The following is a 72089-nucleotide window of genomic DNA, read 5'->3' as shown; positions in this document are numbered from 1 at the left end:
TGGTACACGTCTGTAAACTACAATAGGCGAGCGGCGAATCCACAAAAAGGGCCTTATTTTAGGAGTTTAATGTACCCACCTTACATACGGCCACATCATACGTCATTTGAAAGCTTATTATCTCCACTTTAAGAATATTGACGATGTGGAGCTGACAATTAGGGCCATAGCCCCCTAATTTGCATAATTCACACGGGTATCCAATTTGCATAAGTGCGATATAAAATTAGGAAATTCATTATCAACTACTCTAAACATACTTATAAACTATCGAGTGATATATCAAATGAAAGGTATTTGCATGTAGAATACAACTTTGATATCCAAAGACGCATTTAAATTGATGTACTGAAATATTTTCATATTTATATTGAAAATAATATTTTCCTCTCTTGAATAACAATATTTTAAAAACTTTAACAAATGCAGCTACAACATACAGCTACATCTTACATAATTTGAAAGCTTATTATCTCTACTACAAGAAACTTGACATTGTTGAACTGTCAAATAGGGCCATAGTCCCTAATTTGCATATTTACAAGGGTACCCAATTTGCATAAATTCAATATAAAATTACAAATTCATTGTTCACTACTCTAAACATACTCTTAAACTATCGAGTGATATATTAAATGAAAGGTATTTGCATGTGGAATACGAAATGGATATTAAAAGAGATATTTCAATTGGTTTCCCTGAAATATTTTCATATTTATATTGAAAAATTATTTCCCCTTTTGAATAACAATATTATAAATATTTCATCACATACAGCCACATCACACAGCCACATCATACGTCATTTTAAAGCTTATTATCTTTACTTCAAGAAAATTGATGATGTTGAACTATCAAGTAAGGCCGTATTCCTTAATTTGCATAATTCACATAGGTAAGCAATTTGCATAAATGCGATATAAAATTAGAAAATTCATTAACTATTTTAAACATACTTCTAAACTATCAAGTCATTTATCAAATGAAAAGTATTTGCATGTAAAAAACAAAATTGACATCCAATGAGATATAGAAAGTGGCTTTGCTGAAATATTTTCATATTTGTAGTGAAAAAAGTTAATTTCCCCTTTTGAATAACGGTATTTTAAGTTTTAACAGCAGTATCAATGCAACCACATGCATTATGATGTGCAAAAAGTGCATAGAACACGGAGAACAAACAGCTGAAATGAGGTCTGGAAATTAATATTTTGTTTGTTTAATGTATGTTTCAAAACATATGAATAGCTCTTCTTGTCTGCATTATTATCCGATACCGATGTCTAGTTTTTATAGGTCAGAGAGTGTTTCTCCAAACATGCCCTTTGTATGGAGTATAATATACCCATTCACAGCATATGAAAACCTTTTAATGTTACTCAAGTATACCAACATTTTCTTGTAATGTTGTAACCAAGGCAACAGCACTAATATATATATATATATATATATATATATATATATATATATATATATATATATATATATATATATATATATATTGATTTTTAACATATATGGTTAATGATTTGAACGCCGATATTTTTTCGTAAAGATGTGTTGGGAAAATATCACCTGTTACTATTAAGTCCAAACATAAAGAAAGAACCCATGAACGACACTATTGTAGTTGTTGAAAAGTAACTATGTAGCCGAAACAATGTGTGAGAGTAAGCTGTAATCAAAGTTTTGGCATGATTCATGATCCAAGTCATTCATGGCGATACAGTGTCATGCATTTCCTGTACATCTAGTAATTCTACAAATTCATCATCCTCTTCTTAAACAGTTTTGTCATGAGTAAAAGGGTTGCCACAGTTATAGCTCCCTTGTGCATGGAAGATAATTTGACAGCAGACACAACTGGTGACATGAAGAGAGAAAGCAAACTCCACACATCGTTCATATCTCATAGCTGTTTGAATTTTGTGTATGTTATGTTTGGCTGTTTTGTGTAAACTGTTGATTTGCCATGGCGAGACGTACCCACAATCTACGTATCATGCCCTGAACTCACACTGGAGTGGAAAGACTACTGTGATACTGCGATCCTTTGATGCTACCTTTCGAGAATAGAGTTGTCTTCATCAGTCGCTTAAAATTCATTTTCGGTTGGTGAAACGTGTGCACTACTTGACCACGTTGTTTCACTGAAGTTAAGTTTGTTCAAGTAAGGAAATTTGAATGTCTACCGTTTCGGTCTGGTTGTGTTTGTGGATGCTCATGTGAATTGGAGATCGAGCTGTTGTAGGTTTTGTTTTGCATAGGTGTAACGTTCATATTTCTGTTTCATATGTATGTGATTAGGCTACGTTAACAAATAATGATGGTGAGGGGTGGATGAATTCAGGGTGGAATCGAAATTTTGAGGAATAGTAGAGGAGCACTTGAAAGTTTTGATCTGCCTATAGGGGACCTGAAAATGTTTTGGTTCCATTTTACTTTTTGCGATTCCAAGTTTTCGAAGGCAATTCAATGAAAATCGAATAACAATTAAATGTCATCCGATTGTTCTAAAGTTAGAATAATCAAACAAGATCTAGAATTACTTTTACTTTTTATTTTTACTCCATTACTTTTATCTCGAAAAAATCTTGTGTTTTGTATCGTATTGTTGTTCTAATTTATCGTAATGTTTCGCATTTAACAAATCATTGAATGTTGCCGTTTGATTGCATGAATTGCAATCTGTTATCTGTTGGTTTTTTGTGTGTGTTCTTAAGTCGAGAATGTTAATTTGTTGCATCGATGACCTTCACAGATAATGAGGTCTAAAGATGTGATTTTTTGAGAAGAGCTTTCGAAAATTCAAGAGTAGGATGTATTTTTTATGTTTGATATGAATTTATTAAGCTCGTGTTGGGCTCCGATGAAAATCATACATTGTCTCTGAATCTCAGTTCGAGCGATATTTGTTCTGTGTGTTGCTGAATTATTCTTATTTTGTATATATTTTATTCTTATTTTGCATAATGTGGGCATTATCCGTATTTACTGCACAATTTTATGAATATTAAAAATAAGTCAAGATATTCGCGATTTAAATAAAAATATTCAATAAGAATATTTTAGATACGTGTTTGGAATTCATAGTTCTATTCTACATGCCAATACCTTTGATTTGATATATCACTCGATAGTTTAAAAGCAAGTAAAGAGTACATAACAATGGATTTTTATAATTTTATATCAGACTCATGCAAATTAGGTACCCGTGTGCATTATGCAAATTAAAGAATTACGGCTCTATGTGGCAGCTGCATATCGTCAATTTTCGTGAAGCAGAGGTAATAGGCTTTCAAGTGACGTATGATATATGACGTATGATTTAGTTGTATGTGTTAAAATTATTAAAATATCGTTATTCAAAAGGGGAAAATCCATTTTTCTTTATAATTGTGAAAAAAATTCAATAAAATCATTTCAGTATCTCTTTTGGTATCTATTTTGTATTCTACATGCACATACCTTTCATTTGATATATCACTCGATAGTTTAAAGTATGCTTAGAGTAGTTAATAAATTCCTAATTTTATTTCACATTTCTGTAATTTGCTTACCCAAGTGAATTATGCAAATTAGGAGCCATGGCCGTACTTGACAGCTCAAAATTGTCAATTTTCTTGAAGTAGAGATAATAAGCTTTCAAATTACGTATGTTGTGGCTGTATGATGTGGCTGTATTTATTAAAATTTTTAAAATATTGTTACTCAAAAGAGGAAAATATTTTTTCAATATAAATATGAAAACATTTCAGTGAAATCAATTTAAATATCTCTTTGGATATCAAAGTTGTATTCAACATGCAAATACCTTTCGCTTGATATATCACTCGATAGTTTAAAAGTATGTTTAGAGTAGTTAACAGTAAATTTCTGATTTTACATCACATTTATGCAAATTGGGTACCCGTGTAAATTATGCAAATTAGGGGCTATGGCTCTACTTGACAGCTCAATATTGTCCATTTTCATGAAGTAGAGATAATAAGCTTTAAATGACGTATGATGTGGCTGTATGATGTGGCTGCATGTGTTAAAATTTTTAAAATACTGTTATTCAAAAGAGGAAAATAATGTTTTGTTAATAAATATGGAAATATTTCAGTGATATCAATTTAGATGTCTCTTTGGATATTCATATTGTATTTCCATGCAAATACCTTTCATTTGATATATCACTCGATAGTTTAAAAGTATGTTTAGAGTAGTTAACAATGAAATTTCTAATTTTGTATCGCATTTAAGTAAATTGGATACCCGTATAAATTATGCAAATTAGGGGGCTATGGCCCTACTTGGCAGCTCCACATCGTCAATTTTCTTGAAGTATAGATAATAAGCTTTCAAATGACGTAGGATGTGGCCGTATGTAAGATGGGTACATTAAGTGTGAAAAATAGGTGAGTCTGCCGCTCGCCTACAATATATATCCGTCCGTGTGATCAAAATTTGAGAGTATTGTCGCATACTGTGATATCCAAAACACTGATATAAAAACACTCCACAATTAAAATAATGCTACTACAACTGATGATAATGATTAAATAATAAAAGGGTTCACGATGATTAGCGTCAAGTCTGTTTAATTATGAAAACTTACTCTAGCCATGTCTTTAGCCCCGGTCTTACATGTACGGTTATCGAGGTTCATGTCATTCATTTCGTGTTCACTCATTACATGGCCGTGCAATATATGGCCAGCATAATTGTTCAGAGTTCAGAATCCGCGACGGTCCTGTTGCTATCGTTGCAAATTCCAGGGGTAATGGTAACTTAGCTGCAGTCTGTCATCTGTGGGCCGTGCCCCAGCTTTTTCTACCGTGTTCGCTGTGTAGCGCCGGGCGGTGGTTGTGTAGCGCTGTACGGGTCGGCGCTGCGCTACACAGCCAACAAGGCAGAAAAAAGCTGGCGCACAGCCTGTCGGCTACAACTATTGCAGCTTCATGTAACTTTAACCGATCCGACCGTGAAAATCAAACCCACAACTTCATCAGACAGTCCTCCCTTGGGATTGCGCCGGGCTTCCGGCTTCTCAGAGGACGCTTTCTTAGACCCTGTCGCGGTCTTACCGTAAAAAGTGTATTACGCCAACGATGCTATATTTCGAGCAGTTATAATTTCAGTTATTTAAACGTACCAGGTGGTGATATACCTAATTCTTAGTTATATGAAATTGTATCATATGCCAAGCTACCTATTAGAATTCGAGTTTCATTATTCTAAACGTTTCTTGAATACACAAATATTTATTTGCATCTGAAAAATAGGCGTTGTATGGTCCTCATCACATAATGAAAAGTCCACAGCACAACATGATGAATCCACATCACAATATAAAGAATGCCCATCACCATATAAAGAATGCTCATCATAATATAACGAAGGCGCATCACAATATAAAGAATGCGCGTCACAATATAAGGAATGGCCATCACAATATGAGGAATACACAGCACAATATGAGGAATACACATTACAATATAACAAATGCCGGTCGCAAAATAAAAAATGCCCATTATAATTTTAAAAATGCCCATCACAACATAACAAATGCTCATTATAATATTACAAGTACCCATCACTATATCACAAATGTGCATCATCATACAACAAATGTGCATTACTTTGTAATAAACCCGCATCACCGCAAAAAAATGTTCATCACCATATAACAAGTACCCATCACAATATAACAAATGCACAATACTATATAACAAGAGCACATAACAACATAACAAATGCTCATCACCACATAACGAATGTGCATCACCATATAAAAAATGTGCAGCACCATATAACAAATGTGCATCACTATATAACAAATGGGCATCACCATATAAAAAATTTGCATCACTATATAACAAATGTGCATCACTATTTAACAAATGAGCATCACTATATAACGAATGTGCATCACCATATAACAAATGGGCATCACCATATAAAAAATTTGCATCACTATATAACAAATGTGCATCACTATTTAACAAATGAGCATCACTATATAATGAATGTGCATCACCATATAACAAATGGGCATCACCATATAAAAAATGCGCAGCACCATATAACAAATGTGCATCACTATCTAACAAATGCACATTAAATAACCATTTTACTTCACTTAAGACAGCTACGGCTTTCCATAGTTAGGTGTTAATGTCTTTAATTTGGAAATCCACAAGGATTCAAGCTTTTTCGAAGCGGGTCGTCTATTTTATTGATTTTTACAATGCCAACTATTGATACGTCTTGGATTGTGTGTTGATCTGAATTGAAATGGAGCGCTACTGGCATGTTTGAGTTACGACGGATGGTGGACAGATGGTTATTGAATCTCAATCGAAACTCTGTTTTGGTCTCTCCTACGTACTGTTTTTTGCATTTATTACAGGTTACAAGATATATATTATGTTTTTAGACTTGCATGTGATGTTTTGTGTAATAGTGTGAACTGTATTATTTGAGTGGCTATGGAAACTGGTGGCATTTGTCGAATGTTTACAGATGTTGCAGCCCCTGGTTGAGCCACATTTGTAGAACCCTACTGGTAAATCGGACTGTTGTAGTTCACAGTGAACTAATAGATCTCGCAGGTTTCTACTACGGCAGTGTGCTATGATGGGAGTTTCAGCGATCGCACTTTTACAACGGGGTGATTTTTGTAATATATTGAAGTGAGTGTGAACGATGTGTTTGATGTTTAGGTGCCATGGGTTTGACCTAAATGGAACTACAAAAGGAATACGTATTTGGTGTGGTTTTATTTTGTATTGTAGGAGGGTGTTTCTTGGAATTGATAAAATAGGCCCAATTTATTTGGTCTATAACCAGGCTTTCTGGGTATCCCCGCTTGATTAATGATGTTGTCAATTCCTTTAAGTGGGTGTCCCTCCAGTCATGCCTGGAGCATATTCTACATATGCGGATGGCTAATCCATAAGGTATGCCTAGTTTTGTGTGCCTAGGGTGTGATGACGTGAATGCCAAATGTTAATTAGTTGATATATATATATATATATATATATATATATATATAAACCGACTATTAAACAATACAGTCTGTTGCTTGTGTCTTATCAGCATTCCATGCCATTTGTACTGCGTAAGACGTGAGACAAACGCTGCACAAATGACACTCATGTTGGTACGACATTGGAATGGACGATATTTGGCAATAACCTCTAAATACATAAGAAATGATTTGATACTATTTGTAATTGTGTTATATGATGCACTGTTATATTATCATATCATAACTAAGCATACAACCTCGCATCCAAAAAGTTTAACTTGGCGTTAAGACCCTAGATACCTGATTTTATTTTCAATACATAGTGTTCAACAATGTTTAACTTGATTCTGCTGGAAAAAAAATACATGTCAAAATACAGTGGATGATATTGTCAAGAAAACTCTGATGTATGTCCTCAAAAAAGGGTTTATGAAACATTTGGCAAGGAATTATTGTCAGATACTGTCTTAAAATACAGCAAGATATTTAAAAGACAATGATTCCTAATACAAATTTGTTTCCGGGAAGGTCTGATTTTGAATATATGTGTTATTATAGCAACAAGATCGGTATCAACCACAAAGATGAAAAAACTGTACTCTTCTCAAGTGAGGAGCCATGCAACCACTGTGCTTTTAATATCTTTGAGAGTGGGGTGAAAATGGTTGTTTACGGCAAAAGAAGGAAGAACGAAGATGGCAAAAAAACATCGTCCAAAATCAGCAGTGGTACAATTTCATATGAAAAACTTACAGAGTACGCCGAACGGAACGGGGTCAGTCTGTTTATAATTGAGGTAAGCAATGATAGAAACACGTGTGAAGTTTTGGATTAACATGAAACATATCACATACTGGGTGTGCAATGCAATGTGCAGTGATCATCAATTATTTACGCAATAATGTAACACCCCCCCCCCCCCCAAACCATAATGGACGAAAAACACTTTTCGCAGCATCACGTACGAGGCCAAACCAAGCACATTATCGTATCCAAAGTTTGCTCAAGTCCACTATGGACAGCAAGGCTTACAACATTACTATTATAATTGTTTTATGCCGTGGTATTAGTAGATGTAGAAAACAGCTGGGCCACAGTACTGATTAATCAGCTACATTATCAGTTATTAATGTAATAATATGGGGGATGACGTCACAAAATTCACTGGTATTTATAATGCTGTAACATAGTATGGATCACATTGTATCCCATTGTCCTCTTTGTAAAATAGCTATTGCTGAAAAAAACTAACCATTTTACGTTTCATCTTTAGATGATCTAAAATTAGACTGAATTGAAATATCTTCGTTAAATATGTTAGCTGCATACCTAATGCATGTACGAGATTGGCGTGATACTAGATAATCTATTCGCCAAAAACCAGCAATTTCATTTATCATTCCGCTTGTGTAATGGATGTTTCAGTTTGCTGCTATAGCAAAGTATACCCTTTTGTAATAACGTTTCTTTAAGAATGTCTTTTGTTACCTTTTTGATTTTTTAATCAGACACAAGAAGACGGTGAACCTCTTGAAAGAAACGACGTACTAGAATGACCAAAAAGCAGACAAGCATGGAACGCCATGAGTTGTATTGACAACATATGATGTCCACAGTTATTTTGATTCATCTTGATGACAACACAGTTTATGTTTCATGAAAAGCAGAAAATACTCCATAATTTGTCCCCTTAGATTGTGCTTGCATATGTCAAGTTGAAAAACCCAACCCTGAAACATTTTTGAATTATTTGTCATTTCTTACGAAAATGAGGAGTGTATACAGAATGCGAGTTCAAGTTTGTTCAAGTGCGTGAGATTCATTTGTATGTATATTATATCATTACATAGATCCACTGACCTTACAGATAACGATAATGAGGAAATGTAAACTTAAAAAACAATTTTGAATATGCTGATAAATCACGAGGCATTTATATAATATTGTTATTTATGACATTACAGGTATAAAATAGAAAATTTATGCATGCATGATAGCATAGCAATCCGTTGAACTACAATTCATATGCGTAAGTGTTTTTAATATAACATGTTTCTAAGGGTTACTTATTGTAAAAGTTATATTGGTTTTGATGTTTGCGTAACAGCTCTCTAAGAGTATTTTTTCCCAAATCTCACGTTAGGGATGCAACAGCACAAGTAATCAATGCTTTACACTTTCAGACATGAAACTAGTGTAACATAAAGAGTTTATTGAAATGCAGATTGGCCATACTTTTACTTTGCAGCACTGTAGCATGCTTTACTGGACAAAACTTTGTGTCAATTTGTAAATTTAATTTGTCTACCATTATTGAAAGCTAGCATATGTGATGACTTAAATATACAGATTTGACTTTTATTCAGGCTATGGGCCCTCCATTATGAAAATTCAAACATGACATGCACAAACCGATGATGGATAAGTTCACATATTTAAACACTGTGGCTGTGATATAACTGGATTTATTTGTGCAACTCTTCAAACCTTTTCAAACGACAGGGAGGTAGCATTTCAACGTAGATTATCTGGAATAAGGATGACAACATACCATGCACTAACATCGATTGTGTATTGTACGACAAAAATAAATCAACCTGCTGGTTAAAGAACCTTTCCTCTTTTGCAATTGAAGGGGTTGCACTTACCGTTTCATTACTTTACAGTGACTATACATATTATACAGTTGTCTCGATATGTCATCATACATACCTATGTAGATAGTATATTGTAAGGTTATCAAAGTAACATTTTTCGTCAGTTAGTTAAGATTTAGATTATGTGTCAATCAAAGTGTAGTTTTTTTTCTTGTGTAACCTCTCGTAACAATACGAAGTAATTTATTTTCCTCTTCAATATATAGCATGCTTCATTCGCAAAATGAAGTACACACAATCGACAAGTTAAGGAGACGTAAATTATTCTTTTAGATGTTATGGCATTAAATGTCTTTGTGGTGACTCAGTAATTTACTTGTGTGTTGAATATGCAGAACATGTAAGGATAATCTTGGTGAATACATGACAATAACATTGTGACAATAAAATTGTTTCAATAAAATGCTATTCTCCCATGGTACATGCAACATTGTGAGAATTTTCAGGGTTGTACAACAAAATCCCAATGTGATTTCGGACATCCCGAATTGACGACGTTATCATAACATGTACGGCACGGAGCGATGTGCAAGCAGTACTCGAATCCTGATCGTCTAAAAGAGAAGACCTCTCGTTTGATATTTCATCACCGCTGGCTCTTCGATAGAGGAGAGGTGATATGGTGTGTACTCATAAAAGTGTTTTCCTTAGGTGTTTCAAAATGGTTCTTCCGCAACCAGGCAATTTCTTGCTGATTATGGCACTGGAGTCTCTGTGGAGAATAAACTTTTTTTGCACAGTTGTCAAATTTGCAGCGGGAGGGCATTATTTTTGTGGGCGAATTTAGAAACCTCGTCAGCATGAAGTTGAGCGAGGCTTTGATGCCTCGGAATACAACTATGCACACACCATTTATCACACATTGAGATAAAGTCATATAGAATGTGCAACAATAGCACATCTTTTGTACTCTGGGGTCAAAGTTAGCAGCATAATATTCTGGATTTCTTTGTTATGTCACCTGAGTTTTATTCCCAGGTCTGTAAATCAGTCTCAGCTGCTTCTCATTCACATCACACAAAAAAATCTGTTAAAGGAAACAAGTTTGATAGTCTACGGTTAAGCCTTGACAACAATGCATACGTTTCGACCACACATAGGTCTTACTTGGAGTCTAAAATAAATCATGATCAGATAGCCATATATGAACTGAACTGAATATGCGCATGTGTATGGTAGTGAGTCTGGGTTGTCACTTAGTTCAACTAGTCTTTATCATGGAGTGGTATGTGACATAAGCATAAGTAGCAAGTTTCATTAACTTTTGTGATTCATTACAGGATATTGTAATTAGTGGCTGATGAGTTTCATTCTTAAATGTCATCACATGGTGCATAAAGATGTCTGTAAAATTAACATGCTAATATGTTTTTAGAATAAAAATAGTCTGATCTGAAAAACATCATTGATGATAAAAGTTGATTACAGAATGTTTCAAGAAATTGCTCCTTTGGTTTGATACAGTGTAGATGCTATTAGGTTTGGGAGTGTTGCCTTACTATTCATTATATCAATTTTCCTTGTTTTTGTAGAAGAGGGGTACATTACCGATTTGTTTGTGAAAGAGCGATACCTAAAAGTGGTAGTGTGCCCTCATGTGTGCAGTTGCAGAAGTTATGGTCAGTTTCTCTCAATCTTTGGCTGAATCTGATATGCATTGATTGTAACTTTTATCCTAATAAAAACCAGTTTCGTCTATTCCAGATAGTGGAATATACTACTTCTGAGATTGAATCATCAATGTCTGCTCCAGTTATTGCCATTTTTTCAAGTCAGTGTCTTAAAGGTATACTGTCACCTGTTCCAATTTTGCCACAGTTACCATGGAAAGAGAAAATCTAACAGATTTTAGAGGCACTCCCATTTGGTAACACTTTTAAAACACATTTTTTTAATGCCAACGGTCGATATAACGTGGCGACTGCGCACGCTCGCGAGATATCGAAAAAAACATGTCATTTCCTGAGCGTATTTTTCACATCCCGAAATTTTACGATCGTTTCTGATTATGGCGCGAAATTCCCCAAAGGTTTCTTGTTGTGCTGATTGATGATATTCTAGGGAGTCCATAAGTTCGAACGACGCAATTTTACCTCCCACTACGAAGGCTTTATATACAGCATTATGCCTTAACCACAGGTCAGTTTTTGAAAACTTCTTCTTAGCTTTTGTCGTTTTCATTATTCTAAATCAGTTGTATTTTTAATCAATACCACATAAACATCAGTTTTTATGTGTTAAATATTAGCTGCCTCCGATGACTACATTTTGTCATCTGCCACACAGTACGTGTAGTTCGCCCCGCGTGTAGTATGCGTCTATGCATACCACACAGTGGCCGCTATGTATCCACCGCACGTAATTGTGCTAGTCACCTATACGAATTCTGGTGGAATCAGCATAAATTGTTTTTCGTTTTTACGCCAAGTCAGTAAGACTCATCTTTCTCCCACGGGGCATGACTGATCACCGACGCCAGTAGTACTGTGGCGTAGAGCAGCGTAAGCATAGACTCGTACTCCATAGCTTAGTTGACAATGGCCCAAGTGCCGAACGTTCAATGTTCGGAAGCTGAATTTAGGTGGGCCACCTGAATTCAAACTTTTACTTTTTTGAAGACATGTTTTTATCAATATCTCGCGCTCCGCGCCCAGTCACCACGTCAAATATCGACCGTTGGCATTAAAAAAATGTGTTTTAAAAATGTTACCAAATGGGAGTGCCTCTTTAAGCGGGTGGCTGCGTTTTAAAAACAGCGCCCTCAGATGGGCATTTTGAATACCAAGGAACGCCCCTTTGACCATATATGGGCATATTTAGATTACAGGTGACTCTATACCTTTTAATGTAGTCCATGCTCTTTTGTTAAGAACAATTTGCATTTGTCCCATATTTCGTTTGCATATCTGCAATAAAAAATTGCATGTTCAATGGTCTCTTTGTCCCCACAGATGTGGCATTTCGCATCACTCACTTTGAAAATTTTTGCCAAGCTCTGTGACTAAATGTCTATGATACATCTTGCAGTTTAGGTCATTTACCACATTGCTGACAATTTTGTCCGAATTTAAAAGCTGAACAAAGTCTTTTTATCGTTGTCCTGCTTAAAGCCCCAGTGCTGCGAACTTTTGATGGTTTTTTCATTATTTTTATTTTATAAATCAATTGCAACTTCTTATTCTACTCCCCAAAGAATGTTGAAACACCCACTATTTAGCTTGTCAACTTGGCGTCTATATGTGTAAAATGCATGAATATTGTTTACATTTGAATTCTGGTCCGGACCAGAAGTCAGTTTACAACAATAACAATGCACTTTATAACCATAGAGGCTGAGTTGACAAGCTGGATATTGTGTATATCAACATTCTTTGGGGAGAAGAACAAGGAATTATGATTCACATTCAATATAAAAATGGTGAAATTATCATCAAAAGTTAGCAGCACTGGGGCTTTAATATACAAAGTCTCTATCCAGTCACACTCCAAACATATACATGGTACTTACAGCACCCTCAAACAGCGGATATGATCAACAATCGTTTTACTAACATATTCACACTCCACACAGCGGTGGCGCTATCACTAGCCTCTTTCAGAGGTGACAAAGGCATAAAATCCAGTATTCATTACTCAGCAGTCCTTTCCTTCAATCGTTCAGATTATACCATCAACACTGCAGCGAGCTGTTAATTAACATGGCTCTGCTAAATGTCTCACAGCACTGTAAAATGTCTATCACTTCAATATCTACATGTTAAATCAAAATTGATGAACCATTTTCAGAATGGCATTGCCAATTACAATATTTAAATGAGCATTTAATTGGCATGATGCTCCAAATATTATTATTTCTTGCAAGTTACAATTTACATGGCAAGTTACATCATATTTAGTGCAGAAAATCTTGGCATGTAACCGGCCATCATGCGTCCCATAGACAACCATGTAACAGAAAAATTAAAACTTTGATAACTTCATTAATATGCATACCATGCCAACCAAAATCTACCCAAATTTTGAAATTTGATATCTGAAGCTATGTACAAAATTTTGGTTAAAATCTGTCAGCAGTTCTTGAGATATTGTGTATACAGACAGACATCACTAAACCATAAGCCCATGTGTGTGACACATGTGAGCTAAAAAGGATTCAGATTTACAAACAATAATTATGATACACAAGAATGAATTGAAAGGAACTGTAATGGGATAAAAGGAATAAAATAGAAGCTGAACACCACCAAGCTCTTCTGCAGAAATATTAATCATAGAGCGATTAAGTAGATTTCCCAATATTTTACTATCCGTGCACCTATTTTATTTCTTATTGCCTTCATTTTTAGTTACAAATTTGAAATCAGTTTAGGATTTACCGATATTTCATACATTTTTTACTGTTTTAACATTTCTGTTTACTTGTTAACCCTTTTATCCCATTATGATTCTTTTGCCTTGTTGAGGAGCTCCATGTCAAAAGCTTCAACATGGTTTATTCTCTTTGTAGTTGGCAATTCTGTTAAATCTGCCCCATGACTCTGGCTGATATCAAGGTACTGAATGTCAAATGGTTAATTGCTTTAAAGAACAGAATGCCATTGAAGTATGTTGTTGCTATGTTGGCATATTTGTATGATTTGTATCTTTCAGATTTCCGTATTTTAGTATCTTAAAAAATGTTTTTGCCAGAAGATATCATTTTCGAAAATTTTCAGAGAGACAAATTTTAAGCCATCTGCATGGAATGTTATGCCTTGAAACAACTAATATGGTTGAGTTTGTTGAGTAGGTACTATTTGTAGGGAGGCCAGCAGGTCGCCCAGGACGTGCTGAATTGACACTCAATCACCAGTGACTTAGTCATGTTCAAAATTGAAAAACATCGATAACGGGAAAGAAAATTGTGGAAAAAAATACATGAGGCTAAAAATTAAAAATGCAGCTATTCTCTCATATGTTTTTTATTTCTTTATATGAACTACTTACTTTTTGAATAAACTGCAAAATTGAGCTAGAAACGGTACTGGGAACGGCGATCTGAAACATGGCAGCACCTAATATTTACATCGCTAATTTTGAAACGCATTTTTGAAGGTGAGCCAATCAAAACATCCCTTACATCGAATACTCATTTGAAAGCCCAGATCTCGCTCTTTCTCGCGATATAAGGTTCTTCACCAACATAGGGCAGTGTATATGACCAAATCCGAGACAAAAAATTGAGAGCGATTTTTCTGAGACCTAACCCGACCAACTCTCAGTGAAACGTCCTCTAGTACGCAGTTTATCATTATTTCTTTTGAATTTTTGCTAGAAAAATGAGAAATTTTGAACAGCTCACGTATTTATTGACGGAGATATTGACCACGCTTCACAGTAAGTGAGGCTACCCACAATTCTCCATGATCCGTACACACGGAGATCACTCATTGAACTGGAGCAAATTTCTTCTGTACACAGAACAGCTCGGTCCATATATCAAAATTCTGGGACCATAGTTTTGATAATCATAATTCTCTAATTTCTCACGGTGAATAATGAGAAGATCATCCCTTTTGCGCAGAGGAGATAGCAATTTTGTGATTTTGTCGACATAGATTTTTGACAGCCATCCACAATATTTTCAAGGAAACTAAGGGAATAAGTTGCATCTGTGTTGGCAAAAGAAAGGGTATTGATTTTTTTAAATGTTTGTAACAAAGGAAATTTGCATGTCTGACAGGTGGTATGATGAGACCATCTTAGTTGCTGATAACTTTACCATGACAAGTATGCAATTTTTAGCACCTCCAAACATCGACTTCTCATTCAATTTACTCCTGAATTTTAAAGATGATCAATAATTTTGGACATAGTTTTAACCAATAATCCTTAAATTAAATTCTTACTTTCAAATTGTTCAGAAACTGATAAATTGAAGAAGCCTTTACCAAATAATGTCAAAACTCCACATGGCCCCAGTGGTGATGTTTTGAAAACCATTATTTGGATAAAATACTTTTTGTAGGTAGTTTTAATGCAGTAGAGCTATTCAAAGTGTCATCAGCTCAAAAAGACCTTCAATTTGATATATCACTTATGCCATTTGAGCTTAATATTTTCATTTTGTCATTTCTCGTTAAGTGTCGTTCATCTGTTGCCATGGATAAATCCAATATGGCCACCATCGTAATCGCGTAATTTTAGGATACATTTGTGTGTGCCATTGAAATCTATCTCCATGCCAAATTTGGTACAAAAAGATGTTTTATTAACAAAGTTACAGCAAATTTACTGTAAATTTCAGCTAAAACTCCTTCATTTTTGTCCCATTGTTCCCATTGTTATTATATGTATTGTCTTTCTACAGAAAGAGTAAAAGTGAATGTTTTAAAAAGCTATAAAATTGTAACCGTTCATCCAATTTCGAAAATTAAAAAAATGTTTAGCTTCTCTCATTGAAATCTAAAAAACTACATTAATTAAAATGCAGATTGAACATTTCAAAATTTCAGTTGGCCTCCCTACTATTTGTCTTTTTTGGAAGGAAGCAAATTAACATTATCACTGATTTTTTGAGTAGGAAGGACAATTCTTGAACAACAGAAATGGCAGGAACATTTCTTTCTCTTGAACTACAGGCCCTGAAACAAGCAGCAGCTATATTTGGACCTCTTTTGATGGTATTTTGAAAACATGCAATCTTTTAGACATGAATGTAATCATACTAAATCTAAAGCACATCGACAATAGAGGACAAGAACACCTCTAAATTGAAAAATTTCTTCTTAAACAGTGTTCAGCACTATAACTAACAGCAAAGTCAACGAACATGACTGCATAAATTTAAATTAAATCAGCGCAATGGAAATATTGCTGAACAGGATCTGCTAAAGCCTCCGGGACAATTTAATCCACTAGAAGATATTATCCACCAAGGGTAGAAAATCTGGAAATATTTTACCAGAATATTTATGTTACAAAGATGTGTGCTACATAGACTGACATAATTAACATTTGATAACAAATTAACTTTTAATGAACATGAATGAAATATGTCAACAGTTTAGAAATCAATAATCAACACAATCAATAAAGTCTATCATCTACAATAAACATATTTAGGAATGATCTATAACCTTTAACAAGTAACAACTTACTTGATTGCAGAAATCAAAGTTCAGCGCCTGCACGATGGCCTTTTTATAAGATATCTTATGATCTGTGTTACTGTCTCTAAATAAACATCTGATTAGAATTTGCATAACGATGAGCTCTTATATTATCATATAGTGTTGTTACTCCTGTTATCATGATTGTATGTTAAAAAGCAGGGAGCTTATTTGCATTTCAGTATGATATGTTGTCATGAAAATCCTATTACAGTTCAAGTAGTGTAAATGTTCACATGCATGATGACCTGTAATACATCTTGAAGAGCCCAATGTCATAACACATCTTGACATTTTACTGCATAATGAAGGCCAAATTCCTTTGGGTCGGCATATTTCAACATTATATTTACGTGAAATAACAGCAGATAACTAATTAGATGTGTTAAAAACAAGAACAGAAAAACAATAAATTCAATGTAACATTTCAGTTACCTTCAACACACAACTAAACTGTCAATCATGGTGGCAAATCAGGTCATTCTTTATATTTTACAAAGCAGAACAGAATTAACAGCAGATCATTATAAGTCCACTTTACAAACAAGTGTCACACAAATGGTTACATACCTCTGTGCCACAATGGTAGATGTAAGTACTTAATAACTTTAAAGATGCCCATCTTTCTTTGTTTTCTGCCATATAATTTTGGGAGTTGTAGTAATGCTATAAATTTCTAGTTTTTGAAGCTACAGCTAGATGACTAAAAAATACTTTATTAGCATCTAAATTTCTCTTCTTGCGCCCACTGTTCTCGCACAGGGTCTGGTATCTATAATTCAAAGTCTGTGGCAGTTTCACAAATCGACTGACTTATTAATGTTGCCTTACATTTTGCATCAGATGTGGCTGCAATTTTTTCCCTCTCAAGACAGAATACCTAATCCCCGACTCTCTGGATTGTGACTTTTTGGGTAGGTCTGAGGATACAAAACTGTAGTTTTTGGAATTTTGTAGTAGTTATCATACACATCCCTCCACCATTGGAGACTGAATTGCTTTTAATCAAAAACTCTGTATAAATACTCATCAGTAATCTGCATATGCAAATCTGTACGGTATGGCTTCACTCAATGTTTTCATTATGGTGACCAAATTTTCAAATTAAACCTTTTCTCCCCACAGCAAGACCTCTATCTGTTCCTCCACACAACATCAGAAGAGCTCTTTCACATGAAAGGGACTCTTTCTCTCACATGTCACTATGTTTTCCTGTATCGTCTGTACATTTTCTTGATCGGTACAGCTTTACACCTTCTGATATTGACACTACAACTTTAGTGTCTGGTTGAGACATTTCAGTTGCATGTTGAGTAGATGCACTTTGTACTTGGACCTCTACAATCTGAGTGTCTAGCGGAGTCATCAGAGTTTTGGGTTGTGTATTTGCACTGTCCACAAAAACTTCTGTTGTTGTGTTCAGCATGTCAGTTTCGTTCACTGAAACTTCCATCTTTGTGGCACATCCCCTTGCAGTACCAGGCACAAAACTATCATCAGATGGGACTGCAACACTTTCAGGACTTTTTTCATCGTAAGCTTTTGCTGATGAAGTCTCTGATTTTGATGTGATGACCTTTACAGATGAAGAATGGTCACACTGACGACTATTTCTGGTAGATTTGTTAGCAAAAGTCACTGTAGGATTAGATGTTTGACCAAAAAACCCAATTTTACTGAGGGGGCTTCCAATAAGCCTTTGTGATCTTCTTTTCCTGTTGGCAACATGTCCCAACTCTGTCACCGGATTAGTTGGGTTTTCTTCTTTCTTCACTTTTAAACCTCCATTGAGTGATTTTCCACCAGCATGTTGGCATTTTCTCTGTTCTGGACTTTCTATTGGCAATGCTGCACCATCAATACATTTCCCTTTTTCTTTACCTATTATGAGTAATTTTGGATGTTGATTTCCATTTCCATCTTGGCTCTCTTCTTCAAAGTTTTCACTATGTCCTCTTGGAAGCTCACCAGAACTTTTTTCTTCTTTTTGACCTTCCAAGAGCAAATCTGCATCTCTGTCACAGGAAGTACTTTTCTTTGGGTTAGGTACATGGCCTTCAAGCTTGATCCTTCTCTGAAGCTTCCTCTTATTCAATTTACACTTAGAGAAGTATCTTCTCTGTGTTCTTCTCTTGGTTTTGGGTATGTCAGAATTACCATACTGGCTTTCCATGACTTTAATGTCATTATTAACCTTCACATTTTGGGGGACTGGCAGTTCACCACATGGCTTTTCTAGGTTCATATTATCATCCACACTGCAGTAACCTTTTTTGCCCCAACCACCTCAGAAACAGAAGCACTTTCAGGAATAACCTCTTTTCCTGTATATTCTATTGATCCTGGTGAACGTTTTTTTACAGCTTTTGAACATGCTGGGGAATCATTTTCAATGACGCTGTTCATGCCTTTGCAACATTCATTTTCTCTCCTCAATTGGTCTCTTTGGCTGCTCTGAACTTCAGAGCTACAGGTTCTTCCACCTTGTGCAGCTGATCTTGGTTCGGTTGATAAGCTGGCCAGTATGTCTTCTACGTTATTACCAGTACATCCTCTACCTTTAGGAAGTAACGGTTTGGTTGACAAATCATTCTGACTGCATTCAACTTCAAAATCACAACCTGACTTCTCTTGTGAATATGACCCGGGTATGCTTCTAACTTTGTACTTGATATCTCTTTTGTATTGTTCTTTGGTTGGGAAATCATCTGATGTGGTCTTTAATTCCAAGCTACACTCTCTTTGATCTTTTATAAGGGACAGCAGTTTACCAACAGCAGGTAACTTGCTCAATGTGTTTTCCACCTCAGATTCATCCCCTCTTTTCTGTTCAGCAAATGGAGATGGTTTACTTGACAAGTTGCAAATTTTGTGATCTTTTCAGGACCACTGTCTCTTTTAGGCTCTGGTCTTGCATGTTTTTTAGACTGTTGTTGCTTCAGTGCTACACAAACAAAACTGTGATTTACTTCATCTTGTTTATGTGACTGTGGTTGGTGGGTTATGTTTTCCACTTTGTGTTGCTTGACAAAACCAATGTCTCTGCCATATTCTTGGACATCCATTGTGGACTCAAATGCAAAATTGGAATTTCCATGATCATTTGTAGTAGAAGGTGATTTACCAATTGTTGGTATGTTGTCCCCTGTGCATTCCATTTCAGAGTCATTTCTGCGTTGAGCACTTGTAAAGAGACTAGTTTTATTTGCCAGGCTGTCCAGTATATGATCCCTTTCAAAATCTCCACTTTCATCCATAGTGAGTGGCAGTGTTTCACTTGCATTATCTGTGTGGTCATGAGCAGAATAATTTTTACTTTCATTCTTAAAGCGAGGCACTGGGTTACTTGCCAATGGCAAGCTTTCCATTGGTTGTACCTCAGCAGAATTACTGTTTCTTTCATCTTTTGGCTTAGCCGACAAGTTGTTGAGTTTATATTCAACTACAGGAGGCAAGTATTTCACTTCAGAATCACTTTCTCTTTGGTCGCCTACAAGTAGCGATGGTTTAGTAAGAAGGCTGTGGTGTGTGTGCACCTCTCCAGAATCAGTGATTCTTTCATCTCTTGTAAATGGCAATGGTTTAGCTGACAAGTTGCTGAATACCACTTCAATTGAGGAACTACCTGTTCTTTTAGTTAGGGGAATTTCTATTTGTCTACCTGGCAAGTCATTCCTCATGAATTCCACTGCAGACCCATTGTTACTTCCTTTTTGTGTACACTGCTGTTGTTCAGTTGACCTGCTATCCACAGTGAGATCCTCTGCAGAACCCTTTAACCTCCCTGAGTGTGCAAATGGTTGAGGATTTCTTGAAGAGCTATCCTGTACTTGTTCCACTGGGGAGCTCAATACATCTGTCACCAGCTGCTCTTGTGACATATTACTACTGTGGCCCTTGTCATCTTCCTTTGCTTCATATGGCAGCTGTTCATCATCCACTAGCATACAATAACAGGAATGCCATACACAGCTATCACTGTTGCAGTCTCTTTGCTCTTCATCTTCAAGTACACATGAGTACCCACCAGAGAAATCTTCATGGTCAGTTCCAACACCTTGTTTTTCCGATGTTCTTCTCTCAAGAACTTTTGAAGCTCCACTTTTTGGAACACAAACACTCCTTTCAACAGTTTCTGGAGATAACACACTGCTGTCTGCAGCATCTGTGTGTCTGCTCTCTGGTGTGTTCTTCACCTGTGAACTTAATGGTGCACCAGTTTTTGCTTTATCGCTGTTTTCCTCATTTTCTCTTCCTTTTACAATATTAGTTAATGTATCGGAGTTAAATGTTGTAGAATCCCCAGTGCTGGAGGTTGTCAAGTGTTCCCTCTCTTCAACGCTTGTGCAGCTCATATCCACACTTCTAGTTGAGGACATCTTTTTAGACAAGCACTGCCTTTTTTCTTGGATATAATTTGGCTCATAGAAATAAGTTGATGCAATGTCCCCATCACTTTTTCTGGATAATGCCACGTTTTGATAACTACTTCGTTGACAGATTCTTCTGACTGATCTTGGTTCACATTGGGCCCTTTCTAATTCATCTGTTGATACAGGTTTCTTCTTTACGCTGTCTTTGGTGCCCGTTGCCTTGACAGAGTCTTTTGGTCCAACTGGGATATTTTCAACCTTGATAACCAGATCACTTTCAGAAGGAATCTCAATGGTACTGGCGTTCATATGAGGCAGAAAACGTTGTTTGTCCAACATGAAAGACCCACTTTCTGTAGCGTCATGATGATCACCATTTGACTTCTGATATAATTCAGCATTTATAGTACCACTAATTTTTTCTTGTGCAATTTCCACTTGATTTGATTGCTGTATCAGCTCCTGTCTGGAACCTGACTTCTGTTGGACTTGCTCTGGAGGAAGTGTACGTTTTCTACCAGCAGCAGAATCTGGCAGGGCAAGGTGCTCGTTCTGCTCTGTTTTCCACTCAGCTGAATTCGGGATGCCCTTTTCTTCAGGTATATCTTGTCCAACTGGTTCATTGCCATGAATCGGCATGTAGATACTGTGAGCAACTCTGGTATCTGACACATCTTTGGTCAGACATGGCTTATCTTGGACCAGATTGTCAGTCAGAACATGTGATTGTTCCACATCGATACACTTGCTTTCACCGCATTTTGTTTCATTGACATAGCATTGGCCACTGTCCCTTGAATTTATTGAGGATCTCCTTCTTTTTATTGCAGTGGTATTACCTTTAGTGAACAGACTTTTTTGGGTATCTTTACTGTGGATTCCTTGAGAGATATCCATGCAGCTACTATCGTTAGATTTCCTAATGCCACAGGAGTTGCCTCCAGTTTTCTTCTTGGGAAAAACAGAACAGTCCAAAGCATTAGCTTGATTGCTACTCCTTATGGTGTCAGGGTTTTGTTGGCATGATGAAGATGAAAATCTCAACATGGAAAATGGCACATATAGGTCTGTAGACTGAAGCTTCTTTTGCCAAACTTCCTGCTTTTTTGGAATGTTATCTGTCTCCAATACAGTTAGAAGTAGTTTGGTTTCAGGATTTGCTTCAATCTTCACATTGCATTTCAGTGCTGACACATTCCTGGCATGAGGTAACTTTTCACCATTGCTTTTGCTGTCGATTAAGCAGGTCTCTATTTTGCTCTTTGGTTCACTATGTTTCAACACTGGCACATTACTGGCACAAACCACCTTCTCACCATTATTGCTTTCGCTAGAGCTGCCGATGAAGGACTTCATTTTCCTCTTTGGCTCACTGTGCTTCAACACTTGCAAATTGCTGGCACCAGCTACCTTTTCACCAGTTTTGCTTTCACTAGTGCTCCTGATGACGCAGATCTGTACTTTCCTCTTTGGATCACCACGTTTCAACACTGGCACATTACTGGCACAAGCCACCTTCTCACCACTATTGCTTTCGCTAGAGCTGCCAATGTAGGAGGACTTCATTTTCCTCTTTGGCTCACTGTGCTTCAACACTTGCAAATTGTTGGCACCGGCTACCTTCTCACCAGTATTGCTTTCGCTGGTGCTGTCAATGAAGCAGGTCTGTATTTTCCTCTTTAGCTCACCATGCTCAACATACTAGGTACATTACTGGTAACAGCTACCTTGTCATCACCACGGCTTTTACTGGTGTTGTTGTTAATGAAGCACGTTGATATTTTTCTCTTAGGCTCAACATGTTTAAACTCTGGCAAATTGCTGCCATCAGCTAACTTCTCATCAGTACGGCTTTTTCTGGTGCCTCCAATGTTGAGGGCCAGTGGCTGAGTGGTGCATGACTCGCCTGACAGCTGCATTTGATGTGAACATTTCTTCTCTTCAGAGAGTACTGGCTTAACATTCCTTTTCACAGCTTTATCAATCGATATTTTTCCATTCTCAGTGACAAGTATTTCTTGAGCATTTGTCTGATTACAAACTATACCTGTACATGTGATCCTATTACTCTCTCTTTTGACACGTCCACATCCTGTGCGACGCTTGTAGGGTTTTCTACACTGATATATTAACTTCTTACAGTCCTTAATGACATCTTTCCCTTTCCTGTATGGGTTGATAGGGATTGGTCGCTGAGTTTTCAAACAATGTACTATGTTAGCTCGGTGAGCATCTTCCATTATTGGCCACATTACAAGCTCTTCAACTAAGCCATGGTCTTCTGGTTTAGAATTGAAGATATTGGACATCCAATTATATGTTCCAATGTTAGGCTTGATAGTAAAGTATGTAAGTACACTGTCTTTGAAAAGAAGGAAATCAGCTCTCTTGAATAACACAATTAAAGCACATACAAGCTTACTATTCTCTCTTCTTTTGTTTGCTTTGACCTCAGCGTTGTCCCGTGTTACGATGTTTTTCATCCCTTGCAGACAAAGTACAGACAGAGGTTGCAATACTTCTTTGATAACCTGAAATTGAAGTTATAAATTAAACTATGTCAAAGCTGCCATCAAGGTTCTCTTGTTCAAAGAAGCTATCATGTGGACTTTGTCTACTAGACAAATGGGTAAATAATCTGTAAAATCAAAGTAAGCAGATCTTCACGGAAAATACACAAATGGCTGTAGAAGGCACTATCACATACAATCTGAGGCCCTGACAATAGGTGTTACTACTTGATTATGTTCAAAGTCTACTGAATAGGGTGAATTTGAATGTGCCTGTGGTGTGCTGACAAGAGTATTGTTTTGGCAATGTCAGGTTTTGTTGAAGATGACAATAGTGGTAGTGAAATATCCAAGGAAAGAAATTGAGGCAAGTATATTGCAAGTAGTGGTGATCATTTTTCAAGTAAAGTGGTCGTATACGGTACTATCACATGCAATCTTGCAAGAGAGCTGGCGATGTGTTCTAAGTGAAGTATCAGGGTTGAGTTGACTGCATGTACAATGCTCAAAAGTGAATAATGCTAACGAGTTACCTAGGTTTTGTAGAGGAAGATGGAATTGCAGTAAAACACTTCTGGGATACAAATCAGGATAAAAGTACCCAGTGATTACATTATGTATGTAATGACGTGTAGTACATCATGACAGAACTCTCTTGTTGTTGATCATGTGTTCCTGTTCAAAACTAATTTTATTTTATCCTTGTCAAGTTAACAACAAATGGAAATTGGGGCTTTTTTGATCTCTATTAATTCGACCTATCATGACAACTATTTTGAACAATTTCTTTTTGATAACATACACAGAACAACATGTACGGTACAGAATATGTCTGAGTTGGGACTTCAGGGATAGTTGCCTTTATATGTTTTAACCATCCATAGATGGTAAGTATATTTCACTTATGAACTGTCAAAAAAGTGGAACTTTCCAATAATTCTACACTAAAATTATGTCGGCTTTGTTGATTTCCTAATTAATTTATTTAAAATCATGATAATTTTTTCTGGTCAAATTGATAGGGTTTTTACAGAAGATTAGTTACATACAATGTATATCAAATTCAGTTAAAATATCATTTACCTCACAAAACTTCTAGAATTGCATCATTCCTATAGCAGTCCGGGTTATGTCCATATAGAGGATAGTAGGGAAGAGCCAATGGCGTACCGTATATGTAATGAAATTAAGGCAAGAACCAATCACGTACTGTATATGTAATAAGGGTCAAAGGTTACGTTGGTTCACTTTGTTCAGATAGCGATGTGACCGGACAGATCCACCGATCGAGTGAGACTGTTGGCTACCCGGAAGTATCTTAGCTCCAGTCGATTGGCGACGTTCTACCGTGTTAAAAATTGTAAGATTTCTTCAGGAATAGTTTTCTAAGTTTCTTTACCCTTGACCATATTCGACAAAGAGTTATTGGACGTTTTTCGTTCTCTTTTCTAGCTTTTGGTTAACTTCTCGGCGATTGATCCGGCGCGCGTTTTTCTGAGCAAAGGGTCAATCGTACCGGGAAATGCATGGTGATCGAAAAAATCGTGCTCCATCGTGCTCCGATGACCGACTAAAACAGTTGACCCATCTTTGCAAAGCTTGAAACATTCTCCATACTGCAGATTTCAAGGTTAAATTGAAATTTGACCAAAAATAGGCGATATTTGGCGACAAATAACTTACTGTAGATTTACAAGGGTCAAATACTGATTTCTAGGAGTCGTACCCGGCCAGGAAATTCATCCAAATAAGTAATTTTCAATGTACTAACCACTTGTGTCGGTCACCATCTCGACCGTACTAAACATTGTGAGTAACGTCTACATCTAAAAACTACCCAGTGCTAAAAGTAAAGGGCGAAATCAAGCCGAAAAGTTCCAAACTCGTTGCAATGTACGAGCCCAGGTTTGCATGGCTAATTATTCGTGACGTTGGTGGCGGCAGGTTCGCTGATTGGTCAATCGTACTATCCTCTCTATGGACATAACCCGGACTGTATAGATAATACCTAAGCCTGGAACATCATAATCATACTCTTCTCATAACAAGTCATTGACAATGACATAGTCCCCACTTGTACTAGGAGTATTAGTCTTGATGGGGCAGGGAAATGTGGTCATTAAGAAGTATCACTGGAGTGTATATGTTGAGATCTATGGGCACATAGGTCTATGTTGTTGTTCCCAATATGAAACACATGAGGCATGTCTAAGTTATGATTCTAAATCGGGAAAAAAGATCAGACCTCTAGCTGTATTGGCCAGCCAAGAAATACATATGCGCATAATAAATGAGGTACAAGATGTGACATCTTAAGGTCTAATATCCTATCAAAATTGAAAGGTATAGAACTTGTGGTTACTGAGTTATGCATATATATGTACAATCAAGGTCAAAGGTCATCGAGGTCACGTGACATTTTGAAAAAAAAATTGTATTGCTAATTAATCCCTGTATGCCAAAAATCAGACCTCTAGCTCTATTCGCTTGCCCAGAATTAGATATGTGCATAATTAATGAGGTAAAGCGTGTGTTGTCATAAGGTCTCCCATCCTACTAAATATAAAGGACATAGCACTTGTGGTTACTTATTTATTGACATAAACGTATATTTTAGGTAAAAGGTCATCGAGGTCACATGACATTTTGTCAAAAAATTTCTATCCTATAGTTATCCCTATATACCAAAAATCAGACATCCAGCTCCATTGGCTTGCTCAGAATTAGATATGTGCATAATTAATGAGGTACAGTATGTGGCGTCATAAGGTCTCCCATCATACCAAATATGAAGGGTGTAGCACTTGTGGTTACTGAGTTATGGACAAATATGTATATTTGAGGTCAAAGGTCACCGAGGTCACGTGACATTTTGTCAAAATGTCTGAGATATCTGCATGAACAAATGAACTCGCAGACGGACATGACCCAATAAGCCCCCTGGACTTCATCCTTGGGGACTAAAAACTGTGTCACTGCATCCTTTTTGCAATATGAATACGATGAGAAACTAAATTTTTATTTTTCTTGGCCTTATACATGGGAGTCTATGGAGAACTGCCTTATACATAAAAGTCTATGGAGGTGTAAACTAAAAAGTCCTCTAACACGGCCAAATTTGATCGCATTGTGAAACAAATCAACGTGCATCTGTATGGGGTAGGGTACTATCCTTGTGCAAAGTTTGAAAGAAATTGACCAGGGCATGTCTGAGATATCTGCGTGAATGGACACACACACGGACCTACACATGGACGGACATGACCAAATCTATAAGTCCCCCCGGACGACTAACAAAACCATTCACACAGGCAGCACTTGAATTTGAGTGAATGGCCAACTACATTTCACCTGTGTACCAAATTTGAAAGCATGGCAAAAAGTACCAAAAATATGCAAATTTCGTCTTGAGTTCACAAAGTCATCTTCAGGTACTCCTAGAAACCTGCGCACCCAATATGAAAGTAATAGTATACGCAATTTCAAAGAAGATTTTTTGACCAAATATGGCGAAATTGCCCAAAAAAACAATATGCAAATTTCATTATAATTTCAATGGATCATATTTTAGTAATCACAAGGAGCTCGCACACCAAATTTTGAAGCAATCAGACCATTAGTTTGAGAGAAGTTATATTTACTAAAATGGCAAAAAATAGAGAAAAAATTCATTAAAAATAGAAAGCAGCCAATATTGACATCGAATCAATATGGTTAAATGAGTGTGGCCACTGTATCTAAAACTCAAATATGACAATGATCAGATGAATAGTTCCTTAGTTCTTGCTTTTTCACCATTTTCGCCTTTTTATCTACTCATTTGCATATTTCTGAGACTGACAGGTTCATTTTAAAACAGCACATCCAGACCACATTGGCATCACTATACCAAAAATCAGCTTAACATGTGCAGTGGTTCGGGAGTTTTGCATTGGACGAACATCCATCCTCCATCCATCCATCCATCCATCCATACATACATACATACAGACAAACATCTCACAAACAGACTTTTTTCAACCATACCTCTCAGTTGCCATATATGTGTGGCAAATGGGAGCTGAAAATGGCTGCCTGGTGGCCATATTGGATATATCATGAAGACATTTGACATGCACATTTAAGTTACATTAGTCATTCTTTTGCCAAGGTTAAAAGAAATCTGTCACGGCATGTTTTAGTTATGCCTCTGGACTTAAAATAATCGAAAGGTAATGGCCACCTGTTGACTATATTGGATTGAATCATGAAGACATTTGACACTGTATGTAAGTCATCATATGCTGTGCTTGTGCTAAGTTTGAAAGAAATCTGTAACAGCATGTTTTAATAATGCCTCTGGACATAAAGAAATCATAAGGAAATGCCACCTGTATTGGATCTAATTATGAAGACATCTGACACTGTATGTAAATCATCTTCTGTTGTCCTTGTGCCAGGTTTAAAAGAAATTTGTTGAGGCATGTCTTAGTAATGGCTCTAGACATGAAAACATTGCAAGACAGTGGCCACCATATTTGATAATAATCAATGTGCATATGTATGTCATTGTGTATTATCCTTGTCCCAAGTTTGAAAGAAATTGTGCCACGCATATCTCAGATAACTGTGTAGACCGACAGACAGAAAACAACCTATGTCCCCCATGACTTCATCCAAGGGGACTAAAAATAAGGTTTCTTTACAAGCTTATACCATTATGTGAATTACACATGCTACATACTCCACTAAAGGTGGAGCTGCAAGTTGCCAAGACTAATTCTAAAATGGCATGCGTTTGCATGAGTAAAAACATGATTAGCATGATTAAAATGCCTCTTTTTCAAAATGTAAGAATGTTATTGCCAAACAAAATACTCTTTTTGTTGTATAGCATTTAGAACATAATGTGAAAATTTCAGAAAATTTGACCAAGCAGCCAGAGTGGAGTTAAATTCTTTGGAAATCTTGAAATTGGGAGGAAAGAAAAGCCAAGAAATCAGGTGATTTGCATGAATTTGCATGAATTAACACTTCTTTATCACGCAACTTACAACTGCTTGACAGACTAAATGTGAACCCAACCAATATTTTAATCTCAGGTTAATAAGTTAATTAAAATTGAATGAATATTTGCAAAAAAGTGATTTTGGAGCTAAATATGCTGAGTTGGGTGCAGCGCTCCCTTAGAGGACATTATCGCTATCTTTTGACCTTTTCTTACCAATACTGTTGCAAACGAGCAAATTGCTGATGTTGTTCAACTTATTGAAAGATGTCTAAAACATAGGGCCAAAGTCCTGAAGCTACTATAGACATGGATACAAAATTAAGTATTTCCTGACTGTATGAAATTATCTCACTAAGGTCATCCTAGGGACATGCCAAATATTACAGCTGTCTGAACCAGCGGTTTTGAAAAAACAAGCGACTCAACAGTTGACAGAGCTCTGCGGTGATATGTAGAGAATAACCTTTTGTGACACATGTATTGATGAAGAAGGTGTATATCTTTGATAGCTCATTTCAGGATGGCCTGACCAAAAATGGAAAAAAATTCCGTAAAAATACAGATTTGCATATTTCATCAGACTATATTAGTCATAATAGCAAATAAACGAGAGTTAATTACATTCTAATTAAAGTAAACAAGACTTGCTTCAATCAAGATTTACGTCATAAAAAAACAGCATATCTGTCAGGTTATAAAGAATCTTGAGCTGGTTATCTTTTAATATCAGTATTTTCATCCTATTAACCAAGCACATTTTAACTTTCAAATTAAGTTCTGTTGAATAAGTTGAGACTGTACGTTCTCAGAGAAAGCATACTGAAGAGACAAATGTTTGAAACTTAGGAAGTTCAAGGTCATCAAAAGCATTATAAGGAATCATGTTACACTTTCATTGCACTGTTTACATAGATTGCATAATTGCTATAAATAGCACATGAGGAATCTTACAGCCCAGCTTTACCATAAAAACCCATCACTTTGACCACTCTTTTAATTGACCACTGTATTTTTTTCCCTCAAAAGTAATCTTATTTTATCCTTACCAAGTCAACCATAAATGGAAATTAGAACTTTCTCTATCTCCATTTATTTGACCACCCTATCATGACAAACTATTATGAGCAATTTCTTTTAGATAACATAAATGGTGGTTCAGATATATCAAAGTTGGGATTCAGGAAAGTTGCCTTTACATGTTTTAATCCTCAAGATGGTAAGCATTTCACTATGAACTGTCAAAAAAAGTTGAACTTTCTGATAATTCCACTCTAAAATTATTTTGGCTTTGATGATTTCCTAATTAATTCAATTATTTAAAATCATATTAATTATTTTTTTCTGGGTGAATTGATAGGGTTTATACAGTACAAGAATTCCATACAATGTAAGTCAAATTTTGACCAAAAATGACAAAAAAATTCCTTAAAAATACACATTTGCATATTTCATCACAATTTGAACAAATCTAAGTTGGGTTATCCCTAGGGACCTGTATACCAAATAACAAAGCTGTCTGACCAGCGGTTATGAAGAAGAAGATTTTTTACCAAAAACACCTTTTTTGGCATTAATTTGCCTATTTTCAACAATATCACAAAATTAAAAAGATAGTTTCTCAAAATCATATTTTTTCATCTACACAACAAATATCAAATCAGTAAGTACTACGGTTCTCAAGATATTTGAGTGGACGGACGCCTCACAAACGGACATACATACATACATACATACATACATACATACATACATACATACAGACTGACGACGGACGCCGGACGGATACCCATCCCAATAGCTTCTATAGACTATAGTCTATAGTAGCTAAAAATGGTGGACCATAGACAACTTCCATCCCATCTGCCTACACTGTGTAGAAAAACCTTGGGTCAGGGGTTTTCAGTCCGGGTCAGCTCCAAAATTGGAGACGCTATACCATAATATTTTCCCCCTCTCATTAGCCAATCAGCGGCCAGCGCGCCATCAGTAAAAATTGTATTTCCTGGCAACCTCCACATGCATCCTTCGTTACGTACGCCATACTGTGTCGAACTCCCGCGCCGTATTCTGTCATAATGTCGAACAGTTGTGTGGCCACTCTGTCAAAACACAATTTCAAAATCGCGTACCAGTTTTTATTCTGGCTAAGACAACCAACCCCATATATCGCTGTGATTCCTAGACTCTGGCTTGAAGTCCTGCGAATATAAATCGTGTACCTACACAGATCGTTCAGAATACCCCATTTGTATCGGAGATGGCAGCGATACAAATTCTACCGTATGGGGAACAGTTGTGTGGCCACTCTGTCAACACATTTTCAAAATCGCGTACCATTTTTAGTCTGCGTTTGACAACTACAAAACAGGTATCGTTTTAAAGCTCTGACATTGCTCTTCTTTCTTGCAAAATGTTATACGCGTACCTACACAAATAACCTTTATAACAGTATTTCTAATAGAGATGACAAACATCCACAAAATGATTCTCGGTACTTGAGCGAAATTGATAAACTGGGGGTAGAAATGAATCGTCAATATTTCGAATATTTGTTCACTAATCGGACTCCTTGTTGGACATGACCTTCTGCAGAACACGTGGATTATGTTGACTGTCGAAATCCGTCGAAAATTCACAAGACAGGGGCTTGATAAGCGGCCCAAAACTGCCGATCACACTTGGTGGGTAATTTGTGACCCAGCGTGACCTGTACTTTATTAATGATGTAATCTGCTCGATGATTGGCTGAATGCCGGAATACATTATCATAATGAGTCTCCAATTTTGGAGCTGACCCGGACTGGTTTTAGGTGGTCTAGAGAAGCGATGACCTGCGATCAGACCAAACTGCTAACCACTAGGCTGCTGTAAGCATCCGTGTGTGAAAATAAACAGAGTAAAGTGAAGGAATTAACTTCAGTAGAATCACGTTAGTGTTGAGGTAATCGCGAAATTGAAGCAATATATTTTGGCGACTGACACATACATCATGTACACTGTTGGGGAGGTATGTAATTGTCTCACAACTGACATTGTACGAGCAGAAGTACGGCCTCGTACTTTCACAGAACGAGTGACGTAATGTACCCATACTTTCAAAATACAAGTGACTTACAATGCTGGTTATCATACACAGCAAGATTTTGACGTAAGAGGCCGTACAATTCATAAGTGAAGCTGCGGTTTGTATTAGGAACTATTTTTAGACCCCCTCCAATCTTGAACTCCAAAATCCGGTGCGGCTTCTATATGCACATTTGTCTGGATTCAACTACGTCACGTTGAAAATTGCCAGCAAGGAGACTATTACGTATTATGCATGGCACATCACATTTTTATTTTAATAGTTTACAAAAGATGTAAGAAGAATTGATTTGTCGAAAATTCTGAAAACAAGCGACCTAGCGGCCGATATAGCTCCGCTGTGTTTATGTAGAGAATAAATATTTTTGACACATGTTGATGAAAAGGTGGAAATCTTTGATAGCTCAATGCAGTGGCCAGAAAAAAGTAGCTAAAATAGCTGCAAAAATACACAATCGAAGATTTCATCATACTTTGAATATATCACATGGGATCATCCCTAAGAACATGTCAACCAAAGCTATCTCATGAGTAATTTTTTGGAGAATAAAATTTTCTGACCAAGAATTGCCCCCAAAAATAAAATTTGCAGATTTCATAATAATTTCAAAAGATCAAATTTAGTTCATCTATAGAAACCTGTATACCAAATTTCAAAGCTGTTAGAGCAGTTATGTTATGCTATGTTATATCAATTTATTAAAGTGGTCATGTGTGGTCTTAAACAGCATGGTTGCCTCACCCAGCCCCAAGGGCTTACAAGACACGAAAACAGTTTATTTTGAGTAACACATTTTTTAACCAAAAATGGAAAAATTGACCCAAAAATTCAAAATTGCAGATTTCATCATAATTTCAATAAATATTATTTAGTTCATCTATAGAAACCTGCATACCAAATTTCAAAGCTATCAGATGAGTAGTTTTGGAAATACACATTTTTTGACCAAATATGGCAAAATTGCCCCAAAAATACAAAATTACAGATTTCATCAGAAATTCCATATATATTACTAAGCTCATCTGTAGAAACCTGTATACCAAATTGCAAAGCTATCAGACCAGTACTTTATGAGAAACACATTTTTTGACCAAAAATGGCAAAAATTGCCCCAAAATTACAAAATTGCAGATTTCATCATAATTTCCAAAATATCATTAAGGTGATCTGTAGAAACCTGTATACCAAATTGCAAAGCTATCAGATGACTAGTTTTGGAAATACACATTTTTTTGACCAAAAGTGGCAAAATATGCCCCAAAAATACAAAATTGCAGATTTCATCATAATTTCAATAAATATCATTTAGTTCATCTGTAGGAACCTGTATACCAAGTTTCAAAGCTATCAGATGAGTACTTTTGGAAATACACATTTTTTGACAAAAAATGGCAAAAATTGCCCCAAAAATACAAATTTCATCAGAAATTCCATATATATTACTTAGTTCCTCTATAGAAACCTATATACCAAATTTCAAAACTATCAGACCAGTACTTTTAGAGAAATACATTTTTTGACCAAAAATGGCAAAAATTGCCTTAAAAATGCAAATTTGCATATTTCTGCACAATTTGAACAAATCTGAAATAGATCATCCCTAGGGACATATGTACCAAATATCAAAGCTATCTGACTAGTAGTTTTGAAGAAGATTTTTAAAGATTTTTTTACCAAAAATGACAAAAATTGCCTTAAAAATACAAATATGCAAATTTCACCACGATTTGAACAAATCTGACTGAAGTCACCCTAAGTAAACTGCATATCAAATTTCAAAGCAATCGGACAAGCGGTTTCAGAGAAGAAGATTTTTTTACCAAAAACAGCAAACAATGCCCCAAAAATACAAATATGCAAATTTCACCACGATTTGAACAAACTTAAATGAGGTCACCCAAAGTGAACTGCATATAAAATTTCAAAGCAATTGGACTTGCGGTTTCAGAGGAGAAGGCAATTGTTGACGGACGACGACGGACGACGACGGACGACGGACGACGACGGAAAATCAACCTATTTGATAAGCTCCGCGTCGCTGACAGCGGAGCTAAAAATACAGGAAGATTTTATCGCGAACACATTTTCACTTGGGGTCGACATGGGGTCGCAGCCATGTTGCCTCAAAACTTATGTCTGTCTGCACTCAAAACTCAAAACTTTCGAATATGAACCTGTAAAATCAAGGTCATTTTGTCAAACTTCGGCGAAATTTAAGCCTATAGACAAGATTACATTTAGGTAAGGTAAATTTACTGAAATTTGATCGACAATAATCCTGAACTTGAACGTGACAGCTCGCCTTCTCCGGGAAGTCAAGCATCAAGCTGCCCATACACAGCTGCCCATATGGCCGGGTTTATGAGATTGTTTTCAAGCGACGGCGGTAGAGCGTACGGGCTCTGGATATGAACCTACCGCCGGTGTAGCTGTAATAACTGTTGCGTTGTTTTTTCTTGAAGTTTTTTTTACATTAAACCTGCCATATTCCTTCAAATTACAACGAGATTTTTTTCGATCACACAGCCATGTATTTCGATATGTCACTCGCAAAAGTACGCTGAACACAGACAGGCTATAGAGAAATACTGACATTACGTCACTTGTACGGTGAAATTGCGGCACATTACGTCACTCGTAATTTGCTCGTACGAGCTCGTACGTCTGCTCGTAGTTCGTCCGTTTTGAGACGATTAGATAAATGTGTTGGGTGAAAGCTAGCTCTGTGTGGCAGGGCTGTGTTACTGGTTCTCAGCCCTGCTGACTGCAAAACCACTGGCAGCGTCCCTAATTTTGCAGCACGGTTTCTCTGCCCAAAACAGACGATTTTTAATCCAAAACTTGAATTGAGCTTCATTTTTGAGCACACCCACCTCGCCTAGGTACACGATGTGCTCCGCTGCACATCTAAACTTATGCAAAGTGCACGTTTCTCTTTGTGTTCGAGGGAAGCGTTCATATATCCGCTACCATTGTGAATCACATTCCACCCATGAGCACTCGCGCGAAAACCAGCCTTGCAAACAAAAGAGCATCAAGATGTAACACTCGAAAATCATCATTTTTCAATTAGTTTTTAACCGCCACTCAGGTATTTACTGTCTATAATGATCAGTTTCTACTTCCTTACAATTTTCCTTTTTTCTCTTTAGAAGTTTTACAAATCTCATAATTTTCTCTTGTTGCATGCCTCTTTAAATGTAAACTTTCAAAGTTCGATTTGGTGGATGCTGTTTTGTTTGCAAGGCTGGTCAATGCTCATGGGTGTAATGGTGGCGGATATGAACGAACGCTTCCATGACATACAGCAAGAAAAGTGGGCTTTGCATAAGTTTACAAGCGCAGCTTAGCACATTGAACACAGGCGAAGTGGGTGTGCTCGAAAATGAACATCAGTGCAATTTTGTGGACGCATCAGCGTTGAAATAATATCAAATGCGCCTTGGAGCAGGACACGCATCGACATCTGGAGGCAAAGTTCCTGATCGACTGGCCCCATCCTCTGGTCAGTAATCAGAACGAGATTTTAAAATCTTAGCCTAGTAGTGTCTCTGGAATGAACAGTCATATGACGTATTCACGCTGTTCTATTTGTTTTAAAGCACGTCTAAATGAAACAACGGGCAGATAAAGAACTTCGTCCCGAGAACTTTGTGTTTCACTCCAGCCAGAGTCTATGTTTCAACCTGGCCTTCATTGGAACAAAAATTGTTCTGCAGTGCCAGTAAAGGATGCATGTCTCTGGGAATGTATGCTGTCTTGTGTTTTCAACTCTACAATGCAAAATTGTGGAGACAAACAATATGTTTGTGCTTGTAACATGAATTTTATGGTTTCCACGGCAATTATTTATCATGACCGATTTCCTGCAATCGGTGTTTGCGTTATTTAGCAATATTTGATTTCGCTATTACTCTGTCACTGTCAGTCAGCACAGTCAATGCCACAAACAAGTGACCGGATTTGGAAAGCAAGGGTGACTGCTGCCGTCTCAAGTCTCTGTCATTGTCATGTACTCACTTAGTACGTAAAATATTAAATGGCAATATCACCGTTAAGAAAGTCTATGACTTTTAAACTAGTCGTACAAACAACAATAAACATGGCGCATCAATGATACCGACGTATTTTTTTCCTCGCTACTGCGTGAGAGCGACTCGCTGAAATTTTCAAGTTGCTAAGTATTTGGCTTTGCCCAGTGTGCTGTGGGTTATGTACATGTAAACGTTTAACTAATAACAAAAGTTTAGTATTTTCTGTAAATCGATAAGCCTTTCGAACACGAAAGATTCGGCTATCTGAACCTCAACAGTAGCTACGCAGCTCAAAAATTATCCTCTGAAACAGGACAGGAACATTGGTCAAAGCCGGATTTCGTATGGTAGCTATGGAAACACGCTGTTCATTCTCAGAAAGGATGCAATGTACTGCGTACTGCTGATGCTCCCTTGGTTCGTGGACTGTGGCCGTCCCTACACACCGTCAATTGCCTAACAATCACAGGATTCAATCACGTGTGTCTTCAAATTTTGATACATTAATTCTACCAATCATCAACCACGGAACACATAAAAAAAACAATAGTCGCGGCTATGGGTTCAAGGACGTTCACGAAGAGACACCATCATTGTCGCAGAATTGTTTGACTAGTTTTAATGGAGAATGTAAACGAACTGCGTACGGTCGCACATCAAACAGACAAATGTACGCTTAGATAAAAATAAGATGTCCGAAAAGTTTTTTTATTCAACTGAGTCATCGCCTTTATTATCGCCTAAACATCCCCGGGTTTTTTTCCGAGGAGACTGCAACATGAATATCCCTCTAAGCATAGAGTAAGGCTGTTCATCCAATATGTTTATTAACTGTTTCGCAACACATCTCGTCAGATATGTGCTTTGGCGAACGGGTTTTTGTGTGTTGGTCAGAAACTAATGACAATATATGTTTGGATATTACATCTGTCAAATTACGACTGAGTAGTGAGGATGAGAAATACTTCCATCGATCGACAAAGACAGAAAGAAAGAGTCAGTTAATATCAATCATAGACGGGAGAATCGAGACAGTCCCACTGTCTATATCAATTGTGAACAAGAGTATTTATATTAATTGACTGACGCAACCAGGAAGGAAATTTTATTCAACTTGAACAAAGTCACCGTCTTTGCTTGACATCGGATTCCATGGCAATAGAGCATTGCACAATGTCGTTTAGGTCATCAAAAATACCGTCAAGGACAGTGTGCTCACATTCGCTTTGAATTGGTAAATTCAAGAAATATTTAAATAAATCAGAAAAACAAGAATTGCAAAAGCAAATAAGGTCTGCAACTTAGGTACTGGAGGTCATCTTTAGGAACATGCATATCAACTTCTATAGCAATGGGACAAGCAGATCCTACATACATAAGCAAATGTCAACAAAAAATTAGCCAGAGAAGCTTGACAAAAAGAAAAGGTGGGAGAGTGGGGAAGAATAAAGAGTGGGAACAAATGTACAAGTCTCGTAAAAAGTAACGCTACCTCATCAATCTTCTATCCCCTACCCCCTCCTGAATATCAAATGTTCCACCCCTTACATAAGACCAGCTGGCATGGCAGGAAATGTATTTACAACCTTGGGGATGTTTTAATTAATGCTATGAGTGCTATCATTCGAATGTAAACAGCACTTAAATCAGTTACAGATAGTGAAATGCCTTCCACTGTGGGGGGATTACGACATCTGGAATTATCCTGGATCCAAATTTCTCATCAGTTCTTGTGTCTTACATGCAAAAGTTGCAAAAATTGGTTAGCAATGAAAAAATTTACCTCAGCTTTGTTTTCTGGATCAAATTTTACAACAAATTGATATTAAATATGACAAAATTATGTTCACAGCCTTCAAAACTCTCTCACAACATATCCTGGGTTGGTGTAGGTCATTTAAGGTCACAAAAGAAAATTACCTAAAATATAAAAATTTGGGGGTTTCCTAACACTTTGAGCAGAAAATTTATCTCATAACATCCCTTGGGACTTTTGTACCAAATTACAAAGCTATCTGACAAGTAATTTTGAGAACAAGTTTTCTTGACCAAAAATGACAAAATTGTCTTAAAAATACAAATTTGTATATTTCAGGACAATTTCCACATATCTAACTATTGTCATCTCTGGACATCTGTACACCAAATATAAAAGCTGTCTGTCCAGGGGCTTTAAAAAGAATATATCTTTTAAGATTTTTTGACCAAAAATGACAACAATTGCCCCAAAAACAGTAATATTCCCAATTTTGTCGTAATTTCAACAATTAGAAGGGTAACACCCTTGCAAACATCCAATCCAAATTTGACAGCAATTGGGCTAGCGGTTTCAGAGAAGAAGAAATTTTACTTAAAATAAGAAAAGTAACCAAAACATTCAGCAAAGATACAAAATTCAAGATATCTTCATGATATTCATTAAACTGATGTTGATCAACCTTAGGAACCTGTATACCAAATATCAAGCTATCAGATTAGTAATTTTTCAATAAAAAAAGTTTTGACCAAAAATTTGGACAATTGCCCCAAAATTACAAATAAAAAAGTTCAATTCAATTTGTATACACGTGACTGTGGTGAGGAACATGTATACCAACTTTCAAAGCAATCAGATGAGTGGTTTCAGAGAAAACATTTGTTTGACTAAAAACTGAAAAAATTACCTTAAAAATAGAAACATGCAATTTCATCCCAAATTTAGAAACCTACTTCAGAATGCCTAAAGGAACCTGCACACCAAGTTTCAACCCAATCTGACCAACGGTTACAGAGTTTTAGCAATTTGCAGGGTTTTTCCTTTTTTCCCCTCATTTGCATATTTTTGGCACTGACATGTTCATTTGAACAAATTCACATCTCCACCCCTAGGTGCACCTGTACACCAAATACTAAGACAGTAGGTGCTGCGGTTTAGCTGTTTTTGACGTGGATGGACATACATACATACATACATACATACATACATACATACATACGTACATACATACAGACATGCAAATGGCATGCAAATGAACTGATTCAGCTTATACGATTACCTCACATTGGTATACCAAATGTGAGCTAAAAATCTTTTAAAATGGCAAGACCATAATAATAATACTTTTCAGGCCAGAAAAATCTTAAAGAACTTGAATCTGAACTTCAAATGATTAGTTCTGTGGAAGAAACGATCGGAATTGCGGCGTGTACGACGTCTACGCTAGAACGCGCTATGGCTTGGGTGGCATATACTAGCAGTCACAGGGGCTCGAGCTGGGTAGTCTGCTCGCTTTTCGCCTCGATCTATCGGTCCCGTAGTCGACATGCTGGCACTGCAACCTAAATGGGTGTTTTAATAGGTGGGCATATCGACTACGGGATCGATAGATCGAGCTGAAAATCGATCTACTTAGCAGACTACCCAGCTAAAGAGTGTCTGTGCATGGGGCTCTGCACTGCGGTCCCCCCATCTAATTACATGGCTGTGCGTATCTAACATGTTGACATCGCAAACGTTTACCGATACAACCTGTAGCGTCCTTTTATGATTGACAGCTTGCAGACCTTCGTTGTGGCCGCTTGCCACGCAAGTTGAAGACAAAGAGATCAGCTTTATTTATGCTCAAATCATAAAATTTTATCTATATATTCAATCACTAGACATTCATAGTTAGGTGCATGTGCATGGACGCCAAAGTTTCTTCGCCTGTGACCATTTTGGCATGATTTTTAAAGAAAGCGATCGAGCGTGACGCCACCCAGGCCACGCTTTGCATGAACTAACTCCAACAGGGGCAGCTTGCTATTAATACCCAGCCCTGGCCTTTAATTCCTGAAACAGACACACTGAGAATTTACAATTTTTTTATTTCGTAACACTATGTCTCTCTTTCTCTGTGCTATTCAAGCATTTCACCTACCTCATTGGAAACCTTTGATCCGACTGCTTTAACGAAATCACAAATATAGGTTTGGTTTTTGAAGGAAGCAGCACATATATCTTGCAAAGTGAGTATCTTCAGTACCATCTCTTGATCACTGTTACAACATTTCATCTCCATCTCCACCCAGAGAATGGCAATATCTTGCCCACATCTGCAGGGTTGCTTTCTTGACCAATATATTATCAGGCCCTGCCTGGCCATGTTCAAGGCACATGGCTGATCCTCTCGTTCAAAGGCCTTATCATATTTACCACGTCACAACAGGACATTTGCTTCAACTATTGGGATAGAAAATCATCAAGAAGTGACACAGGTAACACAAAACTACTTATCCGTCAATAATTCCTATGGTCAATAGAGATTTACGGCATTTCAGCTTCTACAAAATGAGTTACCAATTGTAATTGACCATTTTATCAGTGTTCATGATCAAACTTTGTCAGTGCGTTTCATGTACGCAATGGCTAAAACCACGTCCACATTCAGCCATAGGAAAAAAAATTGTTGTGATTGTTTCATATTGGCAAGAACTGGGCAAATGGCGCTTTCAATCATGACATGAAATTTTCATGCACCATTGTACTTACGAAACAAATATGAGTTAGAAAATATGACACTGATGAAAACCACTGAAAACATGATAAGTAGGTACACCAGCAGCCTGCTTTGCATAGGTTTTATCATGGACCCATTGTCAATGTTAAACATTAGCTACCTCAAATAAATTTCTTTTTTTGTTGACTACAGGTTTAATGCAGACTGATGAACAACAAACACAGTGTTTATTACAATTAGTGTATGTATTCACGTCATGTTTCATTTCTGTGTTTGTTTTTTAACTTGGCAGGAGGATAAGTTTTAGGAAAATTCGAGGATGGCAAACAAAGAATGTAATCAAAGGCCCCATAACTGTCATAAAAGTTAATCAAAAAGAGCTTCTAGAATTTTAAGGCATGCATTTCTATTTGCTTGTACAGTGAAAATGTCTCTTGCTCAGTCAAAACGACACGGGTCTGAGACTTATTTCATTTAAGAATAGTTTTGGATCAAGTTTTATGAAGTTCTGATCATAATGACTAGAAAATCAGCAATAATACATTTTTTCATCATCTCGAAATGAGTTTAGTGCAAATGTTTGGATTTCGTCCATGACGCATGACAAACAGACAATATTTTCCCGTCAAAATTATGCATGAAAAATTTGGAGATATTTCAACCAGTAGACGAAAATAATTCAAACCAAATTGTTAGTACATGTAGCTATAAAATAGCAATGAAGCTCATGGAACAACCACTAATTCATTAAAAATTATTAAACTTTTGCAATATATTTCCTCAAAAACCTAAAAATATTCAGCAATTTTTTACATTTCACATTCATTTTAGAATATCAATTAGAGAGATATGGCAAATGATTTTGTTAAAGGCATGGTGTCCCATATGTTGAGTGATAAACTTAATTACTCTTTCTGAGATTCAGAAAGACACAAAATTTTTGAATTTACAGGTAGAAATTTTACCTCTTTCACTATCTACTATCTATAGCGTTTTAGTAATTGTTTAAATCCACCTACCTGGTCTTTAACCAGATACCAATAATTCTGTTTACACATACACCACAATGCCATCTCCAAATAGCACTTCTGCTTTCCAAATTCTGGATGAGAGGAACAGCACAGGGATAGATTGATAGCTTCCATGTAGCATTCATTATGATACAGAGTCTGTAGCCTGTGTTGTATCAGCATATGTCCCTCACTTTGGAGGCATTCATCGACTGAAACACACAAAAGAATTTCCAAGAAGGGATGAGTTGAAAAATATTTCGTACAATAATTAGAAGAAAATTTAGTTTGAACAAAAGTACCTTCCTTCACAATATAAATATATAACTATATAATGATTTCTCATATCTATACACACACTTAGGTCTTGAGTCTCAGAGACACATATGGAACTTTGTGCAAAATGATAACAGAAAGTTTGCAACTTAGAAATTTAAAAACACTATTTTCATTTTCAGAACGTGGCAGTGCCACATGATTAATTTAATGACTATGAAAAACAGAGTGTACTTGTCCTCTTTGATGTATTTGAATTCAAGGGGAAAAAGAATACACTATTCTCCTTTTACAACAGGGAGCGCTTCTTCCTTGTGTATATGTGTCTGTCTGTTTGTTTGTGTGTAAGTGTACTTACACACAAACAAACACAGACAGACATATAAACAAGGAAGAAGAGCTCCGTGTGCTTTTACTTGTACTTGTAAGTCAAGTTCACAGAGAATCCTTTGACCAGATCTAAACCAATTTGACCCAAAAGCTCCCATTTCAATGTTGCAGTTGTGTGTAAATTAAACTTTTCTCTAACATATTGCCATAAGATTGTGACTTCGCATTTATGACCAACATCACAACCAATTTTCAGTATGTATGGCTTCAATTAAAAATATCATTAAGTAAAGACATTAGTAATTACCATACTCAACATTCCAATATCAAACTGTCTACATCTTGTGAAAACAACATCATAGCAGTGAAAATTGTAACATTCACTTATACATGAGCAGGGGCTTATACTCAGACAAGTCCGGTAGCTGAAATGAAAATGCTAAATTTCTTTCACTGATGTCATATCATTATATTACCAATTATGTACATAGCAAGTTTACTTGCCATTGGTACAAGTCCTTACATTTTATGTGCCGCATTGTGAAAGCCCATTAGATATGCAAATTACTGATTGACTGACACAATTACTCATTTGAAAATAGCATAAACAACATTTTGCTAATGTTTGGTTAAATGTGGCAAGCCAGAGTGAGTGTTCATAAAATATTTAATAGCTTCTGAGGGCTTATGCCCATTATACTTGCAATGTCAAGTGCATCTGAATACATTTTGATGCACCGTCCATCAAATACCAAGGTAAAGTATGCAGTGGTTGGCAACTGTCACAATGGAGACACACACCACATATCAAATCGTGCAACCTGGCTCATCAAAATTAATGATACAAGCTACCATAGCAAGGTTAAGGTGTCTTCTTGTAATATTCTATTGCAGCTTATTCTACAGCTACTGTTTTGGAGCCTGTCTTATCTTGAATATGTTGCACGTGTAGTTTGGTCAATTATTTCAGTTTTTATTCAATTTATTGTTTTCTCTTTTATTCATTTATTTATTTATTTACTTGTGTTTTTGACTTTGTAGGTTATTAACTTATTTTTGTTTGATTTGTTGGTTATTTGTATTTTTTGTTTATTTATTTGGTTGATTTTTTCATTTGGTTGTTTTTGTTCATCCTGACTTCCCTGTGATGCAACAAAGGAGTTTACATACATGTACTCCTGTTTGGCTTTACTCATTGGTGGACAGTACTTGCTGAGAGCACTGAATGGTCACTTACTGTCATCAGGTGTCACTTCCATGTTCTTCATGATCTTCAACAGGGTTGGATTCCCCCATGGGGATTTTGCCACCCTTGCCAGTCGTTCAAATATGTCACCAAGAAAGCACTGGAGACTTCCATCGGCCCGTCTTAGGAAGTTCTCCATCCTTGTCTTCTCATCTTCAGAGACTTTGACTTCATAATTAACTTCCAACACTAGCTGTATCATATAACTGTGACGAAAATGCAAAATCCATGTAAATAGACCATATGTATGACTGTTAAATGCCAGCTAACACACTAGATTCTGCATACCTTTCAACAAATTGGAAAAGACTGGTACTGCATATTTCTGTGCCTCGGCCAAGACAAATCATCGGGCATTTCTGGCGATCCCTGGGATCGCCTTTGTTCTGGACTATAAGATGATTATGGAGGTGATAGCTTTTTGTTTTTCATTGAAATTATAGTCTATTTTCTGATGAGAAAATTGGTGCCAACAAATGCCTTTAAAGATGCCTACTATCATACACAGTATGTCAATGAAGTTTGTTTTTATATCTACTGACAATGACAAAGTATCTGTATGTCTGAAAGAGTACAATCTATCCTGCTTCATTCAAGACAGGTATCTCCACCTATGGCAAACTGACATTGGTCTCATCCAAATGGAAATTTTCAGCAGTACTCAACAGCTCTACAGTTATAATCAGATGTGCTCACATGGTTTACACAGGTTCATTACGTAGTAGTACGTTTCACAGAACAATCAGATATGTGTCAGATCGCTATATGTAGCAGGCATCATCAACTTTCGCACAGTACTCTTGGAGTAAATCACTAATTATAAAACTTCATTTCAACATGCAAATGACCTGTCTATTAACTTGACACTGCTCGTCTTCTTCTTCATGGGACAATTAGATATCTAGCAGATCAACATCTGCAGCATGTTTCATCAAATTTAATGCTGTAATTTCAGAATAATATCACTTATCACAAAGCTCATTAAATATGCAAATGGCCACTTTGTTAACTTGACACTATTCAGTGCTGCAGGGAACAATTGGATATTTATCAGATCAATATCTGTAGCAGATTCACTATATTTGGTGCCATAATATTACAGTCATTTCACTATTACAATGTTTATTAAATATGCAAATGAACCCTTAATTAACTTCACACAACTGAAGGCTTCACAACACAGTCAGTATCTCTCAGATCGGTATCTGCAGCAGATTCATCGAATTTGATGCAGTTATTTTGGAATTACATGACTTATTACGAAACTTCATTAAATATGTAAATGCACTGCCCGATACTTCTCAGTACAGTTAGATATCTATCAGATCAATATCTGTGGCAGGTATCATCAAATTTGGTGTAGGAATTTTGGCGTTTTATATCACTAATCAAAAAAGTTCATAAATATGCAAATAAGCAGATAATTAATATGACACACAGTATCATCAAAATGTTCTGAGATTGTCATCTGTGAAAAGTTTCATGAAATTTTATGCAGTACAGGGCTCGAAATACTTTGTTTCAACCACCTGTCCACTAGACAAGTCAAAATAAAAAGTACCAGTCCCAGTGAGAAAAGTACCTGTCCAAAATGGCACAATTTATTCTAAGAAACTATACTAATTTAAATTCAATTCAACAAACTCATGACTGTGTCGAATGCAAACTGGCGTAACAGCGCCCTCAGTGTCGAGATAGCTCTGAGAATCTCCCAATCTAAGAGATTTGAAGCGTGACCTTAGATAAATCAACGCGGCTGCCTCCTGTAAACAGTGATTAGATATTATCAAACTTTCTTTTACTTTCTTCTGATAGGTAAATATCCAAATAATGATTTTCAAAATTTTAAAAGGTACATAAATTTAAACTTATGAATATTTGCTGTAGTCAATAGGTTGAAATACTGGTTGCAGGCTGAAAAAACCTGCCTGTCCACTTGGACAAGTACTTTTCAAAACTACTTGTCCAAGGCCAAATTTCACTTGTCCGGGACAGGCAGACAGGTATTATTTCGAGCCCTGCAGTATTTCTTGATAAATGTTGACACTGTCATTACTCTCTCAATTGGAAACCATTAAATGAAATAAAAATCCTAGTTAAACATTTCGTTTTCCCTACAGAATTCAGATTAGTGGTTGAATCAAGCAATGTCTGTGGGTTCAATAAAATAATGTGTTTAAGCACGACATCACCAATGTCGGTCTACATACATCTACATTACAAAGTAATTCATTTGATTAAGTTATCACAATTACAAGTGAAGTATGGAGGTACAAGCTATCCTTGGGTTTTACAAGCAGCAGGGCAAGTTAAAAATAGGGGTGGGTAATGAAAACCACTCCGTGGACCATTAAAAACCTATAGTGGCCGAGAAAAATCCCGCAGTTGACAACTGGATCCCACCATGTATCCTACTAAATCAAATAGTTGGCCACTAAAACTTACATTAAAACTGCGTATGTTTCAGTAGTTTCTCTACCGTCTTTGGTAAATCTTTGGTGTTGTGAACAGCACCTCAAAAGAAAATGACTGTCAGGTTGTGTTTGTGTTTAAGTAATCCCTTTGGAGGTCAACAGTCACAGAGTGATGTAATTTTGAAGCAATGCATCCAGTCTCGCTCAAGGATCTATGGTTATGATAGCCTGCATGAGGGCAAAGTCTGAATCAAGATTATTTGATACTTAGATGGGCAGGGCTTCCTCTAATGGATTATCTGCTAGTTTACAGTCCTTGGCAACCACAAATTTAAATGGGAGTGGGCTGAGCCTATTATGAAACAGCTAATTGATATGTGATTGCATTTACAAAAACATTTATACAGTGCATGGCTTCCAGTTTTGAAATAGAAAAGTGGAAGTCTGTGAGATCTTCTGGTGGTTGAATATACTGCAATTGCAGAGTGCCAGCCTTCTCTTCACAGATGCAAATGACTGAATTGGCAATGTAAATGTTAAAAACAGTGAAAACACAACTTTGATCTGATCACATAACAAACCTACCTTGCAAAATACTGAAGAGACTGCCGAAAGTCTTCACTGTTAGGTTTCGGTTCTGAGCCAGTCCTTACAGGGGAATGAATCTGAGACAAACTAGTACGGTATTCCTCCAGGGTTCGCTCAAATATTGGAAAATAAAACTCCTGGAACAAAGGCGGGAAGTTGCAAACTTATCACTGAGTAAACATCTCACCAAGATTATTTGCCTACTCATGGAAATGGTGGTATGACCCCTTGCACAATCTCTCTGCGGATAGAGAGACTGTGTTACAGTCTCCACAACACACAACGTGAAGTATGCAGTGATCAGCAGGATTGGGCCATTTTAGGGTCTATGATTGAAACCGAAGTGATTAAATTCTTTGTGTAGCGTCCACTAAAAATTCTGGGTAAGTGGTTCCAAAACACAGAGTGTTTACTCGATTGTTTCGTGTCTGCGTGCTACCATGGATGTAAAAAATCTATTTTTTACATCCATGGTGCTACCTAGTACCCGATTGGCTCTGCCGATTCAAGAATCGAAGTACAACTACTTTTTCAGCTCCAAATTTTCACTAAGTAAGATGTGATATTCTGCATTAATGCAGGTGTTTTCGGTACATTTGCAAAATTTGTAAACAAAAATTTGTCGGCACAAAAGCCAAGTCGCTGTGTACCTAACAACATGGACGTAAAAAATAGATGTTTTACGTGCATCATCCATGCAACAATTTCGACTGTGCGTGCAACCATGGAGGTAAAAGAAAGAAAAATAAACTGATTTTTGCTCCCCTCGAAATTAAAAAAAAAGAGCCGCAAAACAAAGAATTTTAATTACTTCAGCCTTGTTGGTAATGATAACAGCAAGTAAGCTAAGGGAGTTTAATTTATCCCCAATGGCGCCGAACGACACATTATAATTATAACCCAGTCTCTTTCTCCTACTTGTCTCTGAACAGGGGAGGGTCGGGGTTAAAAGGAAATTTTCTAACAATTCAATATTAAAAAACTTTAAGTTTAACCAGTCACAAGTTTCAGCATACACTAGTCTTTCAGAGCATTTTGCACAGATTGATACAATACCATTTTCACCACACTTGCACGTTAGGACTTGAGACGGGTTCTCTCCGGTCAGCACGTCATCCTCAGGTGATACCATAGGGGATCCAATCTCCGATGATGACGATGATGATGATTAAATATTTAAAAATGAAGATAAATAAACATATATTTGGACTCAGTAAATTTGTTGTTATTGTTGTTGTTATTGTTGTTGTCGTTGTTGATACTATTTGCAGAAAAGAACAAAGTATGCGCTGCAAATTTCAACACAGCCTAACTATACATGTGCGTCGCAAATTCAATACAGCCTAACTATACATGTGCGTTGCAAATTCAATAGGCCTACAGCCTAACTATACATGTGCGTTGCTGCCTAATATACATGTGCGTTGCAAATTCAATACAGCCTAACTATACATGTGCGTTGCTGCCTAACTATACATGTGCGTTGCAAATTCAATACAGCCTAACATTACCCAAGGGGTGTCACTTCATTGCCACACACTTTTTTTCGATCGCCAAAAATGCACCTAGCATGCATCGAAATCGGTAAAATTCGACGTAGGGTCAAAGCACATTAGTCCTTCTCAATAATACTCCAACATTTTTACCTCTTACCGATGAAAAGTCGAGAAATCAGCAAGTTTTTCAGCGTATCTGGACGTCTCTTACATTTCAGATTTAAAAGGCGAGGCAGTGTATTGAGTCACGTGGGCGCTTTTCAATCGAACCAATAGCAGAGCTCGCCAAAATGCACCCAGCAAGCATCGAGAGCGGTAAAATTCGATGTAGGGTCAGAGCCCGTACTGAACGAATGGGCCCAGCGTGAAAACCCGGCAGTAACGTAAGTTTCTCACGTCTTTGGAAGACTATGGGTGACACTGTCTGCGTGCGTCTGCATACGAAATTCTGGTAACTTTAACAGTTCCAGTTCACCCGCAGCAAGAGATCGTTCTTTCCAAAGATGTGAGAAACTTACGTTGCCTCCGGGTTTTCACGCTGGTCCATTCAGCTCTGCTATTGGTTCGATTTGAAAAGCGCCCACGTGACTCAATACACTGCCTCGCCTTTTAAATCTGAAATGTAAGAGACGTCCAGATACGCTGAAAAACTTGCTGATTTCTCGACTTTTCATCGGTAAGAGGTAAAAATGTTGGAGTATTATTGAGAAGGACTAATGTGCTTTGACCCTACGTCGAATTTTACCGATTTCGATGCATGCTAGGTGCATTTTTGGCGATCGAAAAAAGTGTGTGGCAATGAAGTGACACCCCTTGGGTAATGTTAGGCTGTATTGAATTTGCAACGCACATGTATAGTTAGGCAGCAACGCACATGTATAGTTAGGCTGTATTGAATTTGCAACGCACATGTATAGTTAGGCAGCAACGCACATGTATAGTTAGGCTGTATTGAATTTGCAACGCACATGTATAGTTAGGCTGTATTGAATTTGCGACGCACATGTATAGTTAGGCTGTGTTGAAATTTGCAGCGCATACTTTGTTCTTTTCTGCAAATAGTATCAACAACGACAACAACAATAACAACAACAATAACAACAAATTTACTGAGTCCAAATATATGTTTATTTATCTTCATTTTTAAATATTTAATCATCATCATCGTCATCATCGGAGATTGGACCCCCTATGGTGATACGACTCTCAACACACGGTGCATCAAAACCTTGCAGTAAGTTCATTAATTCGAAGACATTGGTGGCGGAAGTGTGACCTGGGTGTATCAATATTTGATGTCAGGGCGATCTATGCGATAGGGTACGGCTGAGAAATATACTACGGACACAGCTTCCAGAAACTTGGCCATCGGCACCAAAATCTGATAGTGACTCGACTTACCAAACACACGTTAGGTCAACGTCATCACATGATTTCAATAACATCCGGGACACCTCAGATTCAGCATCACAGGCCTTTGTCAAAGAACACTCTGTAAACTTTTCCCCATCATTCGTTTGAGTTTATTTAATTCCGTTGAAAATTATTTAAACCCTTAAGAGTACGTCCGTGGCGCAAAAGAATCCATTCCGGTAATTCACATGAAAGGACATTACTAATGAAAGCGGGCGCTGTGTATATAAACTTGTTGACGCCATTCGCACAATGTGCGGCACGTGACCAATTTTTCAAGAACGTGCTTTCTAAGCAGAGAGTGCAGTCGCGGTTCCTACTGAAGTGAGCCTTTTCAGAGGTTTCACAGAGTACAGTGCAGTGGGCGCCAGGGGAGGGGGTGTACTCTCATAGTAAAGGGTTTACGGGTATATGCAGCCCTGCCTAATGGGATACTTTTTCGCAAAAAATCCCTATACATGGGTCGATTTTTCACGAAAGATCACTAGGCCCTAAGGGACTGGTCAGTTTCTTCAGCCTGGGGGGTGGATTCATGGGGGGGGGTGTCACCCTGTTTTGACTTTGGTGATAGGGGGGTCACCATGTTTTTGAAATGTCAAATAGGGGGGGGGGGTCAGTGTGTTTTTGAATTTTGACACAGGCTCATCATTGCCTAAAATGCTAATGTCAGCCACAAATTTCATCATTCAGTTGTATTTTTCGGCGCGCCCTTCGGGCGTGTAGCCTAACTTTAATCATCAGTCACATTTTTCAGCACGCCCAACTTAAACATATCAAGCATACATACATCAGAGATATCTGTACGTTCAATATTTTTCAGCGTGCTCTTCAAGCTCATTACTTAAATATATCAGACATTTTTCAGCATGCCCTTCAGGTGCATGACTTTAAAGAGGCACTCCCATATGGTAACATTTTTAAAACACATTTTTTTAATGCCAACGGTCGATATTTGACGTGGCGACTGCGCGCGGATCGCGAGATATCAATATAAACATGTCATTTCCCGAGTGTATTTTTCACATCCCGAAGTTTTACGATCGTTTCTGATTATGACGCGAAATCCCCCGAAGGTTTGTTGTTGTGCTGATTGATGATATTCTAGGGAGTCCATAATAAGTTCGAACGAAATTTTACCTCCCACTGCGATGACTTTATATACAGCATTATGTCTTTACCACAGGTCAGTTTTTGAAAACGTCTTCTTAGCTTTTGTCGTTTTCATTATTCTAAATCAGTTGTATTATATTTTAACCAATACCACATAAATATCAGTTTTTACGTGTAAAATATTAGCCTCCTCCGATGACTACATTTTTTCGTCTGCCACACAGTACGTGTGGTTCACCGCGCGCGTGGTATGCGCCTATGCATACCACGCGGTGGCCGCTATGTATCAACCGCACGTAACTGGGCTAGTCACCTATGCGAATTCTGGTGGAATCAGCAAAAATTGTTTTTCGTTTTTTCACCAAGTCAGTAAGACTCAGCTTTCTCCCACGGGGCATGACCGATCACCGACGCAAGTGGCACTGTGGCGTACAGCAGCGTCAGTGTAGACTCGTACTCCATAGCTTAGTTGACAGTGGCCCCAGTGCCGAACCTTCGATGTTCGGAAGCTGAATTTAGGTGGGCCACCGGAATTCAAACTTTTACTTTTTTGAAGACATGTTTTTATTGATATCTCGCGATCCGCGCGCAGTCGCCACGTCAAATATCGACCGTTGGCACTAAAAAAATGTGTTTTAAAAATGTTACCAAGTGGGAGTGCCACTTTAAAGGTATACTGTCACCTGTTCCAATTTTGCCACAGTTACCATGGAAAGAGAAAATCCGACCAATCACAGATTTTAAGCGGGTGGCCGCTTTTTAAAAACAGCGCCTTCACATGGACATTTTGAATACCAAGGAACGCCCCTTTGACCATATATTGGCATATTTAGATTACAGGTGACTGCATACCTTTAGCATACAAGGCATATATATCAGAGATATCAGGATGTTTCATATTTTTCGGCGCGCCCTTCGGGCGCCATACTTTAATAAATCAGAGATATCTTGAAAGTGTACCATTATGAAATCTGCATTTCATATGAAAAGGATGACAAATTCCTGATACTTTTCTGTTCTCTCTATGAGAATTCAATATGAGAAAGCAACATGCACAAATATTTCACAATATATATTTGATACAGTGACTTATTTTAGAGATAGAAAAATGACAAGATATCTTTCCTTCTCATTGATGCAATTATTTTCCTTTGTGTCACAGCTTTTCTGTGGAAAGATGCTTTTTTATGAACAAAATAACACTTAAAAAGGGCAGTTTTTGTCATTATTAGCTGTGCTTTTATGGTTTCAATGTTACAAGAAAAGGTCCTCTCAGACACTGTACACATCAGATTTGGCTAAAAAAGCTCCATATGGCTCCTCAGGAGATTTAATAGGATGGCTGGCAAGTCTTAACACCCATCAAAGTTTTTAATTAACTGCTTTTTCCTCTTTGATATTAATGATTGACATCCATTTCTGTACAACAGTTAAGGAATCTGGTTAATCATAGAAAGTGTGAAATACATTAACAGCTCATTCAAAATACAGCTCATTCAAAATGTACTGTATTCAAACTTTAAGATTGACACAACTGACATGTCAACATTTTCATTAAAACATAAAATGACTATTTAAAATATAAATGTATGTAGAAATGTTTTCGAAATTTGGAATATGGGTTGTCAATCTGTTTTCAAAATTTGGAATAGGGGGGTCAGCCACTTTTTGACGTCGGCAAAAAATAATCCACCGCCCCCTCCCCCCCCCCCAGGCCGAAGAAACTGACCAGTCCCTAAACATGGGTCGAGTTTTCACCCGAAGCAAATGTCCAATGCTTTAGGAAAACCTTCACATGTTTAACAAAATAAAGTTTAAAATTTCCCAAAATTTCTCAAAGAAATCGCTAACTATGGGTCATGTTTTGAAATATACATGGATAGATATTTTCGATTCGGGCGGGACACCCCCCCCCCCCCCATATGAAGATATCACAGTCACCTGTGGTCGGTCTTTTCACTGTCTATTCCGCTCGGCGTCTATGCCCCCATAGATGTGTGTACATAAGCTTGTGTCTTTTTCTCGGGCATATATACACACGTCTATGGGGGCATAGACGCCGAGCAGAATACACCGACCACAGGTGACTGTGGAAGATATCACAGTCCCTTGGTGGCCTATTTAGCTCTTGGACTATTCGCCCCATTAATGGTGGGGTTTTTCAACATAAGTATGCTATTCTATAACATTTGAAAGGAAGCAAACAATTGGAGGGAAAGTGAAAACTGTAATCCAAAAAGTTAGATTTGCAATATACTTAAACGTATCAACTGTCGCTTTAGAACGGATGCCGCGGGGCTCCTCCCTTATTTTGTAGACGACTTCGATGAAATCGTAATTCCCAACGAGACAATGCGATTCCGTTTTCACAAAGTGTATTTTGAAGTATTACTCCGTTATCTTTAGGCCTATATTCCCCAAAATTTTGCCTTTGTTTACATTCTTTAAAAGTCAACATAGAAACACTCTCTCCTCCTAAGTTATTGCATGACTGTAATCAGAATACTTGTGTTGGCATGCACAAGTACATGTACCATATCGACAAGTCCAGTAGAACTAGTAGTGTTTGCTCTAGACCAGCCGGGCTACGCTTTCAAGTTGTAACAGGAGAAACTTTTAGGGCGGTTTTTTTGCAAATTTGGATAGCTTCTCAAGGACTTAGAATGACACAATACCTTTAGACGACGTTTTAATTGATGCCGCATCCCATAGAGCATAATTAGGCCAAAGTGATTAAATTTTTTGTTTTGCGTCCACTCAAAATGGGAAAAGGTACGCGTGTAAGCGGCTGAAAAACACACACAAGAAAATTAACACAATGTAATTTGATTGCAGCAAATAAAAAAATGTAACAAAATTTTTAGTTCAGAAAAGCTAAGCGGGTATGTCCTAAATTTCCTATTCAAATACACTGTTACAGACTAAATTTTCTTTGGATTACTGATATCGTTTTTGTAATTTCGGAATCTGTACAAAGGTCAGTGAACGAGAGGGTTGAACTTTTCAAGTCTGTGTAAGGGTTAATGATCGTTATGAATTTTCACACATCTTGGTTCAAACTCCGTTGTTAGGGACATTTAATGTATTTACGTCATTGACACCTAAGTATCAAGGATAAAGATAGACACTTTTATTAGTGACATCTAGTGTCAAGGCAGTAAAGTGAATTCTTATAGTCAATATTTAAATTCCAGGCAGGACCCTGGGACGATTACATAAGGGAAATGTTGTATAACGATGATGTCACCTATGCAGATCATGTAAGATTTTATATGATCAATATCCTATCAGAGAAGGTTTAGTAATGTATTTCTTGAAGGGAAGAATATATTAATTATTGTAGCCAATCAGGAAATATTAGTTGATTAGTGATTGGAGGATTAATAATTTGATCTAATTAGGATGTTAGGATTTCTTTTTAAAAAGGGATGATCACCCACTATTTTCAGTCGGAGGTAGCTGGGCATCAGATGTGTAAACTTTACACTTCAGTAATAAACCACCATCATTGATATCCAACAACTCTGTGAGTCTCTACTCTGTCAAAGATCTCGAAGTACCTCTCAGCAGTGAGTACACTCCCCAGACCGGCGAGGTACGACTATAACAACACTGTGTGTGTTTTTCATGAAAACCTTTAAAACCTAAGAGGGTGGGGACGCAAAACAAAGAATTTAATTACTTTGGCCTTATGCTTGTAGGTATGGACGATTTAACTCAAATGATACCTTGAGACTAGTAGTTTCACAGTCTCTTGGGGTTCGACATACGGCGAAAACCGCCGCGCTGCAAGCATTGGAAAGCAATTTAGCCTTTCACATTCCTCTTGTTATGCGCACAGCGGCCTTTGCCGTGTGTCGGAGGACGTGAAGGCCCTAGCGGAGGCATGATCTTAATCTATCGCGGTTGCCCGATCAGAGACCGTGTAAATTTATCATTTCCACATTTGCAAACCATTGGCACTCATTAAAACATGGAAGGGCGCTGTGATTTGGCAAACGGGGATGGGTTGACACATGTGACACAAAGTAGAAAATATGGTTGATGTGACGTTAACATAGGTTAATTGCGATCTGATTTGTCCAGTTTCGGTTCAACATTTTTTCACCAAAAAAGTACTAATAATGCAGTTTTCAAGATTTCTTGGCCAGGATGACGCAATGCTGCTACGATAAATGACAGAATTATCAAGATCGTGGTTTTGAGGACATTTTTTCTGAGGCAGCAATATCTCTCTTGGTTTCAAGCCTGGTATGTTGAAAGATGAAATGAGAAATACATTTTCGAATATCTCAAACAATTTTGAGGATGGCAGAAATCACTTGAAATGGCCTTTGGGTATACTAACTTTGAGTACTAAGTGATATGTTTTCATAAGGATATTATGCAGTATCGTCTGCTTTGTATTATTTTCTGATAACATTTTCTATAGAAAACAAAGCTGAAAGAGAGTCTTAAGATTTTTGTCAGTTGTCAAAGACACATTTAATGTTTTGGGTAACAACAAGGTCATGAGTACTTTACATATTTCAACACTATCTACTCATCATGTGTTCTGCAATAGACGCTACCATCTTTTAAGCAGTGTGACGAATCCACGTACTGTAAAATCAAGAACAGACAAGACTAGCTGAATCAGGAAGTGAAATGACTTTACTGTTGTACAGTACTTGGTGACACACCACGAGAACATGAACGGTATTCATGGCCAAGTCACTATCAAAATGCAGGAATGTATTGTTCTTGTGAGTTCACTGTCCCTGAGTTGAAAGACTTCTGTGCATTAATACGAAGTAAGTACAAACGCCTATATCTTTTGTACAACACAATAAACATGAAAACCCTACATATGGTAAGTAGTTAAGATGTTACACGGCAAGAAACAGAGGTGGGCTCAAATAAAAGACTCATTTATCAAGAATGTCGCCAATATGACAGCTGGTCCAGCCAGACTGTGAGAAGTGTTCTTATTTGGCCTCTGCATCATGGAATAAAGTCATGTGATCATAAGTTGAACACTCGGCTAGGGTTTCACATCATTCATGTATAACTGAAAGATTTTCTGTACGAAATTGTGTCGCAATGATGAAATGTTATCCGTCTATCAATACACAAAATGAGACTACCGAATGGTTGCATAATACACACATCATCGGTGACGTCCAAGTTTTCACAACGGCATATGCAGATGAAATCAAAAAGGTTTATGAACGCGTAAAATATGTGGCTATGCCAACTGATGCTTCCGGAGTGGAACACGTAAAATTACTCAGTTCAAAAGTCTTAACAAAAAACTGAGTAGTTTGAAAATTGCAAGGATATAGCTCCATTGCGATATACTGCATAAAATATAATGGAAAATATTGTTCTCGGTAAATAATGGAAAGACTTAATATGGCAGTGACTACATCTTACACGAGTATGGCCACTGCGTCTGGTCAGCGTCTATTTCCATATCACTCTCTTATCAGTTAGAGAAAAGAGAAATATGGGCGCCGGGAGGGCATTGACACGACTGTAAACTGAACACTGCTTGTAGACACACGGATAATCCCTCCACGCATACCGAATTGCTTGCATCGTTTCGTTAGAACACTGTTTGGTGGAGAGTTGTACACCATATGTACCGATTGCAGACGAGATAGGTGCTGCATGCCAGTCAGTGGAGATGTAAGTGCAATTATTGGTCGGTGAACAGCAGACCTGTAACAAAATGTAAATAATGAACCATCAAGTTGTTTACTCTTTTTTGAAATTAAGAAAAAAGCGACCTAGCGGCCGATATAGCTCCGCTGTGTTTCATAGAGAATAATTATTTTTGACACATGTTGATGAAGGAGGTGGAAATCTTTGATAACTTAATTCAGTGGCCAGAAAAAAGTGGCTAAAATAGCTGCAAAAATACACAATTGAAGATTTCATCATACTTTGAATATATCACAGCAGATCATCCCTAAGAACATGTCAACCAAAGCTATCTGATGAGTAGTTTTTTGAGAACAAAATTTTCTGACCAAAATGGCAACAATTGCCCCCAAAAATAACAAGTCATCGTTGATGACACAGTCCCCGCTTGCTAATGGGTACTTTGATTACAGGTCCTGTGATAAAAATACTTTGATACAGATGGCACTCAATGGCCAAGAATGAGTTCCATGGTGATGAAAACATAAAATCAATGTAGGCCACTATCCTAAAGGTCATTAAATGAGTCAACTGGGAATTAGTTGACAGGATGTTGCAAAACACTTTTTCATACTATCCTAACACTAATAGATTATCACCGGTACCATATTTCATAAAGTTTAATGCAGTATTTACAACACTATGAGATCAACATCTGTATCAAGTTTCATCAAATTTGACGTTGTATTTGTGGATAGTCTAATTAGGAAAGTTCATTACATATGCAATTACAAATTAATTAAAATGACACTGATAAATGTCTTTTTCACTGTTAAAGCAATGTGAGCTTAACATCTGTACAAAGTGTCATGAAATTTGATGCAGTATTTCTTGACATATCAGAAACTTCAATAATTGACATGATACTGCTACATGACGTGAAACAAATTGACGAGCATGTATGAAATATGTCAATGTCCTTGTACTAACTTTGAATGATACTGGTGGAAATATATCTGAGTTATGGCTCAGTATGAGAAAATTGTAACAAAATCGCCGCCACGCAGCGATATTTGATCTTACCGTTTAAAAAATCTACATGTATATGTATGACATAATTCAATGTCCAGTTACAAACTTTGAATAAAATCAGTTGAGACTTGCCAGAGTTATGGCTCTCGACATGAAAAAAAAACATAACAAAATTGCCACCATGTGGTCATATCGGACCTTATCGAGAAACAAATCAAAGTACATATTTATATCAAAGTACATATGTATACTATAAGTCAATGTCCTTGTACCAACTTTGAATAAATTTGCTTGATACATGTCTGAGTTATGGTTCAGGACATGAGAAATCATAAAAAAACGGCCACAAGGCGGCCATATTGGATCGTATCACAAAACAAATCAATGTGTATATGTATGACATAGGTCAATGTCCTTGTACCAACTTTGAATAAAATCAGTTGAGATATGCCTGAATTATGGCTCTGTACACAAAAAATCATAACAAAATGGCTGCACAGCAGCCATATTGGATCATATCACAAAACAAATTGACATGCATATCTATGACATTGGTCAATGTCCTTGTACCAACTTTGAATAAAATCGGTTGAAACATGTCTGAGTTATGGCGCTGTACATGAAAAAATCGTAATAAAATGGCCGCCTGGAGGCCATATTGGATCGTATCACAAAACAAATCAACATGCATATATATGACATAGGTCAATGTCCTTGTACCAACTTTGAATAAAATCGGTTGAGATATGCCTGAGTTATGGCTCTGTACATGAAAAAATCATAACAAAATGGCCGCCTGGCAGCCATGTTGGATCGTATCACAAAACAAATCATTGTGCATATGTATGACATTGGTCATTGTCCTTGTACCAACTTTGAATAAAATCGGTTGAAACATGCCTGAGTTATGGCTCTGTACATGAAAAAATCGTAATAAAATGGCCGCCTGGCGGCCATATTGGATCATATCACAAAACAAATTGACGTGCATATCTATGACATTGGTCAATGTCCTTGTACCAACTTTGAATAAAATCGGTTGAAACATGTCTGAGTTATGGCTCTGTACATGAAAAAATTGTAATAAAATGGCCGTCTGGCGGCCATATTGGATCGTATCGCAAAATAAATCAATGTGCATCTGTAGGTCATAGTGCTATGCCTTTGTGCCAAGTTTGAACAAAATTGGTTCAGCAGTATCTGAGAAACTGTTGATGACGGACGGACGGACGGACGGACGGACGGACACACGGACGGGACCCAATCTATAAGTCCCCGCCGGACTTCGTCCGCGGGGACTAAAAATTGCAGATTTCATTATAATTTCAAAAGATCAAATTTAGTTCATCTATAGAAACAAGTATACCAAATTTCAAAGCTGTTAGACCAGTACTTTTTGAGAAACACATTTTTTGACCAAAAATTAAAACTTCCCCCCCCAAAATTCAAAATTCCAGATTTCATCATAATTTCAATAAATATCATTTAGTTCATCTAGAGAAACCTGTATACCAAATTTCAAAGCTATCAGATGAGTAGTTTTGGAAATACACATTTTTTGACCAAAAATGGCTAAAATTGCCCCAAAAATACAAAACTACAGATTTCATGAGAAATTAAATACATATTACTTAGCTCATCTGTAAAAACCAGTATACCAAATTTCAAAGCTATCAGACCAGTACTTTTTGAGAAACACATTTTTTGACCAAAAACAGCAAAAATTGCCCCAAAATTACAAAATTGCAGATTTCATCATAATTTCAATATCATTTAGGTGATCTGTAGGAACCTGTGTACCAAATATCAAAGGCATAAGATGAGTAGTTTTGGAAATACACATTTTTTGACCAAAAATGGCAAAATGGCCCCAAAAATACAAAATTGCAGATTTCATCATAATTTCAATAAATATCATTTACTTCATCTGTAGGAACCTGTATACCAAATTTCAAAGCTATCAGATCATTACTTTTTGAGAAATACATTTTTGACTAAAAATGGCAATAATTGCCTTGAAAATGCAAATTTGCATATTTCTGCACAATTTGAACAAATCTGAAATCGATCATCCCTAGGGACACATGTATCAAATATCAAAGCTATGTGACTGGTAGTTTTGAAGAAGAAGATTTTTAAAGATATTTTAACCAAAAATGACAAAAATTGCCTTAAAAATACAAATATGCAAATTTCACCACGATTTGTACAAATCTGACTGAAGTCACCCTAAGTAAACTGTATATCAAATTTCAAAGCAATCCGACAAGCGGTTTCAGAGAAGAAGATTTTTTACCGAAAACACCAAAAATAAGCATGGTTCTAAAGATCCCCTTTTGGTTCAAAATTTGACGATGTCACGAGTTTTGGTATTTGTATCATGAGACCTCTTTCTGCTTTGTCATTGAGAATCTGTCGAGTATCTGCATTGACATCAGACTGGTTAGCGTGGTTTGGTGGAAGCACACCACAGGTAAGATATATCTCTTGGACCAGATATGCGGACTGAGGCTCAAACACTCCTATTATGATTGACAATATATAACTGCACTAAGAAATTAAGATGAAACATGGCGGACTAATAGTATATATATATACCGTCATCCACTATTAGATATATCAAGTAAATTTGTTTTCATACTTTACCTCGAAGCCGTTGTCATAATGTATCACAATTTCAGTTTTCTTGTTGTCGTATATAATATCGATGATATTTGATTGCGGTATAATGATGATTTCCGTTGGGAAAGGTCCTTGGAACTTCACATAGTTTTCTCCGTACGCTACGGCTCTGCCAGCTAGCGTCAAACGATGAGCGGCGTCCTCCTTGTACCTTGGATGAACCCTACGGAGTTATACGGAAATCTAGTCAGGCCTATAAGATTTATGATACATTTATGTCAGATTGGGAAACAAAGAATTATTGCCACGGGAAATGAAAGACTGGCAAGATTGCTGCAAGGTAGACGGTAAACGATAAGAACTGGGCTGAGACCGACATTGGACAAAGAGTAATACTCACGGTCCCCATGGCGACTGTGGGTCGCCAATGTCCATAGCAACAGCCATGAACACATTTGGCATTTTTTTCATTGGGTACGTAACCATAATCAGCCGTTTGGTGCCATCTTATCGTTGGATACCCGTTAATAAGAGTTTCATTTCCTTGGACTGAAGATATCTGCAAAACAAACATGTTCCCTCAAGTTTTTAAACTGGGATGCTCTCATATAGAATTGATCGGATGGGGGGGGGGGGGGCAATACTACTAGCGCCTGTGGAACCCCTGGTAAAACAGGGGGTTAGAATGCGTAATTTGAAAGGAGAAAATTCGCGATTGAAAAGGGTTTTAGAGAAACAATCACCCCTGAGCTGAAATGAGGACGTTTTTAGACAAAATTTGTACTCATTAAGCCTTTGAATATCTCCATACTGAAGTAGGGAAAGATTTTCGTTCGTTTATATGAAATAAATTGATCAGCTGACGGCCTAGGGAAACAAGGTGGTCTGGTGACTATTATTGAAACAAATCACAAGACAAATCAACACAGGCGAAAGTTCACGAAACGACACCGGGTTAAGAGTTTGATGAATTCGGGTTGTATATTCAGAGTGGAATACGTGCCCTTGGTAACCAATATCGAATCTACGTATTAATCATCACAATTGTAACATCACATCATGAATTCATTCACTTCTCGTCTCCGAATCGTAACCAGAAAGACCATGGGATGAAGGTATGGTGAATAACGTCAGATGAAGTACCTGCACAAATCCAAACGGAAACTGCTGATCGGTTTGTTTATCTGTTCCTATGTAAAACTTGTCCCTCCAATCCTCAATCATTGCAGGAAATGAGCAAGAATAACTCTCTGGCGCAGGTGCATTGGACTCGCCTGAAATGAAAAAGATGTGACCATATTTCCCTGAAATACAAGCCTATCAGATGTCAATTTCCAACCGAAACCGTAGTAAAAAAAATTATAATATTCTGTGAATGAAAAAGTTTGAAAGCACATAATATTCTCTCCATTTTTGAAGAATGGAAATTCTCAAAATTCGGAGAGATCGTACTGTATTACCTTGGTACCAAAGGACGCCTCTTACGGTTAGGTTCAGAAAGGGATGGATCATGGAATTCCACAAAATGGAATGCTCCGCAGGTCCGGGCACTTCCCCTCCGTAGTTAGGAGGAACTGCTGGATTCTTCATTGGGTAGATTAGTTTCCTATGGAGATTAATCAAAATAAGGGAGGGAAGCAAAAACCTTCAGATCGAGCTACGTCGGGGTATAAACAGAAAGACAGTCGGTAGAAAGCCATGTGAGAAACAATACACAGTCTTGCAGTGTTTTAGGAATAGATGGGACCAATTACGTCATGTGATTCTCATATTAGGCCAATGGAATGATCGATAATCCCTTTCGCTATCAAGATCGAAAATTGGGAGTAACCACTGGATTATCGCAAGCGTAGAGCACTGCTAGCAATCATATTAAGATACTGAGAGATAGTTATCTGTCCATGATGCACATTTTGCGAAACTTGTACCTGTCTTTTACGGGTTCATCTGTAATATTACACTTCCTCAATGAATCCGGCGAAGACCATGCTTCAATGGGCGTGCCACCCCAGCAGCTTACGACCAGTCCAATCGGATATTTGAAATGGTCGTAGATGTTCCGACCGTAGAACCAGCACAGAGCCGAGAAGTAGACTTTGGGTCCTTTCGCGACAGTTTCTGAAAGTGACACAAGGTACAGACTTGACATCCCCTGTTAACGTTTACCTTTCATACACCGTCACGTCTGTTAAGACCACACATCTGACGAACCCAATGATAAAAGCCGCCACCACAGTAATTCCTTTGCATAATTGTAGATCACATCAGTGTTCATTTTTTTAAAATCTTTAAATTTGCTCCCACTCTCAATTTAGCCTCCTTGGCTACACATTTGGAGAATAATTACACAATGTCAGTTTCACAACTAAAGTTTGGTCATCTGTTTTACCCATTGAGAGACGTGTGTCTTCCTGCTACTGCGCCTCGGGCACAGATATTCAAAATTTGACAGCACATTTTCATCTACTACTAGTGGGGGACTCGTTTTGAAGTTCGTGGTGTACCTGATCTTCATCAGGTAATTGTTGTAAAAATCGATTTTTTTTTTTTTTTCCGTAGAATTAACAAACGGGGATGGCGGCCATTTTGAATTTCAAGTGTCGGTAAATATCACAGGGCCTTGCAAGAATTATTAGTGTAGAAGTTATGAATATGATCAATAAATGTCTTGTATTAAACTATTTTTCATTATACAAGCTAGTGTGTGCCTATTACTTTACCCTAGCTATCTGTGTATAGTGTTTCAAAGAAAACAGTCTATATCTGTTAATTGCCCTCCCTAATCCCCTTCATTAATTTGTCCTACCGATCACTGACCGGGGGGGGGGGGGGGGGGCTTATCGCCCTGACCAAATACCTCGTTAGCGGCTCATAAGGTAGTAAACGTCTACTACCTTATGAGCTGCTAACGAGTTAAATGGTAAGGGCGATAAGCCCTCGTGTCAGTGATCGGCAGAACAAATTAATGAAGGGGATTAGGGAGGGCAATTAACAGATATACTGTTTTCTTTGAAACACTATACACAGATAGCTAGGGTAAAGTAATAGGCACACACCAGACACAGGTAAGGCTTGTATAATGAAAAGAAGTTTAATACAAGACATTTATTGATCATATTCATAACTCCTACACTAATAATTCTTGCCAGGCCTGTGGTAAATATTAGGTAATTTGTTTGGCTTGTGCTAGTTTCTGTAGAATTTACCTGGTGAAGGTATTGACCACGGTTCTAATACTGACTTCAGGTCGTAGTAAGGTTCATGTGATTCGACCAAATCTGCTGTAAATAGCCTGACGTTCGGGTACTTGTAAGATTCCATCATCTCCTGACTTGCATTGAAAACCTGCCACGGAATAGATTGTAAGGTGAAGGTCATGCAATCTGTAACCCATCAATGCAGCTGATATATGAATAATCAAATACCCGAAGGAGATTCTAAACCTAAAGAGGATTCTAGTGTGGAGGTCAATCATTGAATAGCATTTAAATTATCACCCTGACCAAATGTTTGAAAACCAACCTCGTTTACTGTGAATTGCATGTTGCTTTGACCGCTGCAAAACCACACGTCACCAAACAGGACATCCTGAAGTACAATAACTTCCGTAACATTTTGTGTGTCTCGGTGTTTTATAGTAATATCGAACGGTCCACTCGGAGCATCCTATCGAGGATTACTTGCCATATCCACTCTTGATCCGGTCCTTCAAAGGTATAAATGATGACGATGATAATGATGAAGATTGTGATGGTAATAATGATGATGATCATTATATGATGGGTGATGAGGACGACGACGATGATAACAACGACCGCCGTCTTCATCATTGGCAGCACTAGCATTGTCGTCGTCATCGTTATCAACACCATTCATCTTCATTATCATCGCTATTGTTAGATCACAAAGAAAGTATAGGGATCGCAAATTACCGAACAAATATAAGAGCAAATCGAAAAAGACGATGAAAATATTCAGTCAAGGATGTAGGGGAAAAAACGATACAGGTGTTTGAATCAATGGCTAAATTTGTAAATAATTGAGGTGTGTCATATTAAGGACTACATCTATGAGTTTGTCTAATATGTTGTTCAGAGAGACCAAAACGGCTTATATATGCGAAAGGTTATTATGCAGATACCACCTGGATAAGTTTGTGTGACGTAAGGCTTTCCCTTTAGAATCAACTCCAAATTTGCATTGGCAGCTCCGTATCCCCAGATCTTCGACTTATGTGGTTCCATTTGCAGGACCATGTGGTTTCCGTAGTAACTGGCAAGTCGAAAGGTCGGTGCAACATCTGACAGGTAAAGAGACATAAAGTACTTTACTGCCATGATAAAGAAGTACAAAAGCACAGGCGGTTGGAGTATTTGTTATATTGAATGGCTTTTGCTGTTGGCTGTTGGTGCATGACATTCAGCACATAGATACCTGAACTACTATAATATGTACTATGCACCACGCTGTTTGGTAGGAGTTTAATATGGAGGAGTTTATGGAGGAGCCATAAACCAATCAAATATATACTGATATATAGCGAGAACATGTGCACATTGTCTGTGATTGTCTCGGATGGTGTCGTATTAAAAGTCAAAACTATAGGCATGCAAATGCTGTAGAGGAGAACAGTAGCGAATTCTCTCAACGACAGATTCGAGGACTGTCAGGTGATCGTTCAATACATACACGGGCAATGTGGAACGGTATCAGTAAGTCAACCTTGCTGTCAATTTTGACACAGGCTCAAGAAAGTATGACACAACCTACAAACAAATACGCACGTCATGAGATTATTATACAAAAAAATTGTATGTTTTAAGTTTCAAATATGGCGGCTGTATGCAAAAGTTGGTAGCAGTCTGAACAAACGAATGTAGGCTACCAACGTTTGCAACGTAACCACTTGGACGCCGAATGGATAGGCAACCCATTCTGGTTGCGGTAAAACGTCCTTGTATGGGGCGTTGTGTTTCTCAAAAGATTACAAACGTATCGCAATGCGTTTATCTCCAAGTCCGGCCTCGGTGAAGAGATACGCCCACTAACCCTGAATTCGAGGATGTATGGTAGAATGTAGTCCAAAGTGTTGAATTATATTCGTTCAGAAGTATCGATTTTCACAGCAAAGTCAACAATGAATAGTTACTTATCGTTTTAGATTATTGCTATTGCATTTTGATATCACGGAACTTCAAATATCGACCGGGGTTGGGGTTATCTAGTAAAAAGCCCTGAACAAACAGTACAACGGCTTGTTCGCACAAAACTGATCTCTTCAAAAGTACATCGATTGTCCTTGGAAACTGCATTGTGGTGCTTTGTGTTTTGTAATATTCGTAAATTGTTTGCCATTTATCTTTAAGCACAAACATAACAAACAAATATAACTGCTATAGAAATTTGGAGATAATGATAGTCCTGCAGAATCATACATTAATATCATTGCGATTCGGAAGTAGCACATAAAACAACTAAATTCGTCGTTTGTTTTGAATTAATTATAGAAATAAAAAAGTCCACTTTAAGGTAGTTCGCGCCTCGAAAATGAAAGTTTTGCTCAAACTTTCCTAAGTTAAACCATGCTCTTTCAAAATCACGAATAAAAATCTGGGGTCACCGTGCAAATTTTGGTACTAGGGAAACAAATAAACTCGAGATTTACGGTAATTAAAATTCAAAATGGCCGCCATCCCTGTGTTAACTCTATAAAGAAAAAAAATTTTTTCGAATTTCGAAAAACTAAGCCGTTGAAATGTTTTCTTACACCAACAGCTTTCAAATGACCCCCCACAAGTGGTATATCAGAAAAGAATTGTAAAAGTTTGAGAGTCCAAATTTGTGTCCCCGAGGCGCGTTCTACCTTACGCGTCAGTCATGATGAGTTAGCTATTAATGTGCCTTGTGGACAAATATTCCATAACAAATGGAACCTCAACGGTTTCATGATACGAGGGGCCGTGGTTATAAGAAGTGGTACCCGGCCGATGTTTTGTGGAACGGAAATCGAGACTCGAGCTGTAGGTTATGTTTGATATGGGCCTAATATGCATTATTTGTAAGACGAAAAGTTGGGACAAATGCGTCCGTTATGAATTATTCTGCACAGGTAAATGGAATTTACATAAAAACGAAAATTTAAATCTTCTCACAATGTACTAGCAAAAAATAACGTAAAGTTATGCATATGCAATGGAGTTACAGTTGATATGCTTTATCATGTGTACGGTTGACACACATGCTGCGAAATACCATTCATAGACAGAACATAGGTCATCTCGCAGATGCACAACCAAGTATGGCAGTATACGTAACAACAACAATTTACCAAGTAGGCAAGAAGGGACTGTGTTCACACTTACATTTCATGCCCAAGATAAAACATCTGTTTTCTCTACACGAAAAAATATGCAAAAGAAAGTAAGGATATCTTATCAATCTGATTAAAATCAGACGTAGAGATGAAGTTTCCACCTTTGCTTGTTCTCGTTAGCTGATGGTCACCTCATTACTACGGCTATATCAGCCAACGAGAAGAGCAAGTAATGCGCAAAAAGTGGAAACGTCGCCATCTCTATATCTGATTTTAATCAGATTAGATTTGTTATACACCTCTCCAAACTCATGAAACTGGTGATCGATAGTCAACTTGACGTATGAGTAATATGTACATATATGTCTGTGGACACTTTGTAATTTATTGTTCTATCACATGGCGTCTCATAGAACAAACATAACAGCAGCAGGAGACGCGGTTCTGTGAAGTGAGTGGTTTCAGTGGTTTGTTCCTGGTGAACTGAAGCTATTCTACTGAGCATACCGATATTAATCACCGTATTATATTGTAACCGGAGTGTGAGATGTATACTTCTCGTCCTGAGTTCTACGACCAAAGGGCACGTTTCAGACGTTTCCCCACCACCATGCACCATTCAGTCCGCGGCACACAGTCACTTGTGGTTCGATACACGGCGGCCGCTATGTGGTAGGCCTATGCATTAGAAAATTTGGTCTACTTTTTTAATGCATACCACACACAGTACTAACCACACAGCGGCCGTCATGTCTTTCTTTTACCTCCATGGTCGAACCACAAGCGGCCGTCTCGCGGTCAGTCATGTAGTCAGTATGTCCACGTCCCCTCCCCCTAACTAGTACACCCATGCTCTGCGTCACAAGCGACTGTGAAAATGCAAAAAGGGACACGAGTAACACTGCGACCAATAGGTTTCCCCACGGTCCGTGGTTTCCTAAACCGCGATGTGTGTTGTAAATATTGTTTGACCCTAAAAACAAGACTCCTTCACCTAGTATCTGTAAATATAGATAGGTGTATGCGCAATCATGTTGCGGTTCAGCAATAGCGTAGGGGAGGAAACCGCGCGCGCTCTGTGCAAGACGCGAGACGTGACGATCACCATAAAACACAGACGCATCTGCTGAGACGCCGCGACGACGCGGCCCGATGGTGCAACCACCTATGATGGTTGCCATACACACTGTCATTCACGTCGTGCACAGACAGCCGCATACGCAGACTGCATGAACCACAAAGGAAAAACAGACGACTGTACTGATCATGGTCGTCTGAGGTCAAACCGAAGCGAACGATATTGCCGCGTTGTACCGTGTGTTGTCGCTTTAGCAGCGACAGGGTATAGTCACTACACGATCATAATATTGCAAACACCTACCTGCTCCGGAAGCCAAGACGAACAGTGGGAATATTAGAGAAATACATGGCCAAACGATACGTCTCGCGCTGTCCGTCGCCATTGTTCACCGTTGTCGTGAACACTGGTCTCCGATGTTTGCGTATGTGAGGTCACTGCTGCTTCCGCTTTGATATGTGCTTGTGTGATATCAGTAGAAGAATTACATAACACATAAGCTTAGCCTTGTCAGCGCATAAGACAAGCAATAAGGTTACCATGCACTCATGTTATTTCGCACGAAACAAGCTGCCAACCACAAGATATATTACATACATTATGTAACTTTATTGTACTTTTAAGACAAAGGAGAACTTTCATTAAGGTATGTTAGGGAAGTTTTCGAGTCTGTCCGTGCAAACTTAAGCCTCAAAAGAAATTCGCAACAAAAACTTCTTTTGATATATATTCAGCCGAAGTAAACGATACCCGTTTTAGTCTTGTTCTTCGCGCAAAACCGTGATACAATCTGTAGGCCTACACTATTTATGTAAAATCCCTGTATGTGCACAGTGTAATTTCAGTAACGACAAACTAAGTTAGTCTGGTGTTTTTCTAGAGTGTATTGTTGACGTATGTAACGGATTGAACATTATTTTGTTTTTTTCATACAACGCTGTGGACAGCAATGTAAATTTTTCGTACAAGTTTTTTTTTTTCTTAAAGTCTTGTATATAAACGTAATTTGACCTTTTGGTCACAATGTTTTTTTTGCAGTAAACCTTTATTATTATTATATTCATTTTGATAATATTTTTAATTTTGTCAAAAGGGTAAGGTGCACGTGGCCGATTGCCTCCACAGTCACCTGCTGAAAAGATTGAAAACTAGGCATGACCCGGCAGCGGGAAAAACTAAAACGAAGGGGGAAGGGGGAAGGGGGAGGGGGAATACGAAGGGTTACGATATTCTCTCTGTAAGTAGATAAAATTTTGATAACACTATGCAAAAATGAAATATTGTCCTGATTTTGATAAAAATACGCAAAAATGGAATATTAGCCTCACGCTTAAGGGACCTATGTCAGAAAAAGAAGGACGGGGCTGGGGCTTTATGCACAATGCAATATATACCAGCACTAGCACGAACCTGATGGGGACCTATAACTGTCACTGATACCATTTAGGGGCTATGATATGATATGCACTGTGTTAGTAGGGAACACATATAAAAATATGCAAAAATGAAAAATTGTCCTTACGTTTAAGGTACTTATCTTATTGGATGAAAACGGAGGGCTTTGCGCATAGTGCACTATACACAAGCACTAGCATCATACTGATCTGGCCCATTACAGTCCCTGATGCAAAAAAGGGGGACATGATTTTCACAGTGTCAGTACAGACCAGTTTGATAGAAACATGCAAAGTTAAATTATTGCCCTCATGCTTAAGGGATTTATGTTATAGGAAGAAGGGGAGGGCTTAGTGTAAAATGTATAATATGGAGGCACCACCACAATGCTGAAGACAGGGCCTATAAGTTTCACCGATGCGACGAACGGGACATGATATTCTCAGTGTCAGAAGAAAACATATTGATAACAAGATTAAAAAATGAAATATTGTGCTCACGTTTAAGGGACTTATCTTATGGGACGAAGGGGGAGGGTGTTGTGTATAATGTGCAATATACTGGCACCACCGCAATGCTGAAGACGGGACCTATAACTTTCACTTATGCCATGAAGGGGGACATAATATTCTCATTGTCAGAAGAGAACATATTGATAACAAGATTCAAAAGTGAAATATTGTGCTCACGCTTAAGGGACTTATCTTATAGGACGAAGGGGGAGGGCTTTGTGTATAATGTATAATATATGGCAGCACATCCATACTGACGGCAGGACCTATAACTTTCACTTAGGCCACGAAGGGGAACATGATATTCTCAGTGTCAGAAGAGAACATATTGATAACAAGATTGAAAAATGAAATATTGTGCTCACGCTTAAGGGACTTATCTTATAGGACGAAGGGGGAGGGCTTTGTGTATAATGTATAATATATCCATACTGACTGCAGGACCTATAACTTTCACTTAGACCACGAAGGGGAACATGATATTCTCAGTCTCAGAAGAGAACATATTGATGACAAGATTCAAAAAAGAAATATTGTGCTCACGCTTAAGGGATTTATCTTATAGGACGAAGGGGGAGGGCTTTGTGTATAATGTATGATATAGAGGCAGCACATCCATACTGAAGGCAGGACCTATAACTTTCACTTATGCCACGAAGGGGGACATGATATTCTATGTGTCAGTAGAGAATACTTTGATAATAATATACAAAAAAGAAATGTTGTCCTCAGGCTTAAGGGACTGGTGTTATAAGACAAAGAGGGAGCTCTCTGTATAATGTATAATATATATGCGCACCTTCACCATACTAAAGACATGGCTTATAACTTTTACTGATGCCACGAAGGGGACATGATATTCTCAGTGTCAGAAGAGAACAATTTGATAAAAAGATTCAATACAGAAATACTGTGCTCACGCTTAAGGGACTTATCTTATAGGACGAAGGGGGAGGGCTTTGTGTATAATGTATAATATATGGCAGCACAACCATACTGAAGGCAGGACCTATAACTTTCACTTATGCCACGAAGGGGGACATGATATTCTTTGTGTCAGTATAGGGTACTTTGATAATAATATACAAAAAAGAAATGTTGTCCTCAGGCTTAAGGGACTGATGTTATAAGACAAAGAGGGAGCTCTCTGTATAATGTATAATATATATGCGCACCTTCACCATACTAAAGACATGGCTTATAACTTTTACTGATGCCACGAAGGGGACATGATATTCTCAGTGTCAGTAGAGAAACTTTGATAAAAAGATGCAAAAAAGAAATATTGTAATCAGCCTTAAGGGACTGATGTTATAGGGCGAAGGGGGAGGGCTTTGTGTATAATGTACAATATACAGGCACCACCAGAATGCTCAAGACAGCGCCTATAACTTTCACTGATGACATTGAGTGGGACATGATATTCTCAGTGTCAGAAGAGAACAATTTGATAACAAGATTCAATACAGAAATACTGTGCTCACGCTTAAGGGACTTATCTTATAGGACGAAGGGGGAGGGCTTTGTGTATAATGTATAATATATGGCAGCACATCCATACTGACAGCAGGACCTATAACTTTCATTTAGACCACGAAGGGGAACATGATATTCTCAGTGTCAGAAGAAAACATATTGATAACAAGATTAAAAAATGAAATATTGTGCTCACGTTTAAGGGACTTATCTTATAGGACGAAGGGGGAGGGTGTTGTGTATAATGTGCAATATACTGGCACTACCGCAATGCTGAAGACGGGACCTATAACTTTCACTTATGCCATGAAGGGGGACATAATATTCTCATTGTCAGAAGAGAACATATTGATAACAAGATTCAAAAGTGAAATATTGTGCTCACGCTTAAGGGACTTATCTTATAGGAAGAAGGGGGAGGGCTTTGTGTATAGAGGCAGCACATCCATACTGAAGGCAGGACCTATAACTTTCACTTATGCCATGAAGGGGGACATAATATTCTCATTGTCAGAAGAGAACATATTGATAACAAGATTCAAAAGTGAAATATTGTGCTCATGCGTAAGGGACTTATCTTATAGGACGAAGGGGGAGGGCTTTGTGTATAATGTATAATATATGGCAGCACAACCATACTGAAGGCAGGACCTATAACTTTCACTTATGCCATGAAGGGGGACATGATATACTTTGTGTCAGTAGAGAATACTTTGATAATAATATACAAAAAAGGAATGTTGTCCTCAGAATATATTGATAAAAAGTTTCAAAAATGGAATATTGTGCTCTCGCTTAAGGGACTTATCTTATGTGACGAAGGGGAAGGGCTAAGTGCATAATGTGTAATATACTGGCTCCACTGCAATGCTGAAGACAGGACCCATAACCTTAAATTATACCACGAAGGGAGACATGAATTCTCAGTGTCAGTAGGGAACTGTTTGATAGAAAAATGCAAAGTTAAGTTATTTTCTGTCCTCAGGCTTAATGCACTTATGTTGTCAGGCGAAAGGGGAGGGCTTAGTGCATAATGTATAATATACAGGCACCACCACAATGCTAAGGATGGGCCCTATAACTTTCATTTATGCGACGAAGGGCGACCTGATGTTCACAGTTTCAATAGGGAACTGTTTGATAGAAATATGCAAAGCTTAATTATTGTCATCAGGCTTAAGAGACTTATCTTATGGGACAAAGAGGGTGGTCTTCGTGTATAATGTCTAATATTTCGGCACCACCACCATGCTAATTGCGGGGCCCATAAACTATAATTATGCCACGAAGTGGGACATGATATTGACAGTGTCAGTAAAGAAAAGGTTGATTCCAACTTGCAAAAGAAAAAGTTTGTCCTCATGCTTAATGGACTTATGGTGTAGGAGGAAAGAGGTGGGGCTACATACAATGCAATATGTAAAAGTTCTAGCACCATACAGATCATGGGGCCTATATCAATCATTTATGCGATGAAGGGGAAATGATCTTTAATGTTTAAGTAGAGAACACTTTAATAACAAGATTCGAAAACGAAATATTGTCCTCTGATGTGAGGGACAATGCACGATATACAATCGCCAGACTAAAGAGAGCAATTACTTTCTATCAATGCCCTGAAGAAAATGATATTCAAAGTTATGTTAGAGATCGCGTTGATAACAATAGGCAGGAATGAAATATTGTGCTCTATGTGCACAATGCACCATATACAAGCGAGACTGTACGTGGCAAATGACTTGCAGTTATAATCTGACGGATAATATGGTATAAACAGTGGTATTAGAGATCAATATGTGAAATTTACGGAATGCCGAAGTATGGTTTTTACGATTCTGGGATATATGTTCACCTTCT

General features: G+C 37.5%; 3 protein-coding genes across 4 annotated transcripts in view; 1 reads left to right on the top strand and 2 right to left on the bottom strand.

Annotated features, from left to right (window-relative positions):
* LOC139149488 (cytidine and dCMP deaminase domain-containing protein 1-like) overlaps nt 1–9617 on the top strand; it is a 91519-nt gene extending 81902 nt beyond the window's left edge. For both annotated transcript variants that reach the window (XM_070721263.1, XM_070721264.1), the window contains 2 exons: nt 7577–7814; nt 8527–9617. In XM_070721263.1, the coding sequence (XP_070577364.1) occupies nt 7577–7814; nt 8527–8574 (286 nt within the window). In that variant the 3' untranslated portion in view covers nt 8575–9617. The remainder of the gene's footprint in view (nt 1–7576; nt 7815–8526) is intronic.
* Nucleotides 9618–19614: 9997 nt separating this feature from the next.
* LOC139149455 (uncharacterized) lies at nt 19615–47561 on the bottom strand. Its single transcript, XM_070721227.1, has 6 exons — nt 47217–47561; nt 46158–46297; nt 43150–43364; nt 41316–41518; nt 39718–40019; nt 19615–23730 (listed from the first exon to the last, which is right to left on the bottom strand). Exon 6 carries the CDS (start codon nt 22763–22765, stop codon nt 19616–19618), a length of 3150 nt encoding a protein of 1049 aa, XP_070577328.1. The 5' UTR covers nt 22766–23730; nt 39718–40019; nt 41316–41518; nt 43150–43364; nt 46158–46297; nt 47217–47561; the 3' UTR covers nt 19615.
* A 7945-nt stretch (nt 47562–55506) lies between these two features.
* Nucleotides 55507–63145, bottom strand: LOC139149452 (sialate O-acetylesterase-like). Its single transcript, XM_070721226.1, is given in 9 exon segments — nt 55507–55882; nt 59483–59681; nt 59859–59926; nt 59928–60017; nt 60602–60732; nt 60919–61064; nt 61387–61576; nt 62665–62803; nt 62981–63145. Coding segments are annotated over 9 exon segments (1242 nt in total). The 5' UTR covers nt 63002–63145; the 3' UTR covers nt 55507–55624.
* Nucleotides 63146–72089: the final 8944 nt, after the last annotated feature.

Source organism: Ptychodera flava, chromosome 14 (assembly GCF_041260155.1).
Source record: "Ptychodera flava strain L36383 chromosome 14, AS_Pfla_20210202, whole genome shotgun sequence".
Taxonomy (NCBI): domain Eukaryota; kingdom Metazoa; phylum Hemichordata; class Enteropneusta; family Ptychoderidae; genus Ptychodera; species Ptychodera flava.
The sequence above is the reverse complement of the archived record's forward strand: the minus strand, read 5'-3'. Positions and strand labels throughout refer to the sequence as shown.

What these genes read in the sequence shown, in the direction of transcription:
- LOC139149455 (XM_070721227.1), bottom strand. Translation starts at nt 22,765, where the DNA reads ATGAAGTCCTCCTACATTGGCAGCTCTAGCGAAAGCAATAGTGGTGAG.